Raw genomic sequence first — 72,089 nt, 5'->3', positions numbered from 1 at the left:
TTAATTTCATGTTTCATGTATTTTGTGTTTTATGACCGTTGGCAGACTGATTTCCCTCTTGAGATAAATAAAGTTCTATCGTATCATATCATATATTGTGTTTTGTTTAAACTGCACTGTGGTAGATGGATATAGTGCATTGGTAATCCAACATCAATCTATGTGTATGTCCACAGACACTCCTTGTTCTAGCTACAGACAGGCAATTGCATGAATGAGCTTGCAGATAAAGATCAAATAACAATCATTTTTATTTTCACCAGAGTAAACAGTTGATGACTTTAACATTCATGCTACAAATCACTCTTTCAGGACATGTTTAAAGGTTCTTCATGTTTCTATGTTTACTCAACTGAAAATCTGATGGCAGACCTCACAAGTCGTGCCAAGACTTTTCATACTAACGATAGTCTTCACTGAACCTTATATCTCAGCAGCTTGCATACTGTTTTAATGTCGCAACTTTATTAAAACAATAAATCAAATTACTTGAAGAAGATATTACACATAATTTTGGTATGGAAAGATATACGCCACATTGATATTTAAAATATGATTTCACTTCATTTCTATATACAGTCCCCTCCATAATGTTTGGAACAAAGACCCATCATTTATTTATTTGCCTCAATACTCCACAATTTGAGATTTGTAATAGAAAAAAAACACATGTGGTTAAAGTGCACATTTAATAAAGGCCATTTTTATACATTTTGGTTTCACCATGAAAAAATTACAGCAGTGTTTATACATAGTCCCCCCATTTCAGGGCACCATAATGTTTGGGACACAGCAATGTCATGTAAATGAAAGTAGTCATGTTTAGTATTTTGTTGCATATCCTTTGCATGCAATGACTGCTTGAAGTCTGCGATTCATGGACATCACCAGTTGCTGGGTGTATTCTCTAGTGATTCTCTGCCAGGCCTGTATTGCAGCCATCTTTCGCTTATGCTTGTTTTGGGGGCTAGTCCCCTTCAGTTTTCTCTTCAGCATATAAAAGGCATGCTCAATTGGGTTCAGATCGAGTGCTTGACTTGGCCACTCAAGAATTGATCATTTTTTAGCTTTGAAAAACTCCTTTATTGCTTTTTTAGCAGTATGTTTGGGATCATTGTCTTGCTATAGAATGAACCACCGTTCTCAGTCTGATAATCGCTTATTTGACTTTCATTGCCACAACTTTCGTCCTCATGTTGATAAACAGCAATAAGTTTCCAAAGGTGATGGAAAGACTGGGGGAAAGACGAGGTGCTGAGAGCTCTCTTATACATACCTGCATGAAGGAGGCAATTAAACACACCTGAGCAATTACAAACGCCTGTGAAGCCATGTGTCCCAAACATTATGGTGCCCTGAAATGGGGGGGACTATGTATAAACTCAACTGTAATTTCTACACGGTGAAACCAAAATGTATAAAAATGGCTTTTAATAAAATCTGACAATGTGCACTTTAACCACATGTGATTTTTTTTCTATTACAAATCTCAAATTGTGGAGTGCAGAGGCAAATAAATAAATGATGAGTATTTGTCCCAAACTTTGTGGAGGGCACTGTAGCTACATTGTTCTTGTTTTTTTTAGATTTAGAGATACAGCGTGGAAACAGGCCCTTCGGCCCACCGGGTCCACGCCGCCCAGCGATCCCCGCACATTAACACTATCCTACACACCCTAGGGACATTTTTTACATTTGCCCAGCCAATTAACCTACATACCTGTAGGTCTTTGGAGTGTGGGAGGAAACCGAAGATCTCGGAGAAAACCCACGCAGGTCACGGGAGAACATACAAACTCCGTACAGACGGCACCCGCAGTCAGGATCGAATCTGAGTCTCCGACGCTGTAAGGCAGCAACTCTACCGCTGCACCACCGTGCCGCCGTTATGAACTATTGGTTATTGAACTATTGGTTGGTTATGAACTATTTTTCCATTTATAATATTTTTGAAGTGTATCCCAAAATGACTTTTGGTAATCATTTTAAATGCACTTACTTGTTGCTTGCCCTCTTAAAAGTCTTTTTTACTGTTATGTTCATCATGTTTTGTTTTCTTTCTCTGCTCTCCAATGATACAAGTTTTCATTTGAAGCTGCTGCTTTAACACTGATCATGACATTCTTTTTCCCCACAGATTTCAGACAGTGTGTGCTCAACAACAGTGTATTGGAACGCTACACTAAAATTGCCATGGAATCTTGAGCAAAACACAAATGCTGGAGGAATTCAGCGGATCAGGCAGCATCTGGGGAGGGAATGGGCAGGGCGACATTTTGGGTCAGGACCTTTCTTCAGACTTACTGGTAGTGGGGAGAAAGCTGGGAATGAGAGGTAGGGGCGGGACGAGGCCTGGCAAATGACAGGTGGCTCTGTTGCTGAACACGACCTGAAGACTAGTTAAAAAGGTGGAGTTCATGAATGACTTTAAAACAAGAGGTCAGAAGTGAAGGAATTCAAACTTGTACGAAGTGGCAGTCATTACTTTCAAAGCTGGAAGGGGATGTGGAAGTAGACCACTAAATAATTTTAACATAATACTAAAAATTCCATTTGGAATCTATTAAGAAAATGGTAGAACAAAAATCAAGAGTCAAGTCAAGAGTGTTTTATTGTCATACGTCCCAGATAGAACAGTAAAATTCTTACTTGCTGCAGCACAACAGAATATGTAAACATAGTACATGTAAACAATATGATAAACGAGAGAGAAAAAAAAAGTTCAGTGTGTATGTATACACATACTCACAAGTGCACACTTGTAAATCATTATCAATGTTTACATTTAAAATAGGAATGTTACATATAGTGAGCTTAAAGTTCTCAACTTCAACTCTTGCTCTTTTAAGCTGGTAAACCTGCCGCTGCGTACACAGGAATCATATAACTCCGACAGCTCCAGTAATTGCCATCTGAACAGTAACTTCCATTAATAAATCTCCATTGTCATAGTAAAATGTCTCTGGTTTCACAGGGTCAGGGCACTTTATAAACGGTGAGAAATTAGTTGAGGTCAAAGTACATGTACAAAGGTGGGTGGCATGGTGGCGCAGCGGTAGAGTTGCTGCCTTACAGCAAATGCAGTGCCACAGACCCTGGTTCGATCCCAACTACGGGTGCTGTCTGTACGGAGTTTGTACGTTCTCCCTGTGACCTGAGTGGGTTTTCTCCGAGATCTTTGGTTTCCTCCCACACTCCAAAAATATACAGGTTTGTAGGTTAATTGGCTTGGTGAATGTAAAAATTATCCCTTGTGGGTATAGGATAGTGTTGATGTGTGGGGCTCACTGGTCGGCACGGACCCGGTGGGCCGAAGAGCCTGTTTCCGTTCTGTATCTCAATACTAAACTACGTAAATTGAAAGCTGGTGAACTAATACAAAAAAAATGTAAAGGCACACAATCCCTGGATTTTTAATGTTAAGAAGGCTGGAATTTATTACCTTGCAAATTTTACAGAGATTTCGTTACGCCCTATGTGGTGTATTGCATTCAATTGTAGACTCCACGCCTCAGGAAAGATCTATACACCTTGGGGTGGGTGTAAAGTAGAAACATGTTGAGACTAAAAAGGTTACATTGTGAGGACAAGTTGTGAATATGTTGTGAATTATTAGCTTGCATTTTTTGTGATAGAACATAGTGCAGTAAAGGAACAGGCCCTTTAGTGCACAATGTTTGTGCCGAACATGATGACAGGTTAAACTGACCTCATCTGCCTGGACATGATCCATATCCCTCTATTCCCTGCACTTCCATGTGCCTATCCAAAAGCCTCTGAAACACCACTATCGTAGTTGACTCCACCACCTCCCCTGGTAATGTATTCTAGGCCCCCACTACTATCTATAAAAAATACTCGCCACGCACATCTCCATTAAACTTTTCCCCCTCTCACCATATAGCTATGCCCTCCAGTGATGGACCTTTCTATGCTGAGGAAAAGGTTCTGTCTACTCTATCTATGTCTCTCATAATTGTATGTACTTCTATCAAATGTCCTCTCAACCTCTGACATTCCAGAGAAAACAATCCAAATCTATCCAACCTCTCCCTGTATCTGAAACCCTCTAATCCAGACAACATTCCTGGTAAACCTCTGTACATTTTCCAAAGCTCGACCAGAATTGCACATAATGCTCCAAACGCAGCCTAACCAAAGTCCTTTACAGCTGCATCATGGCTTCCTAACTTATATTCAATGCCCCCAGGAAACATACCTCATGCCTTCTAAACCACCCTATCTTCTTGTGCTGCCACCTTCAATGAGCTATGAACTTGGACTCCAAGATCTTTTTGCATATCAATGCTGTTAAAGGTCTTGCCATTAACTGTGTACTCTATCCTCACATCTAACCTCCCAAAGTGCATCACCTCACACTTGCTTGAGTTAAACTCAATCTGTTATTTCTCTGCCCATTTCTGCAGCTGGTCTAACTCCTGCTGTATCTTCTGACAGCATTCCTTCAATGTTGGTGTCGTCAGCAAACTTACTCACCAACCCATCTACTTTTACGTCTGTCATTTATATATATATATATATATATATTTGTATATATATATATACACACACACAAACAGCGGAGGTCCCAGCACAGATCCTTGCGGAACTCCATTAGTCACAGACCTCCAGACAGAATATTTACCTTCCATCACAACCCGCTGTCTTCTATGAATAAGCCAGTTCTGAATCCATACGACCAAGTCAATGGGGATCCCGTGCACCTTAATCTTTAGAATCAACCTGCCATGAGGGATCTTACCAAAAACCTCACTAAAATCCAATGTACACATCTTCCGCCTACCTTAATCAATCTCCTCTGTCACCTCCTCCAAAAACTCAATCGTTAATGAGACACGACCTGCAAAGTCATGCTGGCTATCCCGAATTAGCCCATTCTCCGCCAAATGGGAGTAAAATCCTATCTCAAAGAATTGTCTCCAATAGTTTCCCTAGCACTAATATCAGGCTCACCGGTTATAGGTCCCTAGTTTTTCTCTACTTCTGTTCTGAAACAAAGATCCTTGTCCAGGCCCCACAATCTTTTCTCTTGCCTCCTTCAATAACCTGGGATAGTTTCTGTTAGGCCCTGTGGACTTATCCACCTTAATGTTCTTCAAGAGCCGCAACACCACCCGAGGCTAATTCTGTACAAGTTCAGAACAAGAAATAACTTTAAATTAGAATTAGCCTGTTCAGAAAACAATTTTTCACACAAAGTATGTTGGTAACTTTGAATACTTTTCCCAAAAAGACCTATTTTCAATTTAAAAAGATTGATTATTTTAGTTTGTGTGCCTTTAGGGAGCCAAGGAGAACAGTTTCAAAATACAGTCAAGCATAATGTAATTGAAAGGCAGTCAAGGAATGAGACACAGGAGCAGAATTAAGCTATTTGGCTCGTCGTGTCTACTCCGCCATTCGATCATGACTGATCTATTTTTCCCTCTCAGCCCCATTCACCTGCCTTCTCCCCGTAACCTTTGACACCCTTACTAATCAAGAACCTATCAATCTCCGCTTCAAAAATATCCATTGATTAGGCCTCCACAGATGTCTGTGGCAATGAATTCTACAGATTCACTGTGTTCCGGCTTAAGAAACTTCTCATCTCCTTTCTAATGGTATGTCCTTTTAATCTGAGATCTGTGCCCTTTAGTTGAAGACTCTCCCACTAATGGAAACACATCATATCCACTCTATCTAGGCCTTTAATTATTCTGTAGGTTTCAATGTGATTCCCTCCTCTCCCTTCTAAACTTCAGGCCATGAGCCATCAAGAGCTCATCACACATAAACCCAATCGTTCCCAGACAAAATGAATGCTGACATTGCATTTGCCTTCCTTACTACCAATTCAACACAGGTCAACCTTTTGGGAATCTTGCAACAATGCTTCCAATTCCCTTTTACCTCTCCAATTTCTGAATCCTCTACCCATTTAGAAGCCTTTATTCCTTCTACGAAAGTGTAAGACCGTACACGTTGCTATGGTGTATTCCATTTGCCAGTTGTTTTCCACTCTCCAAACCTCTTGCGGATTCCCTGCTTTCTCAACGCTATCTGCCGCTCCACCTATTTTCCTATCATCCGCAAACCTGTTCACAATGCCTTCAATTCCCTCAACCAAATCATTACCATATACTGTGAAAAGTAGCGGACCCAACACCAACCTCTGTAGAACACCACTGCTCACCGTCTGACAACCAGAAAAGGCCCCCTATATTCCCACTCTTTGCCTTCTGCCAGTCAGCCAATCTTCTATCCATGCTAGTACTTTGCCTTTAATACCATGGCCTCCTATCTTTAGCAGGCTCATGTGTGGCACCTTATCAAAGGCCTTCTGAAAATCCAAGTAAACATCATTCACTGATTCTCCTTTGCTTATTGCTTCTGCAAAGAATTTGAACAAACTTGTCAGCCAAAATTCCCCCCCTATCAAAACCATGCTGAGTTCAGCCTATTTTACCATGTGCTTCATCGTACCATGAAACATCATCCTAAATAATGGACTCTAAAATCTTGCCAACAACTGAAATCAGGCGAACTGGCCTATTTCCATTTCTTGCCCTGCTCCCTTCTTAAACAGTGGAATTACATTTGTGATTTTCCAGTTCTCTGGAATCATTTCTGACTCTGGTGATTCTTGAAAGATCACAACGAATGCCTCCACAATCTCCTATTCCACCGCTTTCAGAACCCTGGGGTATAATCCATCCGGTTCAGGTGACTTATCCACCTTTAGACCTTTCAGCACCACCTTCTCCTGAGTAAACGTTTGAAATCACTTCTGCCCCCTGGCTCGCTTGAATTTCTGGCACACGACTGGCGTCGTCCACTGTGAAGACTGATGCAATAAACATATTTTTTCAGTTTGTCTACCATTTCTTTGTTCCCCATTACTACTTCTCCAGTGCCAATTTCCAGTGGTCCAATATCCACTCTCTTTATATGTGGGGGAAAAACGTCTTGTATCCTCTTTTATATTATTGGCTAGCTTACCTTCATTTCTCATCTTTTCTCTCCTTATTACTTTTTTAGTTGCCTTCTGGTGGCTTTTAAAAGCTTCCCATTCCTCTAACTTCCCACTAAACATTGTCATATTATATGCCTTCTATTTTGCTTTTATGCTGGCTTTGACTTCTTTTGTCAGTCACAGTCTCCTCATTCTCCCCTTGGTGTGCTTCTTCCTCTTTGGAATGAAAAGATCTCAAGAATTGTTCCCAGAAAGCCCTGACATTGCTGCTCCATTGTCATTCCTGCTCGGGCTCCCTTCCAATCAACTTTAGCCAGTTCCACCCTTGTGCCTCTGTGGCTACCTTTATTTAACAAAGCCAAAATAATACCGATACATCCAATTTCAGCTTCTCCCTCTCAAACTGCAGGTTGAATTCTAACATATTATGTTCACTGCCTCCTCGGGGTTCCTTCACCTTAAGATCCCTAATCAAATCTGGCTCATGTCACAACACCAAATCCAGAATTGTCTTTTCCGAAGTGGTGCTCGACCACGAGCTGGTCTAGGAAGCCATCTCATAGGCATTCTACAGAGCAATCTTCCTTCTCGGGAACCTGAATTTCCTAGTCTACTTCCATATTGAAATCCCCCATGTCCACCGTAAGTAACATTGCCTTTCTTGCATACATTTTATATCTCCTGATGTAATCTGTATCCTATATCCGGGCTACTTTACGGAGCCCTGTACATAACTCCCATCAGAGACTTTTCACCCTTGACGTTTCTTACCTCCACCCACAAAGATTCCACATCTTCTCATCCTATGTTGTTTCTTGCTGAGGATTGGATTTCATTCCTTACCAACAGAGCCACCTGATCCCCTCTGCCCATCTGCCTGTTTTTTCAATAGGATGTGTTTGCTTGGATGTGCAGCTCCCAGTTCTGATCCTCTTTCAGCCACGACTGATGCCCCCAATTTCTAACTGCACTATAAGCTCATCTACCATAGGGACAGCATAGTGGCGCAGCGGTACAGTTGCTGCCTCATAGCACTAGAGACCCTGGTTCGATCCTGACCATGGGTGCTGTCTGTACGGAGTTTGTATATTGACCCTGTGACCATGTGGGTTTTCTCCGGGAGCTCCTGTTTCCTCCCACACTCCAAAGACGTACAGGTTTGTAGGTTATTTTGGCGGTTAAAATTATCCCTAGTGTGTAGGATAGTGTTCGTGTACGGAGATCACTGGTCTGTATCTCTAAACTAAACCTTGTGTCGTATACTGCCTGCTCCTACATAATTTGCAAAGGATAAATTGTCGAAGTATATTGTCTACAACGGCAAGTCCATTCTGTGTGGATAGTCTGAGGAAGGGTCTCATCACCCATTCCTTCCATCCAGTGATGCTGCCTGAACCGCTGAGTTACTGCAGCATTTTGTGCCTTTTCTATTTGGATACAGTTGAGTGACATGACTTAGCAATTCTGTGCCAGAATTAAAGGGATACATTTCTGAAGGGGTTGTATGGTGAAAGAGGCAGGATTTGGGCCAAAGTCAGAGCGCCAATGAGACACATACAGTTTACAAGATGATTTATGGTATCTGCACAAGACAAATATATGGGGCAGCAATGGACAGTGTTGAAATACTGTGGGAAAATAGGATCATAGCTGGAGAAAATCAGATAAATTACATTCTCAGACAAATTAGTTTTAAGAAGGATGATTAATCTGATGCTTGAGGCATTCTGGAAAGCAAAACAGATGACATTGAGTACAAGTCTGAACAGCAGAATGCTCTTGCACATTTTGACTCAGCCAGCAGTGACAGTTGCTCCAGGACTGGCAACAGATTCTTTCTCCCCAACCTTCTTACTCAACGCGCCAAATGTCCTGAAGGATTTTCCACTGCTCAGCGTAATATAATACACTACAGTAGAATAACAGGAAATGCTGGAAATCACCACAGTTGAGGCAGCATCTTGGAGAGAGAACGCGAGTCATTGTTTCAGATCATTGACTGTTTATCAGAGCCAAGAAAGTTTAGCAATAATTATGTTTTAAGTTGGTGAGAAGGGGTGGGGAGAGAGATGGAGACTGAGACTCTTATTAACAGCCTGGAGGAGATGAAAATTGACCCTCTTCCTTCTGCATAACTTCAAGATAATGAGATAAAGATCTTCATCAAGGCTCATGCATTCACCCCTCTTGCTTCTGTTCTGAATATGGGATAGAGCCACAAGAGTGGCAACACCTCCAGCCTTCTCAATCTCAAACTGCCCTTGAATATTACTATTCTCCACACTAATCTCGCATCCCTCCTGTGAGATGCAAATGTGAGTGCTCACAATTACGATGCTCGAGACAATCTAGAGAAACAAGTATTTTATTTGCAAGTCTGCAGAGTTGGGTGCCTTCCCTCTCAAGACACACCGAGGTCGGGAAAATCCCTTCTTTTTATTCACTTCACTTTACAATTGTCACATCTTAAATTCCTCCCCTTCGGGCTCCTTCCAATCGGAGCACTGAGGTGCACAATCTACCGTCATCGCCCCTGTTGCCTCCCACATCATACATCGCATGTACATTTAAATGAGGCATCTTGTCATGCGGGGCGTTTTTGCAATATTCATTTATCTCATTAGGCATGCGCAGTACAGAGTAGTTCATGCCCTCTCCCCTAGTGCTCTGGTCATCTTGCCCTCTCTCCTAGTTCTTTGGATATCTTGCCCTTATCCTCGGAATGTCACTATTTACTCTTTGGATATCTTGCCCTTATCCTTGGAACGTCACTAGTTCCTTGGATATCTTGCCCTTATCCTCGGAATGTCACTATTTACTCTTGCGGTTCTTAGTCAGGTCAGCTATTTCTCATGGTCCTTAGTTTAAATCAATTAACCCTTTTTACTTCTCTCTCACAATCCACCCTTTTTCTTATGCCACGCTACTTTGATTTATACTATTTCCTCCTTTTCTAGTGCTAACAGCAGGGTCTTTGCCTCTCTATATTCCTCCTGCTGGTCATGCTGTGTTCTACAGGCCATCATGGTGATGTCGTTCTTTGTCAGGGCTGTCTCTCAATCGCTGAGACAACCCCCGTATGCAGGGAATGATACAACATCCGAATAGACACATCAACCCCATCACAACTACCACTGATGTTAGGGCTGATGTAAAGATGTGCTTCCATTTCCCAAACCAGGAGTCTAGAAACCCGGTCCAGGAGGTGTCTACCCCAGAGTTTTCGGCCAATTCGATAGAGAGGGAGGTGAGACTTGCTAGGGCTCTTGATACAGACCCATCAGGAGCAGTGTTGTTGGGGATGTAGGTGCAACATTGTTCCCCAAACATCACACACACACCCCCTTTCTCAGCCAGGAGCATGTCCAAGGCTATGCGATTTTGCCAGGCCATTAGGCTGGTAGCTGTCAGTTGTTCCGCTAATCCTTCAACCGCATCTCAAGTGTAATTTATAAAGCGTTGTTGATTGTAGTATAGGTAGTTGATCCAGTCCACATTTTTATTAATTGTGGACCACCAGAAGAGTATGGACTCAAAGCCAGCAGCTATCTGGTTTCTGGCTTTGAATTCATCGGGTGCCACTCTTGGCACCCCTATTGCATCTATATAGATGTGTGTGTCAAATGATCCTCTCACCTCTCTCCTTTGTCGTCGGCCCCCTTCATTGAGTTTGACCGCATGCTCTACTGCTATGGTGAAGGGCATCATTAGTTGTGTAAGGGTACAGGTTCCTGTCCATGACCCTGGTAGCCGGGGCCACAGGGTATCCTCTCCGCACCACCACCAGACATCGGCTCTACTGACTATCTGCTTTATCAGCCAGGAGCTACTGAACAGTGACCCCTGTTCCTCAGCTGTAATGTTATACGTCTGATTGCAGTTTAGCACCTCCCCCATTTCCTGTCCATCTGGGTTATATCTTGTATAGCACTCAAATCCCTCCTCCCCTAGGGGAATGGTGAATGGCGGAGGTCGAGGGTCTTTCCTTTGGCCCTTCGTGTTGTTGTTGCTAGCCGGGAATAGGTAATGGTAGCTCTGGCAGGTCTCATTCTTTGGTAGTATGGGATTCGTGAATAGTTGTAATATACATGACATAGCCCCAGGTGTCCTATTCCAATTCAGGGGAAATGGTACGGGGACCAGCTGAGGCTTAGCTCCGGCGCAGGCGTAGCAATTGGTTTGTTGCATACTTCTGGCCGTGTACATCATCCAGGTAAGCCAGGTGTTGGTTCCCTTTCCCCCTGTTGGTATTCCCTCCCCATACAATTGCATTAATTCTATTTCTCCTGTTACTATCATTATATTTAAATCCTTAGGCTCATATTCCGTGGTGACATTGCTGACTACAGGTGGTGCTGGGGTTGCCCAGGGATCCCTACTCTGACTGTCTTCTATCTGGAACATTGCCCCCTTATCCTCATATTTTACCATATATCCGTCCCGTTCTACCTTTATTTCAAACCTCAGGCATGCGTCCTTCCCTGTTTTATCTGCACATATCCAATACCTACCACTTTCCTTCATTTGAACCCTCTGTATGCTTACATATACACGTCCTGGCAATCCCTCATTTGGGTTTTGATATACTCTCCACCTATCAGTTTGATAGGTGGGCTTATGCCACCCCTCTTTAGATGAAGTGAATACCTCGTGCCAATCTTTACAGGGATGGGTGCATACATACATCCTATGACCACACCACCATTTTCCTTCACATACATCAAATGGGATGGTGGTGGCCCTTCTATTCTGTGGCATAGTGATTTTTATACATGTTACATTACTCACAACCTGGATAACCACCCAGCACCCGATCCACCAGCACAAAGTCTTCATTTTCCGTGCGGGGTCTTGGTGAATACCAAAGTCAATGGCTCCTTTCCTCCACGTGCCGTCTACGGGCTGATATTGTCTGGTGGGGCCTCCACGGGACCCTTAAATCGACTTGCGTGTGTCCACCCTTTTTCTTTTGTTCGTACTGCTGTCTCGGTGGTTAATAACACAAGGTAGGGTCCAGTCCACCTAGGTCGCAACTTTTCTTCCTTCCACGTTTTTATTAGTACCCAGTCTCCAGCCTTGACTGAGTGAATCGAAAAATCCAGTGGCGGGCTCTGGGCCAATAATCCTTTAGTTTTTAGTTCTGCAAGAGATTGGGATACTGCCAGTAAATAGTTCCTTAAGAACACGTCGTTCCCTGGTATTGTTGGGATCCCTTCTATCTTTCCTAAGTACGGGAGCCCGAATAACATTTCATATGGGGATACCCCTATATCTTTCCGAGGTGCCGTTCGGTTTCTTAACAAGGCTATCGGAAGGCACTTAGTCCAGGGGAGTCTCGTTTCCTCTACTAACTTGGTGATTTGGGTCTTTAAGGTGCCATTCATTCTTTCCACCTTTCCGGAACTCTGGGGATGCCATGGTGTATGCAATTTCCATTCAATTGCTAATGCTTCACATATCATTTTATGTGTTTTGGAGGCAAAATGGGTCCCTCTATCTGAGTCTTATGTTTCCACAATCCCATATCTGGGTATAATTTGCTCCAATAATACCTTGGCTACCGACTGTGAGGTGGCAGTTGCTGTAGGGAATGCTTCTACCCATCTAGTGAAATGGTCTACTACCACTAACAGGTATTTCCATCTCTGTATCCGGGGCAACTCGGTGAAGTCTATCTGTATTCTTTGGAAGGGTCTTATTGCTAATGGTTGTCCTCCTCCTGGGACTGCTCTCATGATTTTTTTTGTTGATTCGCTGACATATTACACAACCCCCTATGACTTGTTTGGCCATGGTATACATCCCACGGCAAGCGTAGGTCCTGAGGAGGGTATCACAGAGGGCTTGGGTTCCCCAATGGCTTTGCCCGTGCAACCTCCCTAATAACTCCCTTATAATTTCTTTGTTCAATAGCTGCTTTCCATCTGGTGGTGTCCACCATTTCCCATTTGGGGTACGCCGGGCTCCCATTTCTCTCATGTGTTCCTGCTCTTTTTCACCAAAGATAGGTATCTTTTCCTCTGGTTCCCTTAAAGGTATCAGTGACATCATTTCTACTGTCTGATCTGTGGCTGCTCTCTTTGCCACCTCATCTGCTGCCCTATTTCCTCGGACTTCCAGGGTGTTACCCTTCTGATGCCCTGCCACATGTGCTATGGCTACCCGTTCTGGATTCTGCAAGGCCTCCAGTGTCTGTCCTATCAATTGCTCATGCGCTAATTCTTTCCCCCGAGCTGTTATCATTCCTCGCTCTTTCCAGATCTTCCCAAAGGTGTGTACTACCCCAAAGGCGTATTTTGAGTCGGTATACACTGTTCCTTCCTTTCCCTCCAATAGTTCCAAAGCTCTCATTAGTGCATATAATTCACAAGATTGGGCTGACCAACTATCAGGCAGCCTGCCACTTTCAATTTCCTCCATAGTTTCCCCATTCACTATACCGTATCCACTATGTCTTTTTCCATCTATACAGAGTATACAACTGGACCACTACTCTTCCCTCTACCGGTGCTGTGCCTATTCCCAATTGTATTTGTAAATCTCTGCCCATTAAATTTACGCCAGCCTGGGGTACTAAGATCAGGTCCTCTACCGCCTCCCGGTTTTCATACCTTACATTCACTCCTCCTATCTCGGGAGTTACCATCACAGTTCCCCCTACCCCGGTAATTTTTACTCTCCCTTGTCCTGCCTCCGTACCTGTTGATACTTTGGTCACACTTGATCGCTCCGCTCCTGAATCTACCATGAACACCGTATCTTCTCCTTGGGGTCCTATTTTTAAATTTACCAGGGGCTCCCTTCTATAGTCCCTCGACCCCAAGGACGAGAACCCCTGACCCCCCCTATTCATTTTCCATCATACTGTACGTGCGGGACTCCGCTACAAGCTCAGGGCACTCCCTTTTGAAGTGTCCTTCCTTATTACAAAAATAACATTTTGAAGGCCCTGTCCTCCAACCTTGTCCCGTACCCGTATTTCCCCGGCCCCTGCCGTAACCTTCTCCATATCCCCCTCTTCTACGGCCTCTGCCGCCTCCTCTCCCTCTGCCTTGGGCGTAACTCCCCCGCCGTCCTGTACTTCCCTGTTCCTTGTCTACTACTTGCTTTACTGCCTGTAACATAATCTTTGCCTTTCCCTTCTGTTTCTCCTCATCCCTCCGCACGTACACTTTCTGGGCCTCCGTAAGCAACTGAGGTAGTGATCTCTCATTCCAATCATCCACCTTTTCTAACTTTTTCCTCACATCAGGCCAGGATTTAGTCACGAAATTGGCCCTGAGCAGTTGTTGTCCTGCCTCTGATGCCTGCTGATTACATGCCTGTGTTTCTACGTTGCTGTCTCCCTCATACTCCTCATTTGCTGCCTGACGGGTCCCATAAATCTTTCTGTCCCTGAGGTCCTGCAGCCTTTTGATGTCTGCTTCTAGTTCCCGTGCTTCTTGCTTCATCCTTTCCTTTTCCCGCTGCCCCCTTCTCTGTCTATATTCCTTTATGTCTTGCTCATCGTTCCAAGTTGTGACTTCTCCCTCTATCTCCACTATTCCCTTTTACCAAAGGGCACTGCTTTGTTCCGTCCTGGCTGGAATAGGGAGGGGGATACCCAGGGTCCCATAGGCTGGGGTACAGAGTTGATTTTTTTCTCCTGAAGCTCCTGACTTTCATGCTGTTTTGGGGGTCTTTCACCCTTGTTTGGGGTGGTATTCTTTTCCTGCTATGCTTTCCTCAGCCTTTCTCCTTCTATTCTAAACAATTTAAGTACGTCTAGTTATTTTTCCTTTTTCGTTACTCGGGTTTCTGATTTATCCTTAGGCTTATAGTTCTTAATTAACACTCCCATTTCATCACACATATTTATATCAAAATATAAATATATCAACATTTATATCAAAATTTATATCATATTTATATCATTCCGTGGGCCATTTCGTAACCAATTGTTTCGTCCTTTTTTTTTTTCCATTTCTCAGAGTGTTTTTTAAAAAATATCCTCTTTGGATACGGGGAACTTCCTACTTAGTAGTTCAACTGCAGTTATTTTATTCATTGTATTCGTCTTATATTATTTTATTCATTGTATTCGTCTTATATTATGTTAGTGCACTTGGTCAGTCAGTTTAAATGCAGTCCTTGTTCTCACTCCGTTCCGTCTCTATAGTCACTATGCTACCTATTACGCTATTTCTATCTTCTATAGTTCTACTATATTCCTTTAATATTTATTCTGAGGCATCGGCAAGCCTGTGATTCCTGTGATTCTTTCAGGATTTATTCTTCGCTTTCCCCTTACAAGCATAACAACTTTCCTCCAGATTAGGGGAAGCTTTTGAATTAACAAACACATTTAATGCCTGCCGTACTCAATCCTCATCGGAGCCCAGTCGTGGCCACCAGGCTGAACTCCCTTTTATTGGTTCCTTTGGCCAATCAAAATAACAGAACTTAATAATTTTTGTCTTCTCCAATCCCTGGGTTTTCCCTGCCCCCAATGGCTCAGCATTCGCCCCAACGGACTATCAGGCGGAATGCGGGGGTTGGGCTTACCGCCCTTCCCCTCCCTTTTGGGCTTTCCGTTTTCACTGCCCATCCTCCCGATCGGAATTCCCCTCCGATCATTTTATTCTCCCGATCGGAATTCCCCTCCGATCTTAGCTGTAATCGCCCGAGTAGTACTTAATAGTCAGTTTTCTTACCCGGGTCTTGTGCACAAGAATCACTCGATTTAGCTCCTCGCGATTTCCTGGTCCTCCCACTTGTTTCTCGAGTCTCTGGTCCAGGTATCACTCGCTCAAACCGCTGACGGCAAGCAAGGAGTCTGAGACCGCTGAACTCAGCGGGGTGCACCGTCCCTTCTTCCGTATACTCCCGTCAGCCGGCCGGAGTGGCGATCCCGGACGAGCCCCCAAGTTGTGAGATGCAAATGTGAGTGCTCACAATTACGATGCTCGAGACAATCTAGAGAAACAAGTATTTTATTTGCAAGTCTGCAGAGTTGGGTGCCTTCCCTCTCAAGACACATCGAGGTCGGGAAAATCCCTTCTTTTTATTCACTTCACTTTACAATTGTCACATCTTAAATTCCTCCCCTTCGGGCTCCTTCCAATCGGAGCACTGAGGTGCACAATCTACCGTCATCGCCCCTGTTGCCTCCCACATCATACATCGCATGTACATTTAAATGAGGCATCTTGTCATGCGGGGCGTTTTTGCAATATTCATTTATCTCATTAGGCATGCGCAGTACAGAGTAGTTCATGCCCTCTCCCCTAGTGCTCTGGTCATCTTGCCCTCTCTCCTAGTTCTTTGGATATCTTGCCCTTATCCTCGGAATGTCACTATTGCCCTTATCCTTGGAACGTCACTAGTTCCTTGGATATCTTGCCCTCTCCTTGGAACGTCACTAGTTCCTTGGATATCTTGCCCTCTCCTTGGAACGTCACTAGTTCCTTGGATATCTTGCCCTTATCCTCGGAATGTCACTATTTACTCTTGCGGTTCTTAGTCAGGTCAGCTATTTCTCATGGTCCTTAGTTTAAATCAATTAACCCTTTTTACTTCTCTCTCACACCTCCATATCCTTCTCTTTGATGAATACAAATGCAAAGTTTAATACTTTGCTTCTATCTTTTGACTCCAAGCACAAATTCTCTCCTTTATCTTTGAGCAGTCCTACCTTCTCCCTTGTTGCTCTCTTGTTTTTAATGGTCAGCTGGGACCAGTCTATTAAACACTCCAAGAGTAAAAACAAAAAAACGTTGAAGCAGCTTTTAGTCACTCTGCTTCGTGCATCTGGAATAAACTCCCCGAAGAACTCAAACAGGCCCAAACTCTAAATATATTCAAAACTAGGCTTAAAATCTTCATGTTCTGCAGTGTCTACGACTAGCACTTTGATTCTTGCTACTCTATATATCTTACTTTTGGTCTATTATTACTTTTTATATCTTATTACTTTTTATCTAATTTTATTCCTTTATCGTTCGCTCGAGTGTCAGACGACGTTAGCTCGCTGTTGGCTTCTATCGTTGTCCAACATGTTGACAGAATCAGTCGCCCGACGCGTCACAGAGTGCATCGTGTCGTCTTTTCCGGGGGATGGCCACGAGGAGGCTTCAGTCATGATTCCCCATTACTCTATTAATCTTACTTATAACCATTATTTATTTATCTTATTACTCTTATTATTTGTATTTTCCTACCTTTTCTCCTTGTTCTGTATTTGTTATGCTCTGTGTAAAGCACTTTGAATTGCCATTGCTGTATGAAATGTGCTATATAAATAAACTTATTTGCCTTGCCTCGCAAAAAAACCTTGGGATTTTCTTTAATCCAACTTACCCGAGCCATTTCATGCCACTTTTAGCCCTTCTAATCGCCCACCTGAGGTCTTTCATACTTGTTTTATATTCCTCAAAGGTATGACCTTATTTCATCTTTAGACTTCAGACTTCTGACTTTAGACATACAACGCAGAAACTGGCCCTTCGGCCCACTGGGTCCACGCCGACCTGCGATCACCCCGTAGACTAACACTATCCTACATACTAGGGACAATTTGAATACATACTGAAGCCAATTAACTTACAAACCTGTATGTCTTTGGAGTGTGGGTAGAAACTGGAGCACCCGGAGAAAACCCACTCGGTCACAGGGAGAATGTACAAACTCCACACCAGGATTGAACTCAGGTCTCTGGCACGGTAAGGCAGCAACTCTATCTTTGCACCACTGTGCCGCCCTACTTCGTAAAACTTCTTTGGTCATCCAAGGTTCAATTTCCTTGTCATTCTTATCCCTCCATGCTGGTCCTGAACTTTGATCAACTGGCCTTTAAATGACTCCCATATGTCAGGTATCACAAAATGCTGGAGTAACTCAGCAGGTCAGGCAGCATCTAGGAGAGAGGGAATGGGTGACGTTTCGGGTCGAGACCCTTCTTCAGACTGATGTCAGGGGGGCGGGACAAAGAAAGGATATAGGTGGAGACAGGAAGACAGTGGGAGAGCTGGGAAGGGGGAAGGGGGGGTGGAGGGGGGAAAAAGAGAGAGACAGAGGAACTATCTAAAGTGGGAGAAGTCAATGTTCATACCGTTGGGCTGCAAGCTGCCCAAGCGAAATGTATATGTCAGGTGTGGAATTGCCCAATAAAGGCTACTTCAATTTACTCTCGCAAGTTCTTGCCTAACAACAGAGAAACCAACTCTAATTTTAATTTGGAGAAACCAAAATATAGATGACCAAAGAAAAAGCCTCACATTTCGAGATTAATGCCAACAACCTTTAGTGGCAATGGCTGCTTCACCAACAGTCTGTCTCTTCCCTTCCTTCTCTGTTGTTTATTTTAGTATGTGTTAAATGTATGTTTTAGTGTTCTTTAGCTTGTTTTATGAGGGGGTGGGGGAGGGTGGTTGGGGGAAACTTTATCTGATCTCTTACCTCGACGGAGATGCGATTTTTTTCCTGTATCATATCTCCGTCCGCACTGCAGCCTAACATCGTGGAGTTGGCAGCCTTTGCTGGAGGCCGACTTCAGGAGATCCAACCACAGGAGCCTGCAGGACTTGCCATCGTGGAGCTTGTGGTCCCTGGTTAGAGACTGACTGTGGGAGCTCCAGGTCGCAGGAGCTTCGACTGACCCGATCGCGGGGGCTTCAATCACCGGCTGCGGAACCTTCGATTGCCGGCTGCAGATGGTTTGACTGCCCTGACCGAGGGAGAATAATGGGGAAGAATATTAGACTTTATTGCCTTCCATCACAGTGAGGAATGTGGGGAATCCGCTGTGGTGGATGCTTATGTTAACTTTTGTGTGGTTGTGTGTCTTGTTGCTTATTTTAGTACGGCTGTATGGTAAATCAAATATTACTGTACCTTAATTGGTACACGTGACAATAAACTGACCTTGGATCCTTTGATTATCCTGGCACCTTGTTAATACTGATCGTTAAAATTAACGAGCAGGGATCTGAAGCCACTTAAACTGAAACAAAAATCAGGTGGGATCTGAAGATGAAGACATTTTCTCCCAAAACAATATCAGTCTTATTCAGGGAAGAAAAATGAACTGCAGATGCTGGTTTATACCCAAGATAGAGACAAAATACCAGAGCAACTCAGAGGATCAGGCAGCATCTCTGGAGAAAATGTATAGGTGATGTTTCGGGTTGGGACAGGTGTGAGCCGAAGAGGAATACATAGTTGTGAACTGCGAAGCCAGTTAACGGACTTGCATTGGAGGGGAGAGGAAGGGGATGGTGCAAGGTCAGCCACGATTCAGGGGAAGTGAGTGGTGGGAAAAATAAGGGGAGTTGGAGGGAGAAAAGGGAGGGGGAAGGGAGGTGTTTGTAGAGGTTTCCTAAAATTGGAGAATTCAATGTTCATTGGGTTGTAAGCTATCCAAGCATAATATGAGGTGCTGTTCCTCCAATTTGTGTGTGGCCACAATTCCAATGCTCTGCTTGGGACATAAGACAGTAAAGCATTATTTCTTCTCTTGGACTCACACTGGCAATGGAGGAGGCCCAGGACAGAAAGGCCAGTGTGTGCCAGTCATTAGAGCCTCAATTACATGTGAGATCATTTTGAACTGAAGATATTGTGCCATTGCAAAATATAGGAGGATCCAAATTCGTGAGAAGCATGGTTGGAGGTCTGTTTAGTTCAAGCCTATGTGACGACACTCCAAAAATTAATCAGGAATATATACAGCCTCACAATGTCTATGACACTGCCACTGATTTATATTGGAGTCTGGGAAGCTTCAAATGAAGCTCCTTATTCATGGTCTGCTCTGTGTTATTCTTGGTGCTAAAATTGCTCTTTCACGTGACAATTGGTAATGCAAATCATGTTGTGTGACATTTGGGCTCGCAGCTTGCATCAGATCATGAAGTGAGGTGCCAATTCAGACCAAGTTTTTCGCAAAATCATTCCTTCCTGAGTCTGCCTGTGTAATTTCTCCATTGCCTAATTTGAGTAAATCTGAAGCAAACTCTCGCAAATGGATCGACTGTCACATATTGATTTTCAAGCGAAATCTTTTAACATTTTACCAAATATATGATGCTTTAAGACAGGCTCTCGTTTCTGCTTCGATACCTCATGGAATTACTGGCAATGTTTGTTGAAGATCTCCAGCTAGCACTGAAGTAACACCTGCCATTAATTTGTTATTGTGTCCAATCTTCGATCTAATGCTTCAGTGACCACTTTGTGAGCCTTTGTACATTCATCCCAAACAATTAGTTTACACTCTTTTAGAATATGTTTTCTTTTGCATTTCCCTGACCAATGTTAAGTGTTGCAGTTTCCACAGTTGTCAAATTTGAAGAGAGTTTAAAAGCCAAATGTGCAGATTTCTTCCACACAAAAGTGTTGAAATGATGGTTGGCACTGCCATGACCAGGGAAAAAGTGTAGTCTTCAAAATTACACCAACAGGAGGTTAATAAGAAAGGTCTGTGTAGGAAGGAAATGCAGATGCTGGTTTAAACTGAAGATAGACACTAAAAGCTGGAGTAACTCAGATGGTCAGACAGCATCTAAAAATTAAAAAGGAAAGCCTGGAAATCTGGTGGAAATTTGTGGAATTCATTGCCATAGACAGCTGTTGAGGCTAAGATATTGGGCATTTTAAAGTGGAGATTGACAAGTTCCTGATTAGTACGGGTGGCAAAGGTTACAGGGAGAAGGCAGGAGAATGGGGTTGAAAGGGAAAGAGAGATCAGCCATGATTGAATGGCGGAGTAGACTTGATGGGCCGAATGGCCTAATTCTGCTTGTATGACTTATGAACATATGAAATACGGGCAGCATTTGTGCAGAAAAGGAACTGAATTTGAGGGCATTTTTCCTAATCATAGTGACTAGAAATGTTAATTTGGTTTCTGTCAGCACGGATGTTGCCTGAAATTTATTCAACGTTTTAGTTTTAATTTTGGTCCAAACACTTGGTCTCTGAGGAGCCCAAACGTTGTGTAATCATGAAGATCTGTATCTTGCTTCATATCACTCCTCAGAAAGACTTGCTTTGGAATAATACAAGGTCAGGTATCAATTTTCAGAGGTCCTGCTCCCTGCCTGTGTGGCTTCATGGCAGCAGCTTAACTTGCAAAATGTGTTTTAGATTGGAAAATGTGCTCATATACAACTAATTTCAAGGTCATAACTTCTTTATGTTATGCTATTCAAGGTTAATTTTAAGTATTATAGTTTATTTATGCTGCTAACTTGCTATTTACGTAATGCCTCCACTTTCTCTTTAAAAATAGTGGAAGTTAAAAATAATGTAATAATTGGTGCGGGGGTGGGGGGTGGGGGGGGGGGAGAGGTGGGGGGGGCACATAACATAACTCAGCACGTCAATCAAACCCTTCCAGGAACATTACTCAAGAAACTTCAGATGGACAAACCTTACAATCCCCAAGTGTCATCATTATCTGCTACGTCTTTCGAACGATAACTGAATTTGACAGATTTGCTTTTTCCAGATTATCCATCCTCAAGCTATTCCAAAAATTGTTATTTATCTCAATTCATACAATTGTTTCCAACTGTGTGAACATAAGAAGGGATGATTCACAGGAGAGTGTGTGACTATCCAGTTACTTAGGTCAGGTGGACTGTCTGTATCACACTGTAGTTGACTTTGTTTTCATTTACATCAGAGCTGTGAGGTTAAATAAATTTATAATCAGTTTAAATAGCTGTCAGAATACATTTGGTGGGGACACTGGCGGTGTTACTCAATAACCTCTCGGATCATTTGGGGTTGGTTTTGAATTACTTTTACTGTGCTTGCAGGTTAAAACTGAAGCAATTGCAAGCTTCATAAATTCCATTCAGACTAGGCAATCCTGTAGACATGTTTAAACATTATAGTGTAGAATTTCTAATTTAATTTGTACTAGACCAAGTGGACCCGTTGGGCCCAAACCTCTCCTGCATTGGTGCAGCACCCTGTCCTCCCCCACTCCCCTCTCTCCTCAACCCCCCCCTCCCCTCTCCCTCCTCCCCCATTCCCCCCTCCCTCCCTCCTCCCTCCTCCCCACCCCCTCCCCTCCTTTTAAACTTTAAAATGTGAATATGTAAATGTGTAAATGTGAAATATAAGACCAATTTCAATAAAACTACTTGCATTATCACTAAAGTGACAATGGTGAGTAAGGTGGGCCTAAAATTGTCGCGCTATCGTATACCGTTTTGGCTGAAGTTCAGTCACAAACAAGATAACAAACGAGAGTTTTAGAATATAGATGCCTTTTATTTCGCCTGTTACCTCTTAGAACATAGAACACTACAGCACAAGAACAAGCCCTGCAACCACAATGACTGTGCCGAAGACGATGCCAAGGTAAACGGATTTCCTCTGCCTGCATGTGATCCATCTCCTCCATTTCCTGCATATCCGTGTGCCTATCTGAAAGCCTCTTAAATGCCACTCTCGTATCTACCTCCATCACCACCTCTGGTAGCAAGATCCAGACACCCACCACTCTCTATGTAATTGTAGCAAGATCCAGACACCCACCACTCTCTATGTAATTGTAGCAAGATCCAGACACCCACCACTCTCTATGTAATTGTAGCAAGAAAGCAGTCGGAACCACAAAAATGCCGTTCAATGATCAACCGGCACTTAATATTATTGCAAAACTAAGTGAATACCATTCGTTCCGATTTTCCACTGGGTGAGACCTTTGGCAACAGTGTGAGAGTTTTCACCTGCATCCAGATACCTGTCCAATTCAAATTTCAAGTTGGCAATCAGCTTCAAAATCCTTCTGGAGGTGATCAGCAATTTTCATGGAGAAGTGGCTGAAGGATGACTCTGATCCTATTTTAGACTTTAGATACAGCGTGAAAACAGGCCCTTCGGCCTACCGAGTCCACGCCGACCAGCGATCACCCCATACACTAACACTAACCTGCGCACTAGGAACGATTTACAGACGTGCCAATTAACCTACAAACCTCTACATCTTTGGAGAGTGGGAGGAAACCGAAGCCCTCGGAGAAAACCCATGCGGTCACAGGGAGGACAATCAAACTCCGTACAGACAGCACCCATAGTCGGGTTGGTACCCAGGTCTCTGGCGCTGTGAGGCAGCAACTCTACCACTGCACCACTTGTTGCCCTACTTCTCAAAGTATCTGAACATGGTGAGTGGATGCTGCTTCAAATGCATTTCATGTTTTGATGTATGCAGAAACACATCACAAAAATACTCAAAATATTAACAAACCCAATGCAATGCACACTCAATTTCCCCCTGTCCTCTCCTTACCCAAATTTCTCTGCTGGCTACTTCTGTGCTATAGGTAACTGATCTTCTGCCATGAAAGATCAGGAAACTGCTTTGGAAGTGCTCACCCTGATGGAAGTTCAATAACCTGAAACATTAGCTTTGTTCCTTACTCCATGGATGCTGCCTGATCTGCTGATTATTTCCACCACCTCCTGCTTACATTTAAGAAAATTATTCAACTAAGATGAGAGTTGAGCTGAAAGCCTAACTAAATTACACAATTCTCATGTGTTTAAACATCATCACGATCTCAAAGGTTTGAATTTCTACAGTGCAGTACCTATATTACAAATTAGAAACTAAATGACCATGCAGTTTGCTTTAGAGAGCATTCCTCTGAGCCAAAACTGTAGCATTATCATTTTGGATAGGGTTGCTTAATTGCTTGCCAAGAGAGACCCACTGTCATTAGACCCAGTGCGAGGTCAGGAGCCTAGTAACTATTTTATATCCCTTTGCCAAATTAATCTGTGAATATATCGTTCATAGTTCAGTTGCTTTTCTTCAGGCATTCAGCCAACAATGCTACAAACCCGGAAGGCCAGGCTGAGCAATAAGCAATAACGCCTGTCCCACTTAGTAGACGTTTTTTTAGGCGACTGTCAGCGACTGCAATAGTCGTAGCAGTTCGCCGAAAAAACGGCGACTGGACCCCCCCCACGACAATGTCTATGACAAGCTACAACAACCTACCACCTGGTCGACATCAGGCTACCTCAAGCTACCGACAACCGGCGATCCAATCATCGCGATTTTGGACGTCCACCTACGACCGCACCTACGACAACCTACGACCACACAGGCGGCAACCTACAAAAACTGAAGTCAACCTACGTCTAACCGCGACAAGCTACGAAAAGCTACGGCCGTGTCGGCGACAATTGGACAATTCACGTCATTTTGGCCTCCAGTACCTGTCGCCGGTTGACATAGGTAGTCGCCAATGGAATTCAACGAAGTCAGCACCAGCGACAACCTACGTCACCTGGCGACAACTTGGCGACAACCTACGACAGCGCCTACGTCAGGAGACGTCAAGCTACGATCATTGGCGTCCAATGACCAACAGTCTCCGAAAATATTTAAACATTTCGAAATCCAGCGGCGACCAGAAATACGCTACGACTCTTTGGCGACTACTCACAACCATACAGGCGATACCCCAGTGACCGTGTGGCGACAGCCTAGTCGCCTGTGGGCGACACGGTGGCGCAGCGGTAGAGTTGCTGCCTTACAGCGAATGCAGCGCCGGAGATTCAGGTTCGATCCTGACTACGGGCGCCGTCTGTACGGAGTTTGTACGTTCTCCCTGTGACCTGCGTGGGTTTTCTCCAAGACCTTGTAACATTTCACATTTGCCAATGAAACAAAACTAAGGAAAATGGGAGTAGGAGTGACGGTGCAAAGAAGCTGTGACGTTCGTATTGTATGAGGAAAGGTGAGAGATTGTATAATCTTGAAGTTCAAAGATTATTGAAATCTAACACGTGGATGTGGCAGGCACTAGGAAGGCTGGCTTTTATTGCAAGAAGATACAAATACATCTAAAATATTATACAGGGCAAAGATGGCACCATCCGGCCTGCACTGCTAGGGAGCAAACTGACGAAGATGCGGGTGGATGCTCCATTGGTGTCCTGGATCACCAACTACCTGACTGGTCGACCACAATATGTCAGGCTACAGAACTGTGTCTCAGACCATGGTAGTGAGCAATACAGGGGACGGTCCTCTCTTCCTTCCTGGTCACCATCCACACCTCGGACTTCAGATATAACTCTGACTCCTGCCACCTGCAGATGTTTTCGGATGACTCTGCAGTTGTGGGCTGCATCAGTGAGGGGAGGGAAGCTGAATACAGATGTGTGGTCAATAACTTTGTTGAGTGGTGTGGGCAGAATCACCTGCAGCTCAACACCGACAAGACTAAAGAGTTAATGGTGGACTTTAGGAGGAGAGGAACACCCCTGCCCCCTGTCTCCATCAATGGTGTGGATGTGCAATTTACCAGGGAGTACAAATACCTTGGAGTGTACCTGGACAGTAAACTGGACTGGTCCAGGAACGCTGAGGCCCTGTACATGAAGGGACAGAGTCGGTCGTACCTTTTGAGAAGGCTGCGCTCCGTCAATGTCTGCAGTGAGATGCTGCAGATGTTCTACCAATCGGTGGTGGCCAGCGCCATCTTCTTGGCTGCCGTGTGCTGGGGCAGCAGGGCGAAGGCTGCGGACGCCAACAGGATAAACAAACTCTTCAGGAAGGCTGGCTCCGTCCTGGGGGTGGAGTTGGATTCATGGGAGGTGGTCTTGGAGGGGAGGATGCTCCTCAAACTGTGGAGCATCTTGGCCAATACAGCTCACCCCCTCCATGACACACTGGTCAACCTGAGGAGTACCTTCAGCAACAGACTGGTTCCACCAAGATGCAGCACAGAACGCCACAGGAGATCCTTCCTCCCTGTGGCTATCAAACTGTACAACTCCTCCCCCTTCTGTTGTGGGGTGGACTGAATCCCCAATCTTTGCACATCCCCAATCCTTTCCACTTGACACTTTAATTTCAAGTATCATGTATTTTTATGATTGTTGGCAAATCATTTTCCCTCCTGAGGGAATTAAAGTTCTAGTATCGTATCTTGATTTTGATTACCATCGTGATTTCCTACTTCAAAGATATTTTCTATAGAGGGAGTGCAGCAAAGATTCAGCAGACTGATTCCTACAATGGCAGGTTTGTTTTATGAGGAGAGATTGAATAGATTAGCCTTTATTCCTAGTTCAGTGGACTGATAGATGTCCGCATATTAGAGGAATTAATGAGTATGAGGATTATAAGGATGAAGTTAAGAAAATGGTGTGTGGGTAGAAGATCAGCAATGATCTAATGAATGGCCAAGCAGGCTTGAGGGACTGAATGGTCTATACCACCTCCTTCTGTTCTTATGTACTTACGTTCCGTAGCTTTCAGCTGCTGATCAAGATGTTTCTGAGCTGTGGTGGAATGATCAGCTGTGGTAGGTATGCATCCTGTCAGAGAAACCCAGGACATTAATGTTCGGGCATGTGTTAGGGATTATTGAGGGGTTATAAAATTATGTGGAAGTAGCAACATTAATTCAAAACAAGAACCAGTCTTCAGACTATATGATTTTGGGCATGTGGGTTCTCTGTTCTCAGAAGCTTTCAGACCATCCACATGAATTACTGTCCCCCAACAAAGGGGGGTGTCTTGGCAGCTGCAATATATTCCCATTGTAAATATGTAATCCTGCAGTTACTTGTTTACATACAAAATATTAAAACTTAGTAGATAATTGTAGCCATCAAAACTGTAGCTAATTGTTTATTCTAGACACACGCTCTGAAGAAGGGTCCCAACACGAAACATCAGCTATCCAAGCTCTCCTGGGATGCTGCCTGACCCACAGTGTTAGTCTAGCACTTTGTGTTGTTAATTGTTTATTGTTGCCTTTGTGTTTAAAACATGAATAAACCCAATGTACGAAAATAACTGCAGATGCTGGTACAAATCGAAGGTATTTATTCACAAAATGCTGGAGTAACTCAGCAGGTCAGGCAGCATCTCAGGAGAGAAGGAATGGGTGAGGTTTTGGGTCGAGACCCTTCTTCAGACTGAAACCCAATGTACTTTTAGTTTGGAGATTCCACCAAGAAGGCCCTTGAGGGAATTTCTGTTTCTCTAGGCAGATAAAGACGTTTATACCAACCAGTTTCAACTAATGACTTAGTTCAAAAAGTCACAAAAGAGTAATTCATCCCAGATCTGGGACCTGATATTGGGAACTGTCCTGTCCATTCGGGAGGGATGGTCACCATGGAATGTCAGCCATGTTTCCACTGTTCAAATGAGCCACAAACCCTTGGCATCCTGACTTATTAATTAGAGTACTCAGGAGAATCAAGAGTGTGTTTAATTTTCATTTGTACCGAGAAAACGGAACAAAGGAATTATTTCTTGCAGCAGCATAACAGGGCTGTAAACACAGTACCCATCGATACATAATAAACTAAAAAAATCAATAAATTAAAAACCTCAATATTTGTGCAAAACAAGTCCAAAGGCCTTAGTGCAATCAAGGCAGTTTGAAGTTCCTAGTTTTGTTGGTGTTTGTTGTGTCTGCAAATACTCCAGCCAGTTGGTCCGTGCACCTTTTGAGAACGTGACCAAGTACACCATCAGGTCCAGGAGTGAAGGAATAGGTAATGTTTCAGGTAGAGACCCTTCTTCGGACTCCGGAGTCTGAGGAAGGGTCTCAGCCGAAGCATCACCCATTTCTCTCCAGAGATGCTGCCTGTCCTGCTGAGTTACTCCAACACTTTGTGTCTATCTTCAGTGTAGACCAGCATCTGCAGTTCTTTCATACACACACCATCAGGTGATGACAGAGTGCTCGGTTTCCTGTTTGCAATTAAGTGTGCTTCCGTTATTGTTCTCCTTGTGGTTCTAAATGAAACCCATTTTTCTTTTGCACAACAAATTCTCCAACATTAATCAGGTCATGTTTACTTTCAAAATTATGCAACTAAAGCAATTATGAGGTTACTGAACGTAAATAGAGAATCAGAGCTCAACCCTGTTTGTTCAAACTGAATTTGACTTTATGCAGTGAAATTTACTGAGAAAGGTTGCACTCTATAAATTTAACTAAGATATTTTTTTAAGGCAGAGATAGATAGATTGATGGTTAGTGCGGGTGTCAGGGGTTATGGGGAGAAGGCAGGAGAATGGGGTTAAGGGGGAGAGGTGGATCAGTTATGGGAACTACACTCGTCCCCCTGCAGGACCTATACATCAGGAGGTGCAGATCAAGAGCAAGCAAGATTATGAGGGACCCCTACCACCCCAGCAACGGACTGTTCCAGATGCTACGGTCAGGCAAACGCCTCCGCTGTCACGCTGTGAAAACGGAGAGGATGAGACCTAGTTTCTTCCCACAGGCCATCGGGACTGTTAACTATTATAACTCCAGGGACTAAATTCTCTTTTCTGTATTAATTTTAATTTATATGCTGTAATTGTAACTTTTTTTGCACAATCCGCAGGGATTGCCACTTTCATTTCACTGCACATCGTGTATTGACTTGACTTGATTGAATGGGGGAGTAGACTTGATGGGCCGAATGGCCTCATTCTGCTGCGACAACTTAGGGCCGAGCTGGAGTGAGGTTTGGCAGCAGGTCCGGGCAAAGATACTAGAGGAGCAAGATGGACCACACAGTGGAAATCGCCTGCACTGAAGTGTAGTGCGCCAAGGAGCGTAACGTCCGCCATTTTAGTAAGCAAACCCCGCCGTTCGCTCTGCCTCGCGCAGTGTTTTGGGGGAATAGTATGTGTGATTATACCATTAAAATGCAGAATATATCTCATCTATCAACTCACAGATTTTTGGTATTTTTCTTTTAAAATGTTTCTGCAGGTTTCTGCAGGTTTCTGCCTACTAAAATGGCGCCGTGACGTACTACGGTTTTTTTTATCTTGCTTCGCTCGATTGTCTCTGGGTCCAGGGGAGGGCGCGCCCGCGCCGCCCTTAAAGCGAGGAGGGAGCTCGGCTACTCGGGCTGCGCGCTCGTCGTTTCTGCGCTCGATCGCTGCGCGCTGCTGCGACGGCCGCCGGAAGTGGAGTGGAGCGGAGCGATGGCGGCGACCAGCTGAGAGGCGGCGGCGGCGGCGCCACCATGGACCTGCTGCCGGCCAACCCGCACGGCAACGGCCTGCTCTACGCCGGCTTCAACCAGGACCACGGTGAGTGCAGCTGCTCGGACGGCCAGGTGTCTGTCCGTGTGAACGCCCCCCTCCCCCCCCCCCCACCCAGTGCTCCCACTCCGCCTCTCCCTCCTCCAGCCGCCACTGCCCCATCCATGTCAACCCCTCTGTGTAGACAACACCAACCTCACCCACCCTTCACAACTCCTTCCCCTCTCCTTAAAGCGAAGCCCCTTTGTTCTCTTTTTTGACACTCCTACCAAGGTGAAAATAATCCGACTGTCTACCATATCTGTGCCTCTCACAAATATCTCACCCACCCTCGCACCAGGATAACGAGCCCAGCCATCCAATCTCTCCCCAATACATAACTAAAGTCTTTCAATGCGTGAATCTCCTCTCTCTCCAATACATTTGTATCCTTGTTATAGACCAGAGTCACACACAATCTTCCAGCTGGAGATGATTGCTACATAATTGCATAACTTGTATGTTCTATACGCAATCTATGAAGGCAAGCATGCCTTTTACATAGAAACATAGAAAAACAGGTGCAGGAGTAGGCCATTCGTCCCTTCGAGCCAACACCACCGTTCAATATGATCATGGCTGATCATCTAAAATCAGTACCCCGTTCCTGTTTTTTCCCCATACCCCTTGATTCCTTTAGCCCTAAGAGCTAAATCTAACTTCTATACCTTCTTCACCACCCTATCTACTCGTGTTGCCACTTTGGCGCAACTTAACCCCCACTATCCTTCTGTTCATTTGTATTTCTTAGTGCTTGACTGTTTACTGTATGTGTTCTACCTCTTTGACTCACCTTGTGTATTAAGGTTAAATTTCACCTGCCATTGGTCGCTACAAATTTCCTCTGCTACAACTTTCAACAACAGTCCTCACTATCTGTAAGACCACAAACTTTTCTGCAGTCAACAAGCTTACTGGACATACATTCATATCCAAGAATTTGATATATTAGAGGTAACAAGGGTCCCAGTACCAAATTCCTTCCCACACAACTGTCGTCAGAAAAATCAGAAAATAATCCTGCTAGTGCCCTCTTGCTCTTATCACCAAACCAAATTTGAATCCAATTAACCAGTTTGTCTCAGATCCCACGTGCTTTAACCTTCTGGACCAGGCTATCATGTGGGACCTTGCTAAATGTCTTGCACGTAGATAACATCTGTCCTGTCTTAGTAATCACCTCAAACATCTTTCAAACTAGTTTTACAGGATTTCCTGAGGGCCACTTCATTCGCTTAGTCACAGGCCTTAATGCCAAGTAGTGTTTAGGAAGGGGGAGAGAGGTGTGGGTATACTTCACCATCGAGCTTCCAACACCAGTTTCTGCTCTGATCCATGCACTAGGGAAAATGAGGCCTTTGTACAGCACATTTATGAAATGGGTGCAAAATATCTAACTATCTTTGAATGCCAACCAGATGGAGTTTTGATTAACATTTCTTAAAAGTGGATTTGTGAAAAAGCATGGTTAACAACAGTCCCAATCAATATATGAACAAGCTGATTTAAAAAATATTTGTAAATGTCTTTTTAAAGGGCTTGTCCTTTTCAATTTAATTGGTCTTCATTAATCAGTTTCTTAGTGTTAATTTTCTTTGAGATAATTCCCTTAATCCATGCCTGTGTTACTGAGAAAATATGTGCAATTTGGAAACTCGAAGTAGAATGATTGGAATTCAGAATTTCAGCCTGAGAATGTGTTTTGTTGCCGAAGTCTGATATGGATGAACTTGATATAACAAATAATTAGTGAAGTTCCAATGTTGGTTGTCATTGAATTTTACAACATTACCAACAAATGTTTGAATTTTGAGTCTGGATGTGGCCTGATCCCATTTGTTAAAGGAGAATATTACCACAGAGTGGAAATGCCCTGGAAAGAACATTTTAGATGCTCTTAAAGTAAAATACAACAATTGCACTCGCCTCCCCTGGCTTTTCAAAAAACCCTGATTTTCATGAATCTTTTGGTCCTGTTTTTTTCCAGCCTCTCCTTGTCCAGGGAAATAAATGAAAATGCTGATGCTGGAAATCTGAAGCACAAACAAACAATGCTGACAACTCTCAGCAGGTTAGGCAGCATCAGTGGAGAGAGAAGCATTTCATACTTTTGGTCAATGATGCTTTGTCAGAAATAGAAAAGGGAGGAAAAGCGATAAGCAGACTGGTGTTTTTTCATTGCCCGTTCTGATGAAGAGTCTTAGACCTGAAACACTAGATCGGTTTCTCATTCCACAGATGCGGGCGTACTTGCTGAGTGGTTCCAGCATTGTCTGTTTATGACCCTCGTTGTTCATCTTTCTCACATTTTCATGAAGCAATGGAATATTTTATTATGATTAAAAATTCTTAATTGAGAATCAGTTATGGACATTTAAAAAAATGTTTACTTCTAAATTTGGTGGCAAATTTAGAACATATTTTCTCTGCCTCAGTGTTTGCCTGAGCAAATCTGTACATGTGTTATTGTGAATGTCAGCTTTTTCCTACAAGTCTGTTTGTTTGTGAGAATTGATTACTGGAATGGTTAGGATAGTAATTGTATTTTACAGTGCATTATTCAGTTGGTGCGTTGTGCATTTCATACCTGAAGGCTGGCTTTGTCATTGTGTATTTGTTCAATAAAAATAACACTTGAGTGATGCCCTGTTGATGCTTTGCACTGTGCCATTTGTCTGGACATCGCAACAACCTGGAGCTCCATGCTCTCAAGGCAGTGGAACTAATTGTAGACTTTCGAAGAGCTCCCCCTCCCCTCCCCCCACTCACCATCAACAACACCATAGTCACATCTGTGGAGTCATTTAAGTTCCTTGGAACCATCATCTCCAGGGACCTTAAATGGGGGGCCACCATCGACTCCACAGTCAAAAAGGCCCAACAGAGGATGTACTTCCTGCGGCAACTGAAGAAACACAATCTGCCCCAGGCAATGATGGTCCAATTCTATACTGCTATCATTGAGTCCGTCCTCCCCTTCTCCATCATGGTCTGGTTTGGCTCAGCCACCAAGCACGACATCCGGAGGCTGCAACGGATCGTTCGCACAGCTGAGAAAGTTGACTGCAACCTTCCCCCCATTGACGAACTGTAAACTGCAAGGGCCAGGAAGCGAGCGGGCAAGATCATCTCTGACCCCTCTCACCCTGGCCACAAACTCTTCGAAGCACTTCCCTCTGGAAGGCGACTCCGGACTGTCAAAACAGCCACAGCCAGACTTAAAAACAGCTTTTTTTTCCCCACGAGTGATAGTTCTACTCAATAACTAAAGTCTGTAGTCTCTTTTTTGCTTTGGTTTATTTTCACCCACATGTTTAGACCGTAATGTTGTATCCTTATTGTTTTGATGTGTTTACTCTTTATTCTTAATTGTTAACTGTATGTTTGTGTTGTCATTTGTGAGCGGAGCACCAAGGCACATTCCTTGTATAAAGACCACATACAGCACTATAAAGATGCCCTCTCCCATGCCCACTCCACCTACTACTCTCAAATAATTCACTCTGGCTCCTGAAACCCCAAAACACTCTTCTCTACAATAAACAAACTCCTCAGCCCCCTGGACACCATCTCCCAATCATTCACAGTTGACAAATGCACCACTTTCCTTTCATTCTTCCAAAGCAAAATAGACAACATCTACAGCACCTTAACACCAACGCACCTGCTCCCCCTCAAACCACCTGCCCCCCCTTATCCTGTCAGCCCCTGCCTCAGTTCTCCCCAATCTCCACCACCGACCTCTCTGACCTCTTCACAGGAATAAAAACTGCCATCTGCTCTCTGGACCCCATCCCCTCCAGCTTTGTCAAGGCTCTCTCTCCACTTATCACTGCAACAATAAACTCCTCCCTGTCCACTGGCATCGTCCCGCCATCCCTCAAAATCGCTGCTGTCACCCCCATTCTGAAAAAACCTGGTCTAAACCCTGACACCCCAAACAACTTCAGACCAATCTCCAACCTACCCTTTCTGTCCAAAGTTTTGGAACGTGCTGTAGCTTCCCAACTCAAATACCACCTCTCTACCAATAACCTGTATGAAACTTTCCAATCCGGATTCCGCTCAAACCACTGTACTGAAACTGCGCTCCTCAAAATCACAAACGACATTCTCCTCTCCTCCGACGCTGGCAACCTCAACATCCTCATCCTACTTGACCTCAGCGCCGCCTTTGACACCATAAATCACTCCATTCTCCTCACCCGACTTGAAACCTCCCTTAACATCACCGGCACAGCCCTATCCTGGTTCAAATCTTACCTCTCTGACAGACACCAGTTCATCTCCATTAACAACTGTAAATCCCCCACCGCTCCCCTCCCCCAAGGTGTCCCCCAAGGCTCAGTCCTTGGCCCCCTCCTCTTCATCCTCTACCTGTTCCCCCTTGGTCAATTAATCCGCCGTCATGGTCTCAACTTCCACTGCTACGCCGATGATATCCAGCTCCTCATCTCCACCAAGTCAATCTCCTCCACCACACACTCTACACTGACAAACTGCATTACTGAAATAAAATCTTGGCTTCAATCAAACTTCCTCAAACTCAATTGCAACAAATCTGAAATCATCATCATTGGTCCAAAAATGCTCACCAAATCCACCCAAAACTTCATCCTCAACATTGATGGTCTCCCAGTATCCACCTCACCTCACATCCGGAATCTTGGAATCATCCTTGATCAAACCCTCTCCTTCGACAAACACATCAAACACATCACAAAGACAGCCTTCTTCCACCTCAAAAACATTGCCCGTCTCCGTTCATCCCTCTCCTTCACAGCTGCAGAAACCCTCATCCACGCCTTCATCACCTCCCGTCTGGACTACTGCAACAGCCTCCTCTATGGCGCACCCTCAAAAATCATCAATAAACTTCAATACATTCAAAACTCCGCTGCCCGTCTACTCACACACACCTCGATCCGTGACCATATCACCCCCGTCCTTTATAAACTCCACTGGCTCCCCATCCCCCAGAGAATCCAGTACAAAATCCTCCTCATAACCTACAAAGCCCTCCATAACCTGGCCCCATCCTACCTGACCGACCTCCTCCACAGGCACATTCCCACCTGCACCCTCCGCTCTGCCGCTGCCAATCTCCTATCCCCCCACATCCGGACTAAACTCAGATCCTGGGGGGACAGGGCTTTCTCCATCGCTGCTCCCACCCTATGGAACTCACTACCCCAAACCGTTAGAGACTCCCCCACACTCACCACATTCAAAACATCGCTGAAGTCTCACCTGTTCAGTACTGCCTTCAACCACTGAAGGTCACCTCACCTTCTGTCTCCTTTCTCTGTTCATTTATTTATTTACTTATTTATCTATTTATTCATTTCCCTATGTTCTCAAAATCTCTGTAAAGCTTCTTTGAGTATATGAAAAGCGCTATATAAATAAAATGTATTATTATTATTATTATATGCATACTTTCTTGCATCTCTATTTAGTTGAGAACTTTGGCAATTGAGTTGGTTTTAAAGTGTGATCTTCGTGATGTGGAGGAGTCGTGAGGATTGGTGGGAAAATGTAATATAGCATCTCAACTGCACAACGGCGGCACGGTAGCGCAGCGGTAGAGTTGCTGCTTTACAGCGAATGCAGCGCCGGAGACTCAGGTTCGATCCTGACTACGGGTGCTGCACTGTAAGGAGTTTGTACGTTCTCCCCGTGACCTGCGTGGGTTTTCTCCGAGATCTTCGGTTTCCCCCCACACTCCAAAGACGTACAGGTATGTAGGTTAATTGGCTGGGTAAATGTAAAAATTGTCCCTAGTGGGTGTAGGATAGTGTTAATGTACGGGGATTGCTGGGCGGCACGGACTTGCAAATGTGTTAATTCTGCCTTCTACATTCTCATTGATACAAACCACAAACAGCAATGGGCCCAGCCCCTTTCCCCGAGGCGCACCACTAGTCCCAGCCCCCAGTCAGAAAAACAACCTTCCACCATTGCCCTCTGCTTCCTTCCATGAAGTAAATTCTCTATTTAGTCAGCTGTTTTCCCCTGAACGCCTATAAAAGGGTGGCGCAGTGGTGGAGCTGCTAGGCGACATTAGCCCACCGACGTCACCGGGCTGGGCAGCAGGTTATCCGCGAATAGTTTGGCCTCCTCCGGGGTGCTAAATATCGACGTGTCGGTACCCTGGGTAACCCGGAGGCGAGCAGGGTAGATAAATCCGGTTTGCAGGCCTGCCTCTTTGAGCTTCTTCCTCGTGACCTCGAAAAGACGGCGTCGTTTCATTATCTCTGCCGGGAGATCAGGAAAAATGTGAATTTGATTCCCCTTGTAGTTCAGCGGGTATTGTTGTTGTGACAGTCGCATTATCCGCTCTTTCTGATGGCCGCTGTGGATCTTAACTATCATGACTCTGGTGCGTGTGAAATCATTAGCCGGTTGTCCTCCCAGCCTATACGCCCTATCAACTTCTATGGGCATCGAAAAATGTTCTGCCCCCAACAAGTCCCGAATAAAGTTAACAATGAACTCCATTGGGCGGCCGCCTTCAATTTTTTCTGGTAGTCCGACCACTTTTATGTTCTGGCGTCTGGAGCGCGCCTCCAGATCCATAACTTTATCCTGGAGGGCCTTGTTAGCATATTCTAGCCATAGCCACTGCTGCTCCAACTGAATTAGTCGAGTGTCGTGGTCACTGCTTGCATCTTCCACCATAGATATCCATGCTCCATGTTCAGTCAGGGTGGCTTGGGTAACTTGGAGGGACACCTCCAGGGTATTAAGTCAGTCATCCATCTTCTTGCTCATTTCATTTATAGCTGTAAGAATGGCGGCAGTTTCAGGAGTTCCTTCTGCCGATAGCGTGATTAGCTCCGGCTCTCCACCACTAGGCCGCTCCTCACCCAGTGACGATGCTGGGTTTTCATTAAAATTTCTTCAGTTGCCGCAGGAAGTACATCCTCTGTTGGGCCTTTTTGACTGTGGAGTCAACAGTTCAACAGTTCAACAGAGCTTTATTTGTCATTCGGTACCAAGGTACCGAACGAAATTACATAGCAGTCATACACAAAAAAGAACACAAGACACATAACCCCAACACAAACGTCCATCACAGTGACTCCAAACACCCCCTCACTGTGATGGAGGCAACAAAACTTCCACTCTCTTCCCCACGCCCACGGACAGACAGCTCGTCCCCGACCGACCCGCACAGTCCCTGCAAGGGGATGGAAGTCCCCGCGGCTGAGTCGCACAGGGCGCTGAAACGTCTCGCGGCCGAACCGGGCGATGGAAGGCCCCGCGGCCCAGCCGTGCGCAGCTAAGTCCCGCGGCCGCGCCGTGCGATACTAGGCCCCGCGGCCGAGCCGCACCGGGCACTGCTAAGTCCAGCGGCCGAGCCGCACCAGCGATGTTAGGCCCCGCGGCCAAGCCGCGCCGTGCGATGTTAGGCCCCGCGGCCAAGCCGCGCCGTGCGATGTTAGGCCCCGCGGCCGAGCCGCACCGGGCACTGTTAAGTCCAGCGGCCAAGCTGCACCAGCGATGTTAGGCCCCGCGGCCGAGCCGCGCCGTGCGATGTTAGGCCCCGCGGCCGAGCCGCACCGGGCACTGTTAAGTCCAGCGGCCAAGCCGCACCAGCGATGTTAGGCCCCGCGGCCGAGCCGCGCCGGGCGATGTAAAGTCCCGCGGCCGAGCTGCACCGGGCGATGTTAGGCCCCGCGGCCGAGCCGCGCCGGGCGATGTAAAGTCCCGCGGCCGAGCCACACCGGGCGATGTTGTGCTCCGCGGCCAAGCCGCACCGGGCACTGTTAAGTCCAGCGGCCGAGCCGCACCGGATGATGTTAAGTCCAGCGGCCGAGCCGCACCGGGCGATGGAAGGCCCCGCGGCCGAGCTGCACCCCGCGCCGTGAGGAAGAGACCTAAAGAGAAAGGTTTCCCACCCACCCACACCACCACCCCCCACACATACACAACCAAAAACAAAAAAAAAAACCATCCCGACACACAACAAAAAAAAAAAGGAAAAAAGACGAACAGACTGCTAGCGAGCCACAGCCGTTAGTCTACAAGTCGAAAGTCTACAATTAGTTCCACTGTCTTGAGAGTATTGAGCTCCACGTTGTTGCGATGGCACCAGGACGCCAGCTGTGTCACTTCCCCTCTGTAGACAGATTCCTCCCCATCCTGGATCAGTCCAATCAGGGTAGTGTCATCCGAGTGTAGAGAGTGGAATAACATAGAACGTTTGTGAATGTGTGATTGAACGGATGTACTCCTGGTGGTCTGAAGGGCCTGTTTCCACGCTGTATCTCTAAACTTGTAAAAAGAATACTTTAGATTTGGTTAGAATGTAGAAACAAGGAACTGCAGATGCTGGTTTATATGAAAAAAAATACACAAGTGCTGGAGTAACTCAGCTGGTCAGGCAGCATCTCTGGAGAACATGGATAGGTGACGATTCAGGTTGGGACTCTTCCTCAGACTGATCGTAGTGGGGGTGGGGTGGAGAGAGAAAGCTGGAAGAGAGGTGGGGCAAAACAAAGCCTGGCAGGTTGATGCAGGCGAGTGGGGATTTTGATGGGCAGATGGTGCACAAAGGACAGAGACAAAAAGACAGAAGGTGTAAGACAAAGGATTGAAGAGTTGTGAATTGTGAAGCTAGTGTAAGGAATGTAAGTAGAAGGGGAGAAATAGGTGCAAATCCAGGTGAGGCACAGGAGGGAGAAAGGGTTAATGGTGGGAGAAGGGGAGAGTTTTGTTGCTACCTAAAATTGGGGAATTCAATGTTCATACCGTTGAGTTGTAAGCTACCCAAGCAGAATATGCGGTTGTTCCTCCAATTTGTGTGTGGCCTCACTCTGGCAACCCTGATATGGGGAACACCACCTCCCTCACCTCCATCCAGGGACCCCAGCAGTCCTTTCAGATGAGACATAGGTTCACGAGCACCTCCACTAACCTCATCTATTGTATCCGGTGTTCCCGATGTGGCCTCCTGTATATCGGCGAGACCGAGCATAGACTCGGCGACAGTTTTGCCAAACACGCTCAGTCCACCAAGGCCTGTTGGATATACTGGCTGGTAACAATTTTAGCTCCTCTTCCCATTCCCATACTGACCTTTCTGTCCTGGGCTTCCTCCATCGCCAGAATGAGGCTACGCACAAACTGGTGGAACAACACCTCGTTTCACTTGGGCAGCATACAACCCAATGTTGAAGTCTCCAATTTTAGGTAATGATAAAACTCTCTATTCCCCCCCATCCCCCCCCCCCCCTTCCCCCTGTGCCGACCTGGACTAGCACCTATTTCTTACCTCCCCTTCCACCTACATTCCTTCCTCTAGCTTCACAATTCACAACTCTTGAATCCTTTTTGTCTCACACCTTCTTTCATCTCTGGCCTTTGTGCCTCTTTATCAAAACTCCCCCCTCACATGAATCAACCTCCTACTTGTCAGCCTTTGTCTTACCCCTCCACCCTTCCAGCTATCTTACCCCCTTACCCTTACAATCAGTCTAAAGAAGAGCCCTGATCTGAAATTTCACCTATCCATGTTTTCCAGAGATGCTGCCTGACCCACTGAGTTACTCTAGCACTTTGTGTCATTCTTTAGATTTTGTTCTTGGTTTTCCTCTTGCTCATTCCAAAATGAGTATTTCCTTTTCTAATAAACATTTTTTTTTCTTATGCACTATGGCGGGATGCAGCCTTGGTTTTACTTCATTTTATCTTTCTCTGCTATTTCCAGTATGATCATAATTGTGTGTTAGGACATAGAATCATAGAAAATAGGTGCAGGAGAAGGTCATTAGGCCATTCGAGCCAGCACCTCCATTCATTGTGATCATGGCTGATCATCCACAATCAGTAACCTGTGCCCTGCCTTCTCCCCATATCCCTTGATTCTACTAGTCCCTAGAGCTCTATCTAACTCTCTTTTAAATTCATCCAGTGAATTGGCCTCTGCTGCCTTCTGTGGCAGAGAATTCCACAAATTCACAACTCTCTGGGTTACATGTTTTATCGTAACTTAATAAGTACCACCCTCCTTGTGGTTTAACAATGAGTTGAGTGCCTTAACCGATTTAAATTGACCCTTGATTCCGTATTGTCTCTTAGCTAAGTTCCTTTTGTAATCTTGGTTCAAAATGTATAATCTGATGGTTCAAGTCCAAAGGAAGCAGGGAGTTTCTGCTCTTGGTTTAGTCAACATTTTTCCTTTGAGCGTACTTAGTTATTTGTGCAGCATAATTTTTATTTCTTTGGACTGATTCCACTCATTCTGTGCATCACAGATGACATTCCTAGTGATACCCAATATGATCACCTTTTGATCCACAAATGGTGTTTTGGGTTGCAACCTTTTTTCACAATGAAGGTTCCCTGAAATGCCGTCTGTCCATTTCGCACTACACATGCTGCCTGACCTGCTGAATCCTTGCTGAGACGTAGAGTCTAAATTGAGTAGCGTTAGTGCAAGTAGTTAATCCAGCTTTCTGATATTATCTGCATCATCTTCAGATCTATTCACAGCTTTGTATGTTTGGTTTTTAATTTGAATGAACTGCATAGGGCATCACGAGTAGCTTGGTTCTGGGTTGGCGTTGTTGTGGGTTCATGCTCATATTATTTTTGCAATAGGCACGAAAGGATCTGGATGTCACCAGGAGAGTGCACAGTCTGTTAGAATAGAGAGTTCTACAGTCCCAGGCTTTCAGCATGGTTTGAAGGATTATTCCGAAAATGCTGAGGCCTAATTCAGGCCTAGTAGCCAAGTAAAGCAGCTGTAAAGTTTTGCAAGAACTGGAAGCAGAAATGTTTACAAAGTTCAAGATGCTTATATTGTACTCCAGTTTGAAAAAAAGTGCTGATTTTTATTTTGCACCTACACAACTTTTTTTAAAGGAATGTCGAAAGGAAGTAGCTGAGATTAGAGGGAAAATGCGTTCTTGTGAGAGGATTTTAGTGCATTTATAAATCACGGGAACGATAAATACATTCACTACTTTTACCCCTCGTAGCGACATTTTTTCCTCCCAAAAACAGTTGCAGTGATCTTTCTGCATGATTCAAAATAAAAAATCAGTGCACTTGGAATGGACAAATACTGCAAACTGAAGCAAATGGGAGGAAGTATCTCCACAAACTTGCTGAAATATGCATTTTCTGAATTGGCAACATGATTTTAAAAGCAATAATCCATGTCTGATAACATATTATGCAATGTATGGAATCATTTCCTGAGGTATAATTCACAATGAACTGCATGATAAGATCTGCTGCAAAAAATGTGGTGTTGAATGAAATTCAACCAATGCAGAATCTGCAACAAAATTGATATTGGGAGCATGAAATAGAGAAATATAAACAGTAGATTCTGAAATCTTGAGCAAAAAACCCCCAAAGGCTGGAGGAACTCCATAGTTCTACACTCCATAGTTTCTTAGTTTGGTCCTGAGAAACATTGCAGTGTAATTCTCTCATCACTTTAACAATCCATATTTGCAAAATGATTAAGTTGGAATGTGCCTGGCCTTTCCCAATGCATCTTTGGAATGGTGTATTTTGACCATCCTGCCCAGGGAGCTTTGGCAGAGGGTAGGCATGTCAATCTTAAACTTCATTCCATATTTGAGAATTACATTAACCCATCAGAGCTGGCAGCTTGTGTGATCGTGTTAAACGTTAATATTGCAGCTGTGGAAATAAACAGACTAGCCTACTAATGTTCCATGACTGGAAATCACAAAGTATTGAAGCTATAAAAATACCAGCAAGTCTCAGCTATGGAGCTTATGTATAATTCAAAGCACAAATGCAGGCGTTGGCATCGGTGATTCCCTGTTCTTCTACAGGTTATTCTGTTGCAGTCGAAGGTAGACACAAAATGCTGGAGTAACTCAGCGGGACAGGCAGTATCTCCAGAGCGAAGGAATGGGTGATGTTTCGGGTCGAGACCCTTCTTCAGACTGATGTCAAAGGAGTGGGCAGTACAAAGATAAAATGTAGTCTGAGACAGTAAGACTGGTGGCAGAACTGGGAAGGGGGAGGGGATGGAGAGAGAGGGAAAGCAAGTGCTATTTGAAGTTAGAGAAGTCAATGTTCATACCGCAGGCATGTAAGCCACCCCAGTGAAATATGAGGTGCTGTTCCTCCAATTTGCGTTGGGCGTCACTCTGACAATGGAGGCCCAGTATAGAAAGATCAGATTGGGCACGGGAGGGAGAGTTAAAGTGCTGAGCAATTGGGAGATCAGGTAGGTTTAGGCGGACTGAACAGAGGTGATCAACGAAATGATCGCTGAGCCTGCGCTTGGTCTCGCTGATATAGAGGAGTTGACAACTGGAACAGCGGATACAGTAGATGAAGTTGGAGGAGGTGCAAGTGAACCTCTGCCTCACCTGAAAAGACTGTCGGGGCCCTTGGACGGAGTTGAGGGGGGAGGTAAAGTGTCAGGCGTTGCATCTCCTGCGGTTGCTGGGGAAAGTACCTGGGGAGGGGGTAGTTTGGGAGGGAAGGGACGAGTTGATCAGGGAGTTGCGGAGGGAACGGTCTCTGCGGAACGCAGAAATTGATGGAGATGGGAAGATGTGGCTAGTTGCGGGATCCCGTTGGAGGTGGCGACAATGCTGGAGGATTATGTGCTGTATGCGACGGCTGATGGGGTAGAAGGTGAGGACCAGGGGGACTCTGTCCTTGTTACGAATGGGGGGGAGGGGGAGCAAGAGCGGAGCTGCGGGATCCACTGCCATCAGCCCGAAGAAGGGTTTTGACCCAAAACGTCATCCATTCCTTCTCTCCAGAGATGCTGCCTGTTACTCCAGCATTTTGTGTCTTCCTTCGATTTAAACCCGCATCTGCAGTTCTTTCCTACACATTCTGTTAAAGTCGTTAGAGATGGCAATTATTTTGAAGCTCTAAATTGACAAGAATTTCAACTACTACTTTACATATAAACATTTCAACTAGCTCCTCTCCCAAAATGTTGCCTGTCTATTTCCTCCAGAGATGCTGCTTGACCCACTGAGTTGCTCCAGTATCTTATGCAAGATTCCAGCATCTGCAGTAGCTTGTGTCTACTTGCACAATATCCTCGCTGTCCTGAAGAAAGTTTTTGAGACAAAAAAAAGTCTTTTCTAATGAGCTATAATTATCTGAGGAACACGAGGCCAATATTGTTGCTGTGCAGATGCTGGGGCCCTGAGAAACAGTGCAGTGTAATTCTCTGATTACTTTAACATTCTATATTTGCAAAATGTTTAAGAGTTTGTTCTTAATTTCATCATAATCTTAACTCTTAATAGACAATAGGTGCAGGAATAGGTCATTCGGCCCTTCGAGCCAGCACCACCATTCAATGTGATCATGGCTGATCATTCTCAATCAGTACCCCGTTCCTGCCTTCTCCTCATACCCTCTGACTGCTATCCTTAAGAGCTCTATCTAGCTCTCTCTTGAATGCATTCAGAGAATTGGCCTCCACTGAGGCAGTGAATTCCACAGATTTACAACTCTCTGACTGAAAAGGTTTTTCCTCATCTCCGTTCTAAATGGCCTACCCATTATTCTTAAACCATGGCCCCTGGTTCTGGACTCCCCCAACATTGGGAACATGCCTCTAACGTGTCCAACCCATTAATAATCTTATATGCTTCGATAAGATCCCCTCTCATCCTTCTAAATTCCAGTGTATACAAGCCTAACCGCTCCAGTCTTTCAACATACGACAGTCCCGCCATTCCGGGATTAACCTAGTAAACCTACGCTGCACGCCCTCAATAGCAAGAATATCCTTACTCAAATTTGGAGACCAAAACCGCACACAGTACTCCAGGTGCGGTCTCACGAGGGCCCTGTACAACTGCAGAAGGACCTCTTTGCTCCTATACTCAACTCCTCTTGCTATGAAGGCCAACATTCCATTGGCTTTCTTCACTGCCTGCTCTACCTGCATGCTCCCTTTCAGTGACTGATGCACTAGGACATCCAGATCTCATTGTACGTCCCCTTTTCCTAACTTGACACCATTCCAATAATAATCTGCCTTCTTATTCTTACCACCAAAGTGGTTAACCTCACACTTATCCACATTGAACTGCATCTGCCATGCATTTGCCCACTCACACAACCTGTCCAAGTCACCCTGCAACCTCGTAGCATCTTCCTCACAGCTCACACTACCGTTAAGTATGCTACCAGGAAGTAGAAGTTTTTTTAAACTTTCATTGTTGTGACTGGTTCATTGTAATTGATAGAGTAGCAGACTGTGCCCAATAAACGCTTGCAGCCAGCACCAGACAGTGTTACCTTCAAAGGTGAAATGCATGCCACGGATGTCACATAGTATAGGGCTCAGTTTTGTTTGTGATCTGCAGTGTGTCATCATTTTTCAACAAAGGGCAGAACCCAGACCTGTGATCTTTTAAATTTTTCAAAAGCATTTCAAGGTCAGAACTTTACTGCACAGGATCGCCTGCCTGCTATTTTGCAGTGACAAGTCCTGATTTTCTTCCCCAAATTGTGGTATGAAATAATCAGAATTTAAATTTTACATGTTGTTTGTTGCAACACACCCAAGGACAGCATTCCTGCAGATTCCAGAAGCATGGAATGAATTCAACTTTTGGTGTTTACCTTCTCTTGCGCTCCAAAGGTTAACCTTGTTAAACACGACAATGTTGAAAGCACATATTCTATCTTTGCGGCATGTTGTGTGCATTGTGGATTGCTATAGTGCTGTCCAAGGAGTTTGCATCGATAGAGTATAATACAAAGGAAGCTGCTGATGGATGTTTGCTTGACTTGGGAACAAAGACATGAAAACTGCATTGCTAAAGTTGGCTCATACCTCTTTTAGATTTGGAATTAATCCAATTCTCTCGTAGTTGGCTTTCCACTTTTCCTCCTAAACCTGAGCTTGTTGAAATCCTGACAGTATTCTAATTTGCAATAATACTTGTTCATCACCCTATAATTACTCTTGTTATGGACATACTTTTATTTAAAAATCCTAGTTATTTTTCTCAACCATTACATGTTTTCCATCTCTCTAACTCTGATGTCCTGCATTGAGGGTATGCAGCGTAGGTTTACTAGGTTAATTCCCAGAATGGCGGGACTATCATATGTTGAAAGACTGGAGCGACTAGGCTTGTATACACTGGAATTTAGAAGGATGAGAGGAGATCTTATCGAAACGTATAAGATTATTAAAGGGTTGGACACGTTAGAGGCAGGAAACATGTTCCCAATGTTGGGGGAGTCCAGAACAAGGGGCCACAGTTTAAGAATAAGGGGTAGGCCATTTAGAACTGAGATGAGGAAAAACTTTTTCAGTCAGAGAGTCTGTGGAATTCTCTGCCTCAGAAGGCAGTGGAGGCCAATTCTCTGAATGCATTCAAGAGAGAGCTGGATAGAGCTCTTAAGGATAGCGGAGTCAGGGGGTATGGGGAGAAGGCAGGAACGGGGTACTGATTGAGAATGATCAGCCATGATCACATTGAATGGCGGTGCTGGCTCGAAGGGCCGGATGGCCTCCTCCTGCACCTATTGTCTGTTGTCTATTCTTCTAAAAAAAAATTTGTGCATCTTTTTTTTGCCAGCAACTGCTTCAACCGGCCCCAATTCTCCCGAATCATTTCCAAAAACCTTTTAAGCTCCCTTAATTGCTTTATCACTTGCCCAAATATCTCCTTGCATGAATCGGTGTTTAATTCGTGAAAAGCTTTGAGCTGTGTTTTGCAATATTTATGGTATTAGGTAACACAAAATAAATGGTTGCAAAGATAAGGATTTTGTAGGATGAAAATAGAAGTAGCAATTCTATTTGTCGGGACTGGTGTATCCAAAAAAGATGATCTTGCAGGGAATTCAGGAAGGATTTTTATCTACAACATTTAATTCAAAGTGGGACTTAAACCCAAAACCTTGTGGATGATGGGATTACTGAAATATTCTTGATTTGAGAGGATGTTTTTAGATACCATGGGATAAGGTAATGAATTTGAGGTCAGCCATGATATGATTGAGGGCTTTGGGAGAGCTTTTAACTGAAAGGAACCTCTTGACTGAAGTACTTTGTGGTTTACCTGATCTTCATACTCTTTTAATAAGAAATACAGTGCCCTCCATAATGTTTGGGACAAAGACCCATAATTTATTTATTTGCCTCTGTACTCCACAATTTGAGATTTGTAATAGAAAAAATCATGTGGTTAAAGTGCACATTGTCAGATTTTAATAAAGTGTATTTTTATGTATTTTGGTTTCACCATGTAGAAATTACAGCAGTGTTTATATATAGTCCCCCCATTTCAGGGCACCATGATGTTTGGGACACAGCAATGTCATGTAAATGAAAGTAGTCATATTTAGTATTTTGTTGCATATCCTTTGCATGCAATAACTGCTTGAATTCTGCGATTCATGGACATCATCAGTTGCTGGGTGTCTTCTCTGCCAGGCCTGTATCGCAGCCATCTTTAGCTTATGCTTGTTTTGGGGGCTAGTCCCCTTCAGTTTTCTCTTCAGCATATAAAAGGCATGCTCAATTGGGATCACATCGGGTGATTGACTTGGCCCACTCAGAAATTGACCATATTTTAGCTTTAAAAAACTCCTTTGTTGCTTTAGTAGTGTGTTTGGGATCATTGTCTTGCTGTAGAATGAACCACTGGCTAATGAGTTTTGAGGCATTTGTTTGAACTTGAGCAGATAGGATGTGTCTGTACACTTCCTTGGCCTGCCAGTTTGCAATTAATAAGCTCACCAGTGCTCTCTTTCTTCTTAATGATGTTCCAAACAGTTGATTTTGGTAAGCCTAAAGTTTGGTTGATGTCTCTAACAGTTTTATTCTTGTGGGGGGACTATGTATAAACACAGCTGTAATTTCTACATGGTGAAACCAAAATGTATAAAAATACCCATTAATAAAATCTGACAATGTGCACTTTAACCACATGTGATTTTTTTTTCTATTACAAATCTCAAATTGTGGAGTACCGAGGCAAATAAATAAATGATGAGTCTTTGTCCCAAACATTATAGAGGGCACTGTACATAGTCCCCCCATTTCAGGGCACCATAATGTTTGGGACACTTGGCTTCATTGGTGTCTGTAATTGCTCAGGTGTGTTTAATTGCCTCCTTAATGGAGGTATACGAGAGCTCTCAGCACCTAGTCTTTCCTCCAGTCTTTCCATCACCTTTGCAAACTTTTATTGCTGTTTATCAGCATGAGGACCAAAGTTGTACCAATGAAAGTCAAAGAAGCCATTATAAAACTGTCGTAATAGGCAGCCCCTTATTTTTAAGCAGTGACTCCTGGTTCTAGATTTTTGTCACATTAATAAAGATGCCCACTGCGCCACATTTAAAGACATCTCAAGATCTTGTATGTTTCAATCAAGTTCCCTCATGCTCTTTTTATTCACAAAATGTTGGAGTAACTCAGCAGGCCAGGCAGCATCTCGGGAGAGAAGGAATGGGTGACGTTTCGGGTCGAGACCCTTCTTCTTCAGAAGAAGAAGGGTCTCGACCCGAAACGTCACCCATTCCTTCTTTCCCAAGATGTTGCCTGACCTGAGTTACTCCAGCATTTTGTGACTAAATCGATTTGTACCAGCATCTGCAGTTATTTTCTTATCCCTCATGCTCTTTTGTGGGTATAAGTCTAGCTTGTCCAAACTTTCCTCAAAGGACATCCTGAGCATTTTGGGTAATAGTCTAGTAAATCCTCTCAAACTTTGTCCAGTATATTTGGACATTTTGGCGTGCGCTTGGCTAAGTAGCCAAAGGTACAAAGCTTCTATCCATGGGATTATTACTGGTCACCAAGTCAGAATTCTGCCCAAACAAATATGCACTAAATGTGTAAAATGTGCTTGTTAATTTGTCGACCTTAAAGTATGTAATAAATTAGAGGGAATAGGAGAAGGCTACTCAGTTATTTGGGCCCACTTTGCTATTCAATTAAACACTTGTAGAATGGTTGTGGCAATGGAGGGAATGCTCCAAATTCCAGTGTGGGAGATGAAAATGAATGAAAATTTAAAATGGGGATGAATTGAAGCTTGAGATGTTTTACAAATTGGTGTCACAATCTCCTGTCCAGCGTCACACACCCGAGATCACCATTCTAAAACCAATGGGGATCTAAATCCAGGATCAGTAAACCAACGGTAGTACTTTTCAATAAAAATATCAGCCTTCAATTTTCCAACTTTCGCTGGTGACGTTCTTCGAATGTTCTGCAGATTTATAATCAGTACTGTACTGATCCATGTCGTTTGGACTTAAGTGTTTCACTGAACATTTTTGCTCAGTCCGCCTGGACCTACTTGATTTCCCGGTTGCCAAACACTTTAATTCTCCTTCCCATTCCCACACTGACCTTTCTGTCCTAGGCCGCCTCCATTGTCAGAGTGAGGCTGATCACAAAATTGGAGGAACAGCATCTCGTATTTCACTTGGGCACCTTACAACCCAGTGGTATGAATGTTGATTTCTCGAACTTCAAGTAACCCCTGCACTCCCCCTCTCTCCATCCTTCCCCCACCCAAGTTGCACCAGGTTCCCGTTCTTACCTCGCAAACAGCTAACAATGGCCTGTTTCCTTTATCATCGTTACATTTTTGCATATCTTTCATTCAATTGTTCTATATCTCTATCACTCTATATCTCTTGTTTCCCTTTCCCCTGACTAGATGAAGAAGGGTCTTGATCTGAATTGTCTCCCATTCCTTCTCTCCAGAGATGCTGCCTGTCCTGAGTTACTCCAGCATTTTGCGTGGAGCTTCGGCTTAAGCCAGCATGTGCAGTTCCTTCCTACACTAACCATCAAATACCCATTTATTGTAACCCCACTCCTCTCCATATTACTTCTATACTCCTGCCACCCGCCTACACTTTGGCCAATTAACTGCTGATTTAAAATGTTGCTGGAAAACTAAACTGCATCACTTGTACAATGTTATCCTTCTTGGAATGTTAACCTTTTAAAATACTGGATTTATTCTATTGTGAATTAATAAAGACTTCTCATTGGTTATTGTTGGAAGACTGAGTTACAGCTTTATTCATTATTCCTTGAATGAGACTAGCCTCAACATTTTCTTAATTTGAGGTGGGACATCATTGGTATTATGTTTTTTTTTAAATGAGCTGTGCTTCTGGTTAAAATACTCCTAAATACTAAAAATTATGTGAAGATGCTCAAACCAATCTGTTTTTCAATTGCAGGTTGTTTTGCATGTGGAATGGAAAATGGATTCCGAGTTTATAATACTGATCCATTAAAGGAGAAGGAAAAACAAGGTGAGGCGTATCGCCAGTCAGGTAATGCAGATTCGTGATTACTTCTGCTTTTATTTTTTAAAGTAATTGACAACTTTAGTCTTAAATATAAGATCAGCTTTATTCACAAGAGGTTGACTTTGAATTCCTTCATCTGATATCCAAAATGTGAGTGGGCCTGATCAGTCATATAAAAACATTTAAGCAAGGGATGAATATTTTAGTTTAGATTTACAGCACGGAAAAAGCCCTTCGGCCCACCGAATCGACGCCCACCTGTGATTCCCATACACTACGCACGCTCGGGACAATATACAATTTTACCAAGGTAATCAAGAGTGTGGGAGGAAACTGGAGATCATGGAGAAAACCCATGCAAGTCATGGGGAGAAGTACAAACTCCATAAAGACAAGCACCCATAGTCAGAATTGAACTCTGGTGCTGTAACTCTCCTGCTGTGCTACTGTGTACGAAACCTGTCGCCATTAGCCATGATGGACTTCTCTGGAAAGCAGCAAAAAATGCTTGTTTTCTCTGTCAATGTCCTATTTTTAGTATTTTCGTATTCAGACATCCTGTACAGATCACCAATGTGGATCTCTTGCTTGTTGACATACAGAACAATAGCAAAGTGCTGCATTATTAGGCATAATCTATTAGATAAATAGTGAGCAATGTTAGGAGCCCCAAAATATCTTACAAGACATTTTGAAGCGAAATGACATTTTCGATCTCGAATGTTGATTTGCTTACCTATTGAGCACTAGAATTTGAAATGGCTAATGATAATAATGCAAGTTCTCTATGTGATAGTCCATGTGGAAGATTTGTGCAGTTTGATTGTATTTCTTGTTTTTAACTTTCAGTGTAAGATATTTATTTTCCACCTTAATACACAAGTATGAACAAATTTCACAACATAATTGGGATGATCATACATTTCTTGATTGTACCCATTTGAGCAGTTTTGCAATGTTTTATTTTGCATCAATCTATATTCAGGCAATTGTAACATTTCTTTTGCAGAATTTATGGAAGGAGGAGTTGGTCATGTGGAGATGCTTTTTCGATGTAATTATTTAGCTTTGGTTGGAGGTGGTAAGAAGCCCAAATATCCTCCCAATAAAGGTATATTATGCTCAATGTGGAAATTTGATCTTAATCCTTAAAATTAGATTGGAGGCTACATTGTGACCTTGAATCTGTTGATGTTGGAAGGCTGCTTTGTGACCTGGTTAAATGGGATGTCCTTAACTTGGATTTTCCTGTGGAGTTAGTTGTCTAATCCTGAGTTTAGAATCCAGCTATTAACAAATTATAAAATTAGGAAACAGGAAATATAAAACTACCTCGTTTGCATTAACACTACCATTACGGGTGGCATTGTGGAATAGCAGTGCTCCAATGGGCTGCAGTCTGATCCCGAGTATGTGGGATTCTGCTGGGTGCTAGGGTTTTATTCCACATCCACAGTGTAAATGACTTTCAGTAAGCCAAGTCCAAAAGAATCTTACTGGAAGTTGATAGACATGTGAGAAAGAATAAGTAGCAAGCTACAGGGAAATATGGGAGCAGAGATGGGACTGAGCGGAGATGGGATTTCTCTACTTGGGGTTGGCATAGGATACAGTGGTTCCACTGGCCACCTCTTGTTGTGATTACTTTACAATCTACCCCATCAGGGCTGATATATCAATATGAACATCCATTCAAGGCTGAGGTAATATTCTCCATGAAGTGAATTTACAAAAGGTCCCCAAAATGTTTCCTGAGATTTTTAAAAACGTATCTGTTCAGACTTATTTTGAGTCATAACATCTCAAGATGATTCGGCTTTGAGATCATCCTGCGTTGCTCAACATTGAGTGGCATAAATAACTCTTAATGGTGAGGTGGTGTGTGAAAAATGGTTTGATCTATTTATTTTCTTTAATGAATTGGAAAGAACAGGTAATTTGATATTTTCCATGATATTTCAGTTATGGAATTATCATTTTGAAACACTTTTGTGAGAGTGCACTGGGCAAATTAAAATAAATTCAACATTGGAAATTATTTATCGATTAATTATGGAACTGCAATGACAGATAACTAATTTAGTTCAATGGTTCTTTATTATATGCACCTAGGAAATTCTTTTTTTTTTGCATACAGTTCAGTAAGATCATTACCATATATAAGTGCAATCCCCAATTAAGTAAACAATGTATAGAAACAGACTGAGTCCATGTGCAAGAGTCACCAAGTTTTGGTGCCATTTTCAAATTTCCAGCTGCAGGCTGGCCATAAAGGCCCGTTGCAGGCATTGCCTCCATCCAGATCGCCAGATCTTCTCTTCTCTATCTTCAGATAGTCCCTCTCCTTACCCAGCCACTATCAGACTTTGTGCCACCTCCTGCAGCTGATCTGGAGGGCGCAGAAGTAAGACCCCTGGTTATTCTTGCTGGCCCTTTGTTCTTGCGTCCGCTGCCATTGCCGACTCCCTCCACCTCTTCTCTGATTCTCAGGCGGCTTGACAGGACTTCTGCCCGTGTGCGGCTCAATTTAAAAAAAAAATCATAGCCATTACAATCTTACGGAATTAAATTTAAGACTTTAAATTAGCTACAATTAGCAGGTTGTCATCAAGAATCAGCTCACCAGACTTAATTTGTTCTCTGTTTTATAACTAAGTCAAGGTATGTGGTTCTAATTTCAACTGAACAGTTAAACCTCAAATGTTGCACTTAACCTCATCATGAACCTCATGGGTTTAAATGATTGTCAAAACAATCTGCTGGCATCTGGAAACTGGAGTGCATCTAGCAGCGTTCGCTTTGGTTAGACATCCATGGCCAAATGTAATCAGAATGACTGTGCACTGCAAGCTGCAGGAAACAAGAGATTATAAACATTTATAATGAAACCGAGCAGCTGAGACTTGAATGACTTAATGCTGCAGTCTCATTCAGTTATGTAATACAAAGAGGAGGTAGTGAATTAGAATAGATAAATTCAGTGTCAAGTTAATTACAGGGTAAAGATAATATTAAAGTGAATTAGAATAGATAAATTCAGTGTCAAGTTAATTACAGGGTAAAGATAATATTAAATTATGAACACAAATTCTGAAATGTATTGCTTTTATAATAAAATCAAAAGCCATTAAAATCTGTAGGAAATAAACTCAAGACTTCAATTAGCAGATTATCAAAAGAATCAACCCATCCAGACTTAAAGTACAAAGTACTTTAGTGTAAGATACTGGAAGTAAGCAGATTGTGCAGCATCTACATAGAAGAATGTAAAGAAAGAATGAAAAAGAAAATTTGTGCATGGGGTGAAAGCAGGAACAATTAAATGACAAGGATAAACAATGTGGTGAGAAATAACAGTGGGGTCCAGTGTTTATTTATCTGGACTGCACATCCCATTGTTTCACTCCAGGCCAGTTCAAGCTTTAAATACAAAGTTTAGCTGGCTCTATTTTTTGCACTGCTCAATGCCTTTTAATAGTAAAGGTTCTGTTTGTGTGAATTTATGTTGTACTTGAATGCAACTTCACAATTTCCACATTTAATCATGTATCAGCTTCTGTCTGAAAGTGCTTTTGTATCCACACGACGGATTTAGTAGGGGAGAGTGCCCTACAATTATTTTGATGGCCAATTCATGCTTTAATGTTTATCCAAAACTATCATTTATACTTGGTTATACACCTGGCAGTGCATTTTTGCTTAAATTTACTCTGCAGAGAAGTCAGAATTAAGTTAGGTTGAATCTTCTGTAAAGACTGAAAGGCTCTCTAAAAAATTTTTTTAATGCATTTTGTAGAATTTGTCATTTTGAGAGAAAATTATGAATTGGCATGTTGTTTTGCAGTGATGATCTGGGATGATTTAAAGAAGAAAACTGTTATTGAAATTGAGTTTTCTACAGAGGTCAAAGCTGTTAAACTGCGGAGAGACAGGTAACTCTTGGAAATTAATCACCGTTGGAATTTAGTCCCTTGCTTTAATATTTCAATATGCATTGCAAATATAAAATTCCTAGTTTAATTGATTATTAAAGAAGACAATGCTCCATTTCCAGCCAACGTTTTGCATTTTTATTTCGCTGGATCACAAGCTAAGATGAAGAGAATTGGAGCTGATAAGCACTGTCCACATTCACCAATGCGAACACATGGACAAAAACCATGGCATTACTATATCTTTTGTATGGGCTTGTTTTTTGCTGACCTTCACTACCTGAGGCCTTTCAGAATTAAATAAGTTTTGAAAATTCTTGTGCATCGTACAAGTTGTTTTCTATAGTTAAAATTACTTCTAAATTGTAATTAACTAATGAACACAGAACTTCATTTTCACCTAAGAATATGCACATTTGTCAAAAATGTGGTAGTTTGCAATTACGTACCCATTCTGCAAATTTATTAATGCTCACTTGAACTTTGTAGATTTTCCTGGTTTTAACTACTGTGTAGTGATAACAGTTTTTCATCTACGTTGGGAGTCAGATTGTAAAGGGGGTTTAGAAGACAATGGAATGCAGGTTCAAATTGATTCTTAGGCTTTAACAGAGCTAGTAAATTACTTGCTTGTCAGCTAATGAGTCTGTGGATTCTGCTCTTGTTCTAGCTCTCAGATGCCCATGTTAAGTATTTTTGTTCAGAACTACCACATTACTCAAGGTTAATTGGATATGAGAGGAGGCATGAGGGGCTGACTTATTTAAAATGCATGTAATTGCTAACTTAGAAATAGGAAATCTCATTAGTTTGCAAGTTTGTGATTACCTAAAGATCCTAAAGGTGGGTCAGGTGCCTTGTGAGCTCCTGACGTTTGGCTTACTTTGCTTAAAAATTGTGGTATTACTCAAATCATTTCTAAAAAGGTTTGTTAATAAGGACTGGTCAATGTGGATTTGCATCGGGAAAGGTGTCAAACCAACAATTGAATATTTTGAAGCGATGACAAGGGAGAGAGGTAATGGGAGAAAATGGATTCAGTGTAGTTTGTGTTAATGTAAGCGTGAATTTTGCCAGGATCTGACTGCGGCTGAGTCAATAAAGTAAAAGCTCATGGGATCCAAGGGCGAGTGTTATGTTAGGATCTAATTTTTAAATCAGGGAGAAGACTTCATTCTCCGGAAAGAACAAAATGCTTTTGTCATTTGGGCAGAAAAATGGCAAATGAAAATTTAATCCAGAAAGGTGAGAGGTAATGATTTGGGGGGGGGGGGGGGGGGGCAGCACGGAATGGAATACCCACTGAATGGTAGATTATTGAGTGGTGTGAAGTAACTAGAAAGTTTTGGAGTGTATGTCCACTAATCCTTCAATTGCAGTACAGGTCAGTAAGGTAGTGTAAGAGGTATGTTTTCTTTTCCCGAGAGAATATAAGAGGATGAGGGGTTAACTACATTTTCTACTTGAGCTTTTGGAAAGCCTTGGGTACTATTTTAATTCATTACTTCTCTCTCAATCCCACCACCAACTCTACTCCCCTTGTTACAGGATTGTGGTTGTTCTGGACTCCATGATTAAAGTCTTCACATTTACTCACAATCCACATCAACTCCATGTCTTTGAAACATGCTACAACCCAAAAGGTAAGTTGTATTTATTCACAAAATGCTGGAGTAACTCAGCAGGTCAGGCAGCATCTCGGGAGAGAAGGAATGGGTGACGTTTCGGGTCGAGACCCTTCTTCAGACTGATGTCGGGGGTGGGACAAAGGAAGGATATAGGTGGGGACAGGAAGATAGAGGGAGATCTGGGAAGGAGGAGGGGAAGGGAGGGACAGAGGAGCTATCTGAAGTTGTATTTGTCAGGGTAGATGATCAGTGCTGCTCTGTTTTTCTGCTATTGACAATGATCACAAGGCTTGCGTCAGAAATTTGGTGACTTTTTTTTATTTGTGGGTAAATGTTGAATTCTTTATTGCCACTACACATTCTTGGTGTTCAGCAAACTTCAACAATTTGTGTTACATATTCAGAAAACTTCAAATATAGGTATAGTTTTTGGTATTACTTAGAACAGTACAGCACAGGAACAGGCCCTTCGGCCCATAGTATATGTGCCGAACATGCCTAGCTGAACTGATTTCAACTGCCCTCACATGATCAATATCCCTCTGTTCTCTGCACTTCATGTGCCTATCTGAAAGCCTGTAAAATGCCACTATCGTATCTGCCTCCACCACCACCCCATATAATGTGTTCCAGGCCCAACCACCCTCAGTGTGTAAAAAATAAATAAAAAATTGCCCTGCACATCTCCATTAAAGTTTCCCCCTCTCACCTAATAGCTTTGCCCTCTAGTGTTAAACATTTCTATCTGGGGGGGGGGGTCTACCTGGCTGTAGGCCCTTTGTAACTTTATATGGGGGTCTACCTGGCTGTAGACCCTTTGTAACTTTATATATCTCCATAAAGTATTTCCTCAACCTCTGACATTCCAGAGAAAATTATCCATGTCTATCCAACCTCTCCCAGTAGCTGAAACCTTCTAGTCCAGGAGCATTCTGGTAAACCTCCTCTGCACTCTCCAAAGCTTCCACATCTTTCCTGCAAGGGGGCGACCAGAACAGCATGCAATACTCCAAATGTGGCCGAACCAAAGTCCTGTAGAGCGGCATCATGAAGTGTGTGTGTAAAAAGCAAAACTGCTGTGCACAGGCTAGCTCAATAGTAAATCTGACTGACAAGGACACATGTAAAATCGAGGGCTGCTAATGAAGTGCACATTTAGTAGAAACACACTTTTGGTAATAGCAGCAAAATGAAGTGAGTGCACAAATTAACAGTCAATTCAATTTATTTCTGCACTCAAATCATGTTATCTATAATTGAAGTGATTTGGAAAAAATGTATACTCTTGATGAGATGACATGTGCAATTGTGTATTTTGCTTCCGATATTTCATTTCCATCTTGAAGGGCTAAGTTATGAGTAACATAGAAACATACAAAATAGGTGCAGGAGGAAGCCATTTGGCCCTTCGAGCCAGCACCGCCATTCATTGTGATCATGGCTGATCATCTGCAAACAGTAACCCATGCCTGCCTTCTCCCCATATCCCTTGATTCCACTAGCCCCTAGAGCTCTATCTAACTCTCTTTTAAATTAATCCAGTGAATTGGCCTCCACTGCCTTCTGTGGCAGAGAATTCCACAAATTCACAACTCTCTGGGTGAAAAAGTTTCTTCTCACCTCAGTTTTAAATGGCCTCCCCATTATTCTTAGACTGTGTCCCCTGGTTCTGGACTCTCCCAACATTGTTATAATGTTGTAAATGTCATAAACAACGTCTGTCCAGTGAATTAGTACTCCCCATGTTGAAAGCCACATAGCTGAAACATCGAGGACAGTGAAGCACATCCTGGGTGGGTGAATGTCACTATGAGCTTTAAAAGTGGCTTGATCGTATGGATCATAACTAAGCTGACAAATGAGTCCAGTAGGAGAGAGAATTAAGCCAATGTTTATGGAACAGATTCCCCATTTAGGTTATGTAGGAAAGAAAACTGCAGATGCTGGCTTAAATCGAAGGTAGACACAAAATGCTGGAGCAATTCAGCGGGTCAGGCAGCATTTCTGGAAAGAAGGAATGGGTGACGTTTTGGGTCGAGACCCTTCAGTCTGAAGAAGGGCCTCGACCCGAAACGTCACCCATTCCTTCTCTCCAGAGGCGCTGCCTGACCTGCTGAGTTACTCCAGCATTTTGTGCCTTTCCCATTTTAGTCAAGTACCCAGTTGCCCATGAAGAGGGCTTTGCAGTATTGGAGAAAGAAGAAACTGCAGTTGATGGTTAATACACAAGTACCCAAAGTTCTGGAGTAACTCGGCCGGTCAGGCAGTATCACTGGAGGATTGGCTTGTCAAGGTGTCCATTGACAGGGTCAATGCTACGTTGTGTTCTATTTTTACGGCAGGGTGTCAATGGATCGTCAGCGTCAACAGAAGTACATTTCACCATCATCCCTGACTTGCTCTGACATTTTAATTCTGGCATTGCAATCATGTTGGGACCGACCCTGGATTTATGAAGCGTGGTCAAGTGCATACCTAGAGCAGCACACGGGGTACTGAGTAAAAATGAAGACCAGTCTGAGACACTGCCATAGTTATACGGCACAGAATCAAGCTCTTTGGCCCACCATGTGTATGGCTGGTGCCTAACTAAACTACTTTTTTTAATCTAACGTTTGGTCCGACCCAAAGTGCTGGAGTAACAGGCAGCATCTCCAGAGAGGAGTGGGTAACGTTTCGGGTCGAGACCCTTCTGAAGAAGGGTCTCAACCCGAAACGTCACACATTCCTTCTCTCCAGAGATGCTGCATGTCCCACTGAGTTAGTCCAGCATTTTGTGTCTACCTTCGATTTAAACTAGTGTCCGCAGTTCTTTCCTACACATTTGGCCCGACACGCTGAGTTACTCCAGCTTTTTGTGTCTATCTTCGGTTTAAACCAGCATGTACACCACCGATCAGCCAAAACATTATGACCATTGACAGGTGAAGTGAATAACATTGGTTATCTTGTTACAATGGCACCTCTCAAGGGGTCGGATATATTAAGTAGCAAGTGAACAGTCAGTTCTTCAAGTTGATGTGTTGGATGCAGGAGAAATGGGCAGGAATAAAGACCTGAGCGACTTTGACAAGGGCCAAATTTGACACGTGTCACCTACCTAAACATCGTTGCAGACTAGGTACACCCCTTCATGGCAATGGTATTCCCTGATGGCAGTGGACTCTTTCAGCAGGATAATGCGCCCTGCCACACTGCATACATTGTTCGGGAATGGTTTGAGGAACATGATGAAGTGTTCACGGTGTTGCCCAGGCCTCCAGTCCGATTGAGCATCTGTGGGATGTGCTGGATCGACAAGTCCGATCCATGGCGGCTCCCCCTCGCAACTTACAGGAGTTGAAGGATTTGCTGCTAATGTTTTGGTGCCAGAAACCACAGGACACCTTCAGGGGTTTTGGCAGCACACGGAGGACCAACAGCATATTAGGCAGGTGGTCATAATGTTTTGGCTGATCGGTGTAATTCTATATGGAAAAAGAAAGAGTTGTAGACTCTTCAAGATTCTTGGTTCATGTTTTCCCAGTTTTGATGAAGTCTTTAACCTGAAACAAACTCTTTTTCTTTCTGCAGATACTAGGTGTCTGCTGGGGGGGGGGGTCTGTTTTGACACTCTCCTGAGCTGCCTGCCATTTGTTACAAGCAGTCAAACTTGAAAATTGGTGAACATTTGTAGCTGCGCAAGATGCCCTCACCTTCCTCCAGGACCTGGACCTTTATAAATAAGTTATTCCATGGTCAAACAATGAGAAAAAAAAAGTTTTGAATTCAGGCTAAACCTCTACGGCTTGAGTGTAACACGCATTAAAAACCTTGAATGTTTGAGTCTCGAGGACTGATTAACTGCAATCTTGTTCTTTTGTCTCCTTTTTTCAGGATTGTGTGTCCTTTGTCCAAACAGCAACAATTCACTTCTCGCATTTCCAGGAACCCATACTGGGCATGTGCAAATCGTAGACTTGGCCAGCACTGAAAAGCCGCCAGTTGACATACCTGCACATGAAGGAGCTTTGTGCTGCATTGCTTTAAACCTTCAGGGAACTCGCATTGCCACAGCTTCAGAAAAGGTTAGTGTGGACATTGAGGGAAGATATTTAGTTTTTTTAGCTTGTTGATGGGGCCACAGTCTTTGAATAAAGGAGAGGCCATTTAAAACTGAGGTGAGAAAAAACTTTTTCACCCAGAGAGTTGTGAATTTGTGGAATTCTCTGCCACAGAGGGCAGTGGAGGCCAAATCACTGGATGGATTTAAGAGAGTGTTAGAGCTTTGGGGGCTAGTGAAATCAAGGGATATGGGGAGAAGGCAGGCACGGGTTATTGATTGGGGATGATCAGCCATGATCACAATGAATGGCGGTGCTGGCTCGAAGGGCCGAATGGCCTCCTCCTACACCTATTTTCTATGTTTCTATGAATATTGTTTTGCTTCTCCAGTCGAATAAGCACCTTTATTAATTGAGCTTGATTTTACAATTATTTCCTAGATGGTGGGGATAATTTAACAGCTTGTGCGTTTATTATTGTCTATTTAGTAAAATTCTCTTATCAAATAACTAAAGTTTAAAGATATTTAATAAAGGTGCTTAAACCCTGGTGCTGAGGGTCAACAGGGAGAGTGAGTTCTGGCCGAGGCGTAGTGGTGGGGGACTTGATAGTCCTAACGGGCAAGTTTGCTAATGCTACACGGGAGGGTTTAAACTAGATTGGCAGGGAGTGGGATCTCATACAGGACTGAAGCACATGAGAGGCTAGAAGTGGTATGGACGGTGGTGTGGGAAAGGTTAGTGGACAGAATAGGCAGGTGAAAGGCGGAGAGTGAGGGTTAAACTGCACGTATTTTAATACAAGGGGCCTGACAGGTAAGGCAGAAGAGCTTAGGGCATGGATAGGTACGAGTGACTGGGACGTTGTAGCCATGACTGAAACCTGGTTAAGGGAGGGGCAGGACTGGCAGCTCAATGTTCCGGGGTACAGGAGCTTTAGGAGAGACAGGGGTGAGGGAAAAAGAGGAGGGGGTTGCATTGTTGGTTAAGGAGGATGTCACGGCAGTGATCATAGGTTTGTCCAGTGAGGCTACATAGGGTGGAGCTGAGGAACAAAAAAGGGATGGTCACCTTGTTGGGGGTGTACTACAGACCCCCGAATAGTCAAAGGGAATTAGAAGAACAAATGTGCCGGGAGATTACAGACAGCTGCAGGTCAAATAAGGTTGTTGTAGTTGGGGATTTTAACTTTCCCAATGTAGACTGGGTTTAATGGGGTGTGATTCCTCAAAAGTGTTCAGGGGAGTTTTCTTAAACAGTATGCAGAGGCCCCAACATGTGTGGATCTGGTATTGGGAAATTGGGAAGGGCAAGTTAATGGAGTGTTTGTGGAGGAGCATTTTGGGACCAGTGACCACAGTTTGATTAGGTTTAACATAGTTATGGATAGAGATGGAGAGGGTCCATGTGTTAAAATGCTCAAGTGGGGTAAGGCCAACTTTGAGGGATGAGAGAAGGTCTCGCTCAAGTTGACTGGAGCAGGTTATTTGAGGCACATTGGCCAAACGGGATGTTTTAAAAGTGTGCTGACGAAAGCGGACGGATATGTACGTCCCTGTTAAAGTTAAGGGCAAAGCAGGCAAACGTAAGGAAGCTTGGATGAAGAAGGAAATTGAGGCGTTGATCAAAAACAAGAAGGATACATTAGACAGGTATTGGCAACTGGGATCGTGCATCCCTGGAGGAGTTTCGGGAACTATGGAGCAAACTGAAAAAGGAGATCAGAAGGGCAAAAAGGGGCCAGGAGATAGCTCTGGTGGGTAGCATGAAGGACAATCCCAAAATATTTCATAAATACACAAGGGGGAAAAAAGGTAACTAGAGAGAGTGTGGGACCTCTCAGGAATCAAAGCGGCCACCTCTTTGTGGAGCTACAGGAGATGAGCAAGGTCCTCAATGAGTATTTCTCCTCTGTATTTACCGAGGAGAAAGTAGGACGGAGGAACTTGGGGCAGTCAATGGAAGTGCCTTGAGAGCAGTCAGTTTTACCATCTAAGAAGTACTGAAGGTACTGTCGTGTATGAAGGTGGACAAACCTCCAGGGCCTGATCAGATGTATCCGAGGACATTGCAGGAAACTAGAGAGGAAATTACTGGAACCCTGGTTGAAATTTACGAGTCGTCCTTAAATACAGGAGAGGTGCCGGAAGACTGGAGGGTAGCAAATGTTGTTCCTCTTTTCAAGAAGGACATCACGGAAAATGATGGGAACTATAGTCCAGTGAGCTTAACATCTGTAGTTTGAAAGTTACTAGAGAGTATTCTGAGGGCTAGGATATACAGGCATTTGGATGGGCAAGGGCTGATTAGGGATAGTCAGCATGGTTTTGTACGTGGGAGGTTGTGTCTCACAAATCTGATTTTTTTTGAAGATGTGACCAAAAAGGTTGATGAGGGCAGCGCTGTAGATGTTGTGTACATGGATTTCAGTAAGGCATTCAGCAAGGTTCCACATGGTAGGCTGCTCTGGAAGGTTAGATTGCATGGGATCCAAGGAGAGATAGCTGAATGGCAAGCAAATTGGCTCCATGGAAGGAAGCCGAGGGTGATGGTGGAAGGTTGCTTCTCAGACTGGAGGCCTGTGACTTGTGATGTGCCTCAGGGTTCAGTGCTGGGCCCGTTACTGTTTGTCATCTACTTCAATGATTTGGATGAGAACATACAGGGCAAGATGAGCAAGTTTGCTGATGAGACAAAAGTGAGTGGTTTTGCAGATAGTGAAGATGGTTGTGAACCATTGCAGCAGGATCTGGATCGATTGGCCAGGTGGGCGGAGGAATGGTTGATGGAATTTAATACCGAGAAGTGTGAGGTGTGCATTTTGGGACATCGAACAAGGGCAGGACCTACACAGTAAAGGGTAGGCCTCTGGGTAGTGTTGTAGAGCAGAGGGATCGAGGAGTACAGGTGCATGGTTCTTTGAAGATCGAGTTGCAGGTGGATAAGGTGGTCAAAAAGACCAACGTTTTATGCAACTGCAACATGACCTCCCAACGTCTATACTCAATACTGTGACTAATGAGTGCCAGTTGCATAAGACGTTGGTGAGACTGCATATAGAATATTGTGCTCAGTTCTGGGCACCATGTTATAGGAAAGATATTGTCGAGCTTGAAAGGGTTCAGAAAAGATTTACAAGGATGTTGCCAGGACTCGAGGATGTGAGCTATAGGGAGATGTTGAGTAGGCTGGGTCTCTATTCCATGGAGCGCAGGAGCATGAGGGATGATCTTATAGAGGTGTACAAAATCATGAGAGGAATAGATTGGATAGATGCACAGTCTCTTGCCCAGCATAGGGGAATCGAGGGCCAGAGGACATGGGTTCAAGGTGAAGGGAAAAAGATATAATAGGAATCTGAGGGGTAACGTTTTCACACAAAGGGTGGTGGGTGTATGGAATAAGCTGCCAGAGGAGGTAGTTGAGGCTTGGACTATCCCGTCGTTTAAGAAACAAGAGACAGGTACATGGATAGGACAGGTTTGGAGGGATATGGACCAGACCAAGCGCAGGCAAGTTGGTAGCTGGGGCAAGTTGGGCTGAAGGACCTGTTTCCACACTCTATCACTCTGACTCTATGAAAGCTTTTGATAATTTCACCAACTGTAGGGTATTTGATAAAATGCAGAATTCTAGAATATTAATAAATGTTGTAACAATAATTCAAACTTTGTGAACTCGAGTAACGTGAAAATAATTGTAATATATTACTCCTATCCAATATCCAAATATTTACCATTAAGCGGCAATAAATTGGTAAAAGTAACGAATTTTTGGATGCAAGCTAAAAGCGAACTTTATAAAATTGATTCTAAATCAATGATATGTATTTTAAAGTATAACATTGAATATATATTTTAAAAAGTGCTTTATACTGTTGTCACAGGGAACCTTGGTCCGAGTTTTTGACACTACTACAGGGCAACTCATTCAAGAGTTGAGAAGGGGATCACAAGCAGCAAACATCTATTGGTATGTTATGTTCAAAACACTGCTGCCTGCATTAACACCTTTCAACATCGGTTAACTAATTTTGTGTTAAGAATATGGTATATTTCTGAGATTCGCAAATACGGTTTATGCTTTTATCTCTGACTAAACAATTTATTTTAGTGACATTCTTTTCCAATGCTATTGCTCAAAGTGCTTTAGAATGAGAGAATTTGTTGATAGAAATATACGAATCAGACCAGAAGCATTTTGGAATTGTTATTCGTGGATCACATTTTGAACTCAAGCAATGTAATCATAATCCCAAAGATCCATTCTGTCAAATACGTCCTCTTGACCTGGAGCCTGCTATTTTTCTTCCTGGGTGAAAATCAACATAATGCGGGTAATTCTGTATAATGCCACATTGTGTTCCTAAGAAACCTTATAATAATAATAATAATAATATATTTATTTTATATAGCGCCTTATCACATGCTCAAAGCGCTTTACAAATACAATTAACATAGAAACAAACAGACAAACTATCCTGACGGAAAAGCGGCGAATACTCAACGCCAGCGTCCTCTCACGTCAGGGTCCGGCAGCAGACATCAAAAAGCACAAGACACACAGATACAATTTTTTACACAAAACAGCCATCACAGTGATTGCTCCAGGCATACCCTCACTGTGATGGAAGGCAAAGTCTTATCTCCTCCTCATTCTTCTCCCGTGGCGCCACGAGGCGATCGAGGCTCCCAACCCCTTGAAGCCCCCACCGGGCGATGGAAAGTCCCAGGGCCGAGCCGAGCAGGCCGATGAAAGTCCTGAGCCCCCACCGGGCGATGGAAAATGCCGCAGCCGAGCCGAGCAGGCCGATGAAGGTCCTGAGCCCCCACCGGGCGATGTAAAGTGCTGCGGCCGGGCCATGCAGGGCGATGAAGGGCCTGCGGGCGGGTTGATCGTACCTTGCGCTTCGGGGCGGTCGAAGCTGCTACGGCTGGAGCTCCCAAAAGCCGGTCGCCAGCCAGGGACCCGCGAACTCCCGATGTTGCGGTCTGCAGGGCCCAACGGCCGAAGCCTCCGAGATGGTAAGTCCAGGCCCTGCGACCGGAGTCTTCGAGGTCGATCCCAGCTGGAGGCCGCCGACTCCACGATGCTAGGCCGTAGCGCGAACGGAGATACGACACGGTAAAGGTCGCATCTCCGTTGAGGAGGAGATTGAAAAAAAGGTTTCCCCCAACCCCCCCACCACCCCCCTACATACACAGAATTAAAAATAAAACAAAACGTACATTTAACAACGACAATGACAAAAAAACACCAAAAAAAAAACCGGAGAGACTGCCGGTGAGCCGCAGCTGCAGAACACAGCCACGCCCCCCCTTACGAGTTAGAAAATCATGCTATAAATACAGTTGTGTCAATGGGGAAAAGATACTTAGAGATGAGAGTTTCAGATTTGCAGTGACAAAGTGACTTTCCCATAGGATGTACAAAAATAAAGGTCTTTTCAATAGCAATACATTTATTTTTGTTACTGTTACTGAGATTTTATTAATTATAGCTTAGTGAAGTGGACATGGAAACTGTCATCATGTTCAGAGAAGTTGTTTCATGCTGCATTTAATCAAACTTGCCATGAATTAGCGAGCGGGAACTTTTTTTAAAACAAAAATCAATTGGGTTTAATTTTTAATTTTAATAGAGCATTATTGCACAAGTGTGAATAGAAGCAAATTCAATGTTCAGCTGCGGTTAAAGTAACAGTTGTGTTCTTTGGAAACAATAGTGCTTGTTTACTGCGGGAGGTTAGATGGAAACAGTTTTTTCACTTATTCTGTTCAAATCTAAGATTGCATTTTTTCTGTTTGTCAATTTCCAAAGTAACTTAAGTGGTTCTTTAGTTTCTAATCAAATTCGCATTGCAATCAATTTGATCCATGTAATTCAAATAGAGTTTCCTAATTCATCACTCGCATTATATCCAATTCATCTATGGAAACGCACGTTATAGCAGAACTATCTATTTTTTTGAAAGTCCATGTTAAAGTAAAACACATTTTTGTATTCCCAAAAAAGCAAATGGGGTATTGTTCACGGCAAGAGATGGTGGAAAATACGTTCTTTTGATTTCCGTCTGAGCACAATATGCTGCTTCATGGGAACAGATACAATTATCTCTCGAACATAGCTGCTACTTTAACCAATGAAACGGACTAATTATCGGTTCTATCGAAGATCTGAAGAAGGGTCTCAACCAGAAACGTCACCTATTCCTTTTCTCCAGAGATGGTGTCTGACCCGCTGAGTTACTTCAGCTTTTTGTGTGGCTCTTCAGTTTAAACCAGCATCTGCAGTTCCTTCCTACATTGTTTGAGGTATTATAGAACATAGAAAAATAGGTGCAGGAATAGGCCATTCGGCCCTTCGAGCCAACACTGCCATTCAATATGATCATGGCTGATCATCTAAAATCAGTACCCCGTTCCTGCTTTTTCTCCCATATCCCTTGATTCCTTTGGCTCTAAGAGCTAAAGTTTGAAAGTCTTGAAAGTTTGGAATCTATAATCTTCTGATTCAAGTAAAAATGACCAAACCTGCCACTAAGCATGTTTGTAACTTTATGCAAGCATATGTTACCTACACATTTGCTGCTGTTAATGGATGGCAATATAGAACTATCCAGCCATTGAGATTTTCCGATCTGTTTTATCCTGCAACTTGATTATGTGATCTGTGCAGTACATTATAATGCCACTACCCAGTGGGGAAATGGTCATGTGTAACCAATTTTAAAATGTTGATAACATAATTTCCTTCAAAGATTTCCTTAACTTTTCAAAAGTGAATTTCAAGCAAATGTAGAGTTGATCTGACCATAGTTCTTGCAACAGTCCAAAACTATGCTCCACCAAAGGTCACATCTGAAATTCTTTACATGTTCTTAATTATTCCTTGAGAAATGCGAGTTTGCTCCAAATATATAGTTGAGATTTTATTAATTATACCTTAGTGAGGTGGACATGGATACTGTCATGTTCAGGAAAGTTGTTTCTCGTTGCATTTGATCAAACTTGCCATGAATTAGCAAGCGGGGACTATTTAAAACAAAAATTAATTGGATTTAATTTTGACTTTTAATTTTCTTACCAGTGTCTGTTTGTGAAAGTAGGCTAACATTTGTCTAACTCCAAACAATGGCCCGCGGGCCACATCTTGCCCGCCACGAGATTTTATCCGGCCCGCGGCAAGCTCTTAGACAGTGGGGACTGGAGGCAGCAGCTGTCGGCGAAAGTTCACCAGAGAACAGATCGCCACCGACCCAGAGCCGGGACAAGGCGAGAGATCGCAGTGCCCCCTCGAAACTTCTCTCCTCGTCACCGCTCAACCTGGGGAGAGAGCGGGGTGTGAGAGTCGGGGTAGAGGGAGCAGCGGGTGAGAGCGGGAGCGCAGGGAGGGGGAGGGTGTCAGCGGGGGCTGCTCCCTCCCTCTCTCTCCCTCCCAGAGCCAGCGAGACCACTCTCCGGTCCCGTCTCCCTCGAACGCAGTGAAATACGAACAAACACAAGTGAGACTTCCCTCCTCGCTGCTGCCGCTCACCCTGGGGATGCGGGGCTTCTGAACAACAACTACACTTGTGTTTGTTCTTATTTTGCTGCGTTAGAGGGAGACGGGGCCGGGGAAGAGAGTGGAGCAGCGGCGCAGATCTCACTGGCTCTGGGAGAGAGGGAGAGAGGAAAGAGAGAGAGAGCGAGAGAGGGAGAGAGCAGCCCCCGCAAGTGGCGGCGCTCCTTCACCGGACCCTCTGACACCCCTGCCCGCGCTCCCGCTCTCACCCGCTGCTCCCTCTACCCCGACTCTTTCCCCACCCCCCTCTCTCTCTCTCCCCCCCAGTGGTGATCACTGTATTATTTCTGTTTTATAAATAATTATATACCTACGGTGTATATATATATTCCAATATTTCAAGCTCTTTTTAAAAATGGAATATTATTTATTTGTTGCCATATAACCCTAATGTAAACTAATCTAATGTAACCTAACCTAGTCTAATCGAACGTAACCTAGTCTAACCTTTTTTGAGTTCATTAAATTAATAAAACTTGCACTTTATTTTTTCCTATGCCCCGCAAAAATGTGCCAAATATGTAATGTGGCCCTCATGCTGAAAAGTTTGTAGGCCCCTGGTCTAACTGAATGATAGGGGAACTGCAATATTGAATCAGTAACAGAATAAAACTCTGATCTGCTATCTTCTGATTCAGAAATTCTGATGATGTGGCATCTGATGGCAGTGACCCCCATTTCCTACACTCCCTTGGAGCCTAGAGTGGACGTGGAGTGTTTTCAGTAATGGAAGAGTCTAGAACCAGAACGCACAGTCTCTGAATAAAAGGATGCACCTTTAGAATGGAGTTAAAGGGGAATATCTCGAGCCAGACGGTGGTGAATCTGTACAAGTCGTTGCCACGAATGGCCGTGGGGGGGGGGGCTAAGACATTGGGTATTTTTAAAGTGGAGATGAATAGATTCTTAATTAGTAAGGGCGTCAAAAGCTATGGGGAGAAGGCAAGAGAATGGGGTTGAGATGGTAAAATAGATTAGCCATGATCGAATGGTGGAGGAGACTGATTCTGTTACTCTGTCTTATGGAAATATTCTGTGACACCTGGAACATTTCTTCCTACCATTTGGGGAAAAAATAAAAGTGAATTAAAACATGGTATAAAGGGAATAAAATCCAATAGGCTGGACAATCTAATGGTCCAGTGCCACCAAAGTCCTGAATATGTCAGATTACAGAGTTTTGCTGCATTTAGTTACATTATTAGTTTCAAATGATGGGCAGAACCTGCAGTGGCAACATGAAACCAACTACAATTGCTACACCTAGAAGCAAGGAACTGCAGATGCCTGGTTTACAAAAAAATATTAAGTGCTGGAGTAACTCTGGGTCGGACAGCATCTCTGTAATAAGTAACATTTCGGATTGGGATCCTCCTTCAGACCGTTCGATTGACCTTTCTGTGACACCAAATGCAAACTGGAGGAACTGCACTTGGGTAGCTTGCAGCCTAATGATAACACTGAAATCTCCAATTTTGGATAACTATTCTACAAACAACCCTTTTTTCCTTTCCCTACCCCTCTCTCCCACCCCCCCCCCCCCCCCCCCCCCCGCACTGCATCATCCGGATGTGCACTCATTCCTTCTCTGTCTTCATTGTTCACCTCTTCTATCCTTTCGTCTTTTTCATCTCTGGCCTTTGTCCAACCATCTGTCCAGATACTTCAGCATTGTCTTTTTTCCAATTGTTACTTTAGTTGTAGTGCCCTCAACATTAGCATTTTTAGAGGTTTCCTGGTCCTACATTGTCATGTAACCCTGCATAATCTGAACAAGTTGCTTCAATTTCTAAAATCTCAATATTATGATTTACGTTTTGGCAATTAAACAATTCTGGAGTGTATTTGTTTGGATTGCGACTCAAGTGAAAAGGATGATGGTGAATAGTGCCCATTTAAAATGGGAGGTGAAATTTCTTTGGTTGGGAGTCCTGGGAGTTCTCTCCCTCAAGGTTGGTGGAAGCAGGGTGAATATTTTAAGGCATGGATAAAGACTTGAGTACTGTGAAGAAAGGTTACTGCGTGGAGACATAAAGTGGAGTTGAGGTTACAACAGGTCAGCTATGATCTTTTTAAATGGTGGAGCAGGTGATTGGGCTCATACTTTTCTGCGTCTATACAATAGACAATAGGTGCAGGAGGAGGCCATTCGGCCCTTTGAGCCAGCACCGCCATTCAATGTGATCATGGCTGATCATTCTCAATCAGTACCCCGTTCCTGCCTTCTCCCCATACCCCCTGACTCCGCTATCCTTAAGAGCTCTATCCAGCTCTCTCTTGAATGCATTCAGAGAATTGGCCTCCACTGCCTTCTGAGGCAGAGAATTCCACAGATTCACAACTCTCTGACTGAAAAAGTTTTTCCTCATCTCAGTTCTAAATGGCCTACCCCTTATTCTTAAACTGTGGCCCATCATATACCCATCAATGGGGTAGATTAGCATTGTCTACTGTGCCTTTTTCTTACCAGTGTCTGTTTGTGAAAGTAGGCTAACATTTGTCTAACTCAGCGGTCTCCAAACAATGCCTCCCCGTTCATTTGATTACTGTTCAATAACTGAGGAAAAATCACACATTTTGCTGCTTACAAAACTATATAGAGACTTTGAGGGTGGGGGGATTGTACAGTTGAAATTGTTTTTGCTTTTTTTTCCCTGTGACAATAATGAACATTTTGTCTTGCAGCATTAATTTTAATCAAGATGCTTCTTTAATCTGTGTGTCAAGTGATCATGGGACTGTTCATATTTTTGCAGCTGAGGATCCCAAAAGGAACAAACAGTCCAGGTAAATGAGATTTACAAACGTGTACATTGACTCCTCTTTAAACAGCTAAATTTATAATACAAATTGTTAACAAAATGCCTTCCATACCAATTAACATTGCATAATCTTCTATTCTGGTTCTGCTGAAAGTCATGAATAATGATTTTAGAAATGTTAAAGTAGTATTTGAATGACCTTGTATCTGATTTAGAACTTGGAATTTGCTTAAAATATTTCAACCAGTTACATTAGAATGGAGGCAGCCTTTAAGCTTATTTTGTTCAATTAGGTAATGTTTGATTTTTATGTCAACTTGACTTGCCCATTTTTACTTCCTTAACCATATATTCCCTTAAAAAAGATTTTTCAAAAATTTGAATTAATTCAGTATCCAGGATCTCTTGGAGGTAAATTACAGATGTTCACCATGTCATGCAGTGAGTTTATACTGATTTCAAATTCTTATTTTAATGAATTCCTTAATCTCTTCCAATTATTTGATTTGATCCACCGAAGCATCTGAATTTGAAGGTGTACGATAAAGTACTCTCATAATTTAACCTTTAATCCCACAGCATTGTATCTTCAGAAGCCAACGTGAATGGGTCAAAATTCATATTGCAAGGTGCTTGCAGTTATAATGTATTTTGCAAATGCTGGATCTGAATACCTTGAAATGCTGCTAGGTATTATGATGGTAGTTTGATTTATCAGTAACTCATTTCTTTCTTCCTTTCCCTTCCTGACTCCCAACTCTCTGATTGCAGTTTGGCATCTGCAAGCTTCCTTCCAAAATACTTCAGCTCGAAGTGGAGCTTTTCCAAGTTTCAGGTTCCTTCTGGGTCACCTTGTATCTGTGCCTTCGGTGCTGAGACGAACGCTGTTGTGGGTAAGTGTCATTCCGGCCTGTAATGTAGATATTGAAATGCAAATGTGCTGATTCTGTATATGTAGAGATCATGCTTCTGTTAAGAATGCATCTAAAGTATTATGTACGGCATTTGTCTTATTTAAGAAGGAATGTTAATGTATTGGAAACAGTTCAGAGACATTTTGTAAAAGTAATATCATATGGCTAAATTGAGTTTGGAAAAGTTCGACAGGTGAGACTTGTATCCTCTGGAATTTAAAAGAGAGGGAAGACATTTGATTTAATTATCCATATAGATCACAACATGTGTGGAGAGGTTATTTCTGCTTGCGGTAAAATCTCAAAGTTAGTGTAATGGTTTAAAAATGAGTCAACCATGTAAGATAGAATTCCTCAAAGAATGGCAGAGCTTACCCTTTGAACAAGTTTTAAGGTTGAGGTCAGCAGCCTCGTAACAAGCTAGTTAAAGTTTGCTGTGGATAGATGGGAATATGGAGTTCATGTTACTGTCAGATCAGCCGTAACATTAAAGGTGGGGGAGATACAAGGGCCCAAGTAGTTGTCTACTGCACCGTTCATGAACGTCATCTATTAATGAAATCAGGAGGAGAGTTTCTTTAAAATATGAAAACATTAAATTATTTTAATGAAAGTGTAAAACAATTGTCATGTTAAAGCCAGTTTTAATGCAATAATGGATTTATTTCATTGCAGCAATTTGTGCTGATGGCAGCTATTACAAATTTTTATTCAACACAAAAGGTGAATGCACCCGTGATGTATATGCTCAATTCCTGGAAATGACAGACGATAAGATATGAATACAAATGACATGATTACAAATAATTTTCAAACAAATGTATTGCTGTGTTTTATCCTGCCTCCTCAAAGGAAATGTTAAATGACTAAACTAAGGAGTATAACGAACCTTTGGATGGACCACTGAAAGAACAGCATACTGATACTTCCATATTATTTCCTATTTTCAATCTTTCAGAGTTGGGAAGAATCCTCTAAAGTAAATAGAAACACAAACTTAGTGACCACAAAGACATTACCAAATCTTCAGCCTTTTATATTAAAACAAAGTGAACAAACTGTGCCTGTTTAAACTTGTATCTGGATGTTTACAGTATGAGATGTGATAGCATCAGGTTACTCAATGTACACTGTACCTGATAATAAAGATCATTTTTTGTCAACTGACAGTTGTGGGCTCATGACGAGCAATATCTTGTGGGAGGACGGACAGTTGCCATCTTTTCATTGTAAGTGTGGTCAGTGTATGTGAAAATGTTAAATGGAAATTGCACTACATTGAACAGCTGAACTATTAACTTGAGATCAGTTAATGGAATAGATCTATATTGTATTGTTTATGCAATTTGGGGTCCAAGCATAACTTGGGGTCCAAGCTGTTTGATCAAGCTGTTTGCTTTGAAGAGGATGCCCAATTTGTGAGTCACTTATGTGCATACAGTACAAAGCATTTAGAATTGAAGAACCTTAATATAAACTGCACACAAACATCTTGAACACTGTTGATAATTTGAGTTTGAGTTTTAATAGAAGTGACTTTTATCTGGATCTAAAGGAGATTTAAATGTTTCACTGAGAGACAATTCTATCTAACAAACTGGCAATCTAGGTTAAAAAATATAGTATAAATTAATAAAGGAATGGTCATTGTAGATTTTGCAGAATAAACCATGACAAACAGTTATATACAATGGAGCTGTTTAAGGCGGTCCATGGGTCATGTTAAATTGTTTGAGACTTCAGAATTTATGCTCTGCTATTTTCAATAAAATTGAACAGCTTTCAGATCTGATTACTAATCGTGTGAAATAATCACACCTTAATTCACTAGGTCTAGCACCATTTTTTTTAAACATCTGATTTATATTCTAAGTTAACTTGCCAAGCAGGTTAAATTTTGTGCAAATATTCTTGTTTAACCAGAATGATTTTTGAATAGAAGTTGTCTCACCTCTGGTGGATTGATTATGCAGGGGGGAAGTATTTGGAATGACTCCTCTGAAAGTGTCAGAATAGACTTGAGAGAAACTTTAAAATGTTCATGTATTTAACCAGACCTATGTAGATTTATGAAGAATTTCCTGCAGTGATACGATTTAGTTGGAAATAGAACCAGCAATCTGAGTTTATGGTCAGAAGACAAATGTAACTGACAGTGTTAGATGGCAATGTTACACGACTTCCACGTACTTTAAAGTCTGAAGTGCAGCACTATACCTCGATTTGAAATTGCAATAGGACAACTACATGTGGACATTTTGAAGAATTCAGCTTGAGCTTTTGAGAAAATGCTTCCAGTAAACAAGAAATTACATTTGAAACTGTATTGAGTTAGTAAACTATCTCATGGCTAGCAACTTTCACTATAGCTTTTTTTTTTTTTAAATAAGGCCATCTTTTTTCTCCAGTAATTGTACAGCTATTAAATTGGAGGATAACTTTCATAGCGCACATTTCTTTAATACTAACCAGCGTTTATAAGCACCTTTCAATTCTGGAATTATAAATTAAAGTCAAGTGAATGTATATAGGTTTGTGTGCATGTAAATTGTTAATGAGCTCAGTTACATCCACTTTTTACTAAAAATGTTTATTAAATTTTTCATGTTTGATCATTTGTGCATAATTTGCTATTTCACTGCCTTAATAAAGGGTCATGTAGTCTTCAGTAGTTGTTACTAATTAAATGTGTTATGACAGCAAAATCCATTTTAACGAGTAGCATTTAAATTTGAATAGATGTGATCAAAGTAACATGCTAGGCTGTGTTGCATTGAAAAAATTTGGCATATCAAGTGCAGTTTTTCCAATTGCCTGCATGTCATCCATCTCATTTTAATACATTTAAATTGATACGTCTTAATTCCGATAGCCTGCAACCACCTAGTGGGGCTTAGTTCTATTAATATCAGCATTTGATGGTATGAGAATTT

At 43.2% G+C, this 72,089-nt stretch overlaps 1 protein-coding gene across 2 annotated transcripts; it reads left to right on the top strand.

The window, feature by feature from the left end:
• Positions 1–28,880: 28,880 nt before the first annotated feature.
• Positions 28,881–71,768, top strand: wdr45b (WD repeat domain 45B). Of its 2 annotated transcripts, none has more exons than XM_078400948.1 (10): positions 28,881–29,045; positions 48,243–48,317; positions 49,324–49,425; positions 52,159–52,246; positions 53,795–53,889; positions 57,751–57,941; positions 61,804–61,889; positions 68,166–68,267; positions 69,014–69,135; positions 69,832–71,768. In XM_078400948.1, exons 1-10 carry the CDS (start codon positions 28,979–28,981, stop codon positions 69,936–69,938), a joined length of 1,035 nt encoding a protein of 344 aa, XP_078257074.1. In that variant the 5' UTR covers positions 28,881–28,978; the 3' UTR covers positions 69,939–71,768. The 2 variants fall into 2 exon arrangements, with proteins under 2 accessions (XP_078257074.1, XP_078257073.1); XM_078400947.1 differs by having other exon boundaries at positions 28,886–29,045; positions 48,243–48,338.
• Positions 71,769–72,089: the final 321 nt, after the last annotated feature.

Source organism: Rhinoraja longicauda, chromosome 6 (genome assembly GCF_053455715.1).
Source record: "Rhinoraja longicauda isolate Sanriku21f chromosome 6, sRhiLon1.1, whole genome shotgun sequence".
Classification (NCBI taxonomy): domain Eukaryota; kingdom Metazoa; phylum Chordata; class Chondrichthyes; order Rajiformes; family Arhynchobatidae; genus Rhinoraja; species Rhinoraja longicauda.
The sequence above is the reverse complement of the archived record's forward strand: the minus strand, read 5'-3'. Positions and strand labels throughout refer to the sequence as shown.

What these genes read in the sequence shown, in the direction of transcription:
- wdr45b (XM_078400947.1), top strand. Translation starts at nt 28,979, where the DNA reads ATGGACCTGCTGCCGGCCAACCCGCACGGCAACGGCCTGCTCTACGCC. An exon ending in CAAGCAGCAAACATCTATTG is followed by an intron (nt 61,890 to 68,165) that starts GTATGTTATGTT and finishes TTTGTCTTGCAG; the next exon opens with CATTAATTTTAATCAAGATG. An exon ending in TGAGACGAACGCTGTTGTGG is followed by an intron (nt 69,136 to 69,831) that starts GTAAGTGTCATT and finishes ATTTCATTGCAG; the next exon opens with CAATTTGTGCTGATGGCAGC.